This window comes from Anopheles stephensi (assembly GCF_013141755.1).
Source record: "Anopheles stephensi strain Indian chromosome Y unlocalized genomic scaffold, UCI_ANSTEP_V1.0 chrY33, whole genome shotgun sequence".
In the NCBI taxonomy this organism is placed as follows: domain Eukaryota; kingdom Metazoa; phylum Arthropoda; class Insecta; order Diptera; family Culicidae; genus Anopheles; species Anopheles stephensi.
The window spans coordinates 96,313-168,401 of NW_023405006.1; the positions used below are offsets into that span (position 1 = coordinate 96,313).

At 42.0% G+C, this 72,089-nt stretch overlaps 1 protein-coding gene across 1 annotated transcript; it reads left to right on the forward strand.

The window, feature by feature from the left end:
• Positions 1 to 7,534: 7,534 nt before the first annotated feature.
• Positions 7,535 to 36,297, forward strand: LOC118515210. The gene is made up of 3 exons (XM_036061905.1): positions 7,535 to 7,592; positions 23,627 to 25,016; positions 36,211 to 36,297. The coding sequence occupies exons 2-3, from the start codon at positions 23,751 to 23,753 to the stop codon at positions 36,295 to 36,297; spliced, it is 1,353 nt and encodes a 450-aa protein (XP_035917798.1). The 5' UTR covers positions 7,535 to 7,592; positions 23,627 to 23,750.
• Positions 36,298 to 72,089: the final 35,792 nt, after the last annotated feature.

The following is a 72,089-nucleotide window of genomic DNA, read 5'->3' on the forward strand; positions in this document are numbered from 1 at the left end:
CTCTATTCGCGAGTGATCTTTCCGTCACTGCACTACGGATAATACGATCGTACCTTGATCTTCGCGTTGGTCCTTTTTCATGAAACTAAATGCGCAGTGATAATGTATGTGTTAGGCTCTTTTCCGGTCTATGTTCTTTACTCTTGTATTTTATCACATGGCCTGAGTTTATTTATGATTTCCTGATGTCTGGATAATTTCGAGCAGTTTTATGACATGTTTTTACACGTTACCATTGTTTATCATAGTTTCATTATTCCTTTTGGTACGAGGCCTTTTTGTGAGTTTAGGTTTTTCCTAAATTAATATTTGCCGATGAGAATTTACCCTAAATAAAGATATTTAGTTATTTAAAGTTTTTCATCTAACTCTTGCAGGCCTTACAGTTTAGCTCAATTTTATTTTGTCGCGTTCGCAACATTCCGGCCCTCGTAAAACTACAAGTTTTACCAAATAATCGCGACGTATTACTGCGAGATAAAATTCAAATTCTCCCTTTGAGTTAATTTTCCTAATATTTAAATCAATTGAATTGTTTCGACTCTCATTACACCTGATTGTAATTGCACGCATTCTGCCGTTGATGGTTCATCGATGCTTGCAGTCGGTTGAAGAAACCATTTACAGATGTCTAGCTGGTGAGGATGCGTTGGTGCTCGTAGGTTGTCGCGGCGATAACGAAGGAGATGATAGTTGTGAGGCATAATTCACTGTTGGTTGCACATTGGACTACTCGTTGGGCTGCGCGTTGGGCGTTGAAGCTCAGATACGACTTTGATTGACACGATTTCAAGAATCTCTACAGGATAAGAGATGTTGTAGTTCCTCGTTGATTTCACACGTCGTCGTCTTTAACACGATGACTTCAGTTGGGCGATTTCTCAAGTGGCTACGATGTGAAGAATAGTCGTCAACTCGATACTGGACTTTACGATTTAGATATCGATAGTTGAAGATACATTCGAATCAGCTAGTCGACCAAGATTAAAGTTTAGACCGCAGTAAGGCGTTATGCGGAAACTATTGTAGACTTGGGTGTTGTTCGGCTCTGATTTAGTTGCACAGAAGAAGTGATTCTCTCATCACTTTGTATAGCAGGTTTTCATCTTCTATAGATCTCAGCATCTTGACCTTGCTTTCCATCAGACTCGGCCCATATGACCAAACAGTAGTCTCTCGATGGCGTAAGCAAGACATACAGCATATGTTCGACCTTGAACGTTTGATAGTTGAACATTAGCTAGCTTTCTTCGTAGATTATAGTTGTGACTTTGCACACCCTTTGAAGTTCCACGTTTTTGTTGAGATAGCCAATTTCGTATCTAAGCACTAGCCAACCGCATATTACCGTTTCGTAGTTCCCTTCGACGTTGACCGTTGTCATCTAATTGTTGATAGTAGACCAACTGTTTCTACCGGATGAAGAATGACGCTCTGAAGACTTCTCTGATTCTGGTTGAACTCAGACGTTACTGATGAAATGCGTTGCCCTTGCGCGGGTGCGTTGCAATTACAAGACTTTTGATATACAGAGTCATAGTCGATTTTTTCTAACGTTTGAGCTAATCTCTTCACTTCTACTCTTTTAGAAAACTAATGTGTATTTTTTCTCGAAATGTCCATTTGACGATCGTTTTTTACTTTGAATTTTTGAAAGTTAAAATACTTGAACGCTTCATTGGTGTCGATTTGATTTGATAGATTTTCTTGTCTTCTTATATCATTTGTGGCATGCAAGAGGCTTTTTTCTTTTTAGAATAGTTTGTTGGTTGCAATCAAATATGAAATCAATCCCCTTGTTGTATTACCCAAAACTTCAGCTGAAAAGAGAAATAACATGATTAATATAAAGGTCGATAAATTGTGGAACAATACCCTGAGGCCTTTGATTAAACCAATAAACCCTTTTCCTATAGGCTTAATCGTTTGTGTGATTGCAGTAGCTTTCCTTGAGCTGGGTGTCAAAACCTCGTAGTTCCATGTATCAGGAATTATTTTCTTACTTTTCATCTTTATTGTCGGTAATTCTTTATCGATTACCTCTTCGATAATATTTTCTTCATGAATTCCTATAAAACTACTTTCAATTGGTCCTTTATTGGGTAGCCTTTGCTTCTTGTTTAACGGTGATTCAAACTTTTGTTTGCCGTAAACATTCAAATCCGCCAGTTCATTGACTGGACGGCGATATTTCCCGTGTAAAGTTTTTACAGGTGCAGATCCTTTTTGATCTTTTTTCATCTGTACTTCCATTAAAAAGTTGGAGTTTGCGTTGCAGGTAGAAATCCTATTTCTTTTCTTTTTTGTAGTTGATGCATCAAGAACTGAATTTTTATTTATTAATTTGTAGCTCTTTTGACGAATCTCTCCGGATTTGTCTCTCTTTGACTGATGGTTATTGATATCTCTGCGAATTATTTTTTAAGATTTTATTTTCCGTCGTTTTGCTGGTTGTTTTAAGCTTGAGTTTGCAATATCCGTAGGTTAAGAAATTTGAACACCTGGTTTTAATCCACACTTTTCTACTGAAAATTTGGTGGATATTGGTTTACGAAGACCTTCTTTCTCTTGTACTATCATGGAATATTCCTCTTCTTGGCTTTCGGTTGTTTTTCCGTAAATTAGCTAACCTAATCTTGTCCTCATTGCTATCGGTTCCGTGGGTTTACCATATTTATGTTTAAACCCCATTAATAAATGATTGTTATTCAAGCCGAACATTATAGTGGGTTGAATGTTTTGAAATCCTGAAACAGGAAGATTAGCAAACAGGAAGGTGAGGATATTTTTTACTTAGATCATCATAATCTAAAGATTGAACAGGTAATTTCAAATCTTTAACCGTTCTCACATTCTTCAGTTGAAAACCCTTTTTAGTTGGACTCTTGATTCTCAATTCCACGTTTTGGCTTTTAACGTGTCCAGTTTGTTTGCCTTGTGTCCATAGTAATTGGAGCGGTTTTACTTCCCCATTTAGGTTAAGTTGTCGCGCAACTTTTTCTTCTAATAGGGTCGAGGATGAACCAGGGTCTAAAAGCGCATAGGTTTTTATTTTGTGATCGCCGTTTATTAATTCAACTGGCAACACTTGGAAACGCGTTGATGATGTTGCTTCTAGTTCTTGATGATTGTTTACTCCTGCGATTTCAAAATTTTGAGGTACATGAAGCATTTTATGATGCTTATCGGTGCATCCATTTATCCCGCATATTGGCGCGGATCTACAATCATGTATTGTATGATTGTTAGATTTCAAGCAACCTAAACATAAACCTCTATTTTAAGCAATTTTTATTCGCTCAGATGGCACCTCATTGACCAATGCATAACATTTGATCGTTTCATGTAGCTTATTGCATATTAAGCATTTGCTTGCTTCTTTCGAATTCTGTTCGAAATCCTTACCCCTTTTGATTGGTTGTGTAAAACCTTTGTATGGAATTTTTTGTTCGTGGAGATGAATGCCTCCACGTTGTGTATGTGCGGATGTTGTTTTTAACATGTTTGCGCTTTAGCGAAAGGTCTCAGCCAATCGCATAGGTTTTCTAAAGTTTGAACCTTTAACGGTGATTCAGCTTCAGCCATATACTGGGCTCTTCTTTCCTGAATTTGGTGTGGTAGCCTAGCAGTCAACTCCAACACTAGAGTGTGGTCTTTCAAGTAATCAGGTTCCTTCATTAAATTAACTACTTGAATGAGGTTTTCTAAAGCGTTTACCATTTCCACGACAATGCTTTTGGAATCTCCTCTCCAGATTATTACGTAGCTCAAGATACACTAAATCTGTTCTCCCGACGGAGTTCTTTAAGCGTGCCATTATTTCTGGCACGTTTGAAGAATCCAACATTAGTTGTTGAACGCTTTTGAGGGCTGGTCCATATAAAGCCTGTTTAAGGCAATTTAAAATTTCTAAATTAGAGAATCTTCCCTCCTCATTAGTATCATCAAATGTTTGTTTGAAATTTGGCCATTCTACAGGTTTCCAGCCAAATCTCGGCAACTGCATAAGCGATTGCCTTTTCAATAGCGTTTCTATGTGCGGTGATCCTTGTTTGTCGCTCGCAATAGTTGTTACTGCTTTTAGAAATTCTTGTAACTGTTCCTTTGATTGTTCTTGTTGACCAAGCAATAGTCGTGAGAACATAGCCTCTGTATCCTTACTAGCAGATTCTTTGGGCAATCTATTAAGTTCGTACGCTATTTTTTGACATTTTACGCAAAGCCAACATTCTTCCGGGTTTGGTTTACGTGATAGTTTGGCACATGTTAAATGAAACCATCTATGACATTCATAGCATGAAATCATGCTTTCTTCGGAAGTGTCTTCCGCCACGCACAATCGGCAACTGCTGGATGTGTTCGTGGTAAATTTATATGGCATGTCGTCGGATCTTTAAAATTCCTAGTCTGAGCTATAAAATAAGATAGTTTGCCTTACCGTTTTCGGTGTTACCTTTCCTTGAAGTGCCCGGTAGTTTAATGTGGTCTCGATCTCGCTGATACTTCACTCTGGAGTCGTACTAAAATACCATCTGCGCTGATGGTCACTGACTTACTCCGTTAAGATACGCCTTACGAGAACTCTTTCCCATGTGCTTATTGCTGATTAGCTTCCTTTATGCACTGGTAATTTTATGTCCTCAATTGTTTCAACTCGAGCACTTTAATGCGATCGCAACGTCATTCACTCGGTTTACTTATTGTTCTGCGGTTGTCCACGAACTGATTATTAAACACGATTTATGCTATAATACGATTTCTTTCATCAGCATAGACGTCTTCACTAAAGAGTTTTTCTTTCTCAAACATTTAAAGTTTCTTTCGAGTTTGTTTCGGATGTGTACTTTTTTCGTTCACTCCGGAGCCGAATTGTAACACTATTGTTCTCGGATAGTAAAATAACGTACTCTGTTTAGTTCTACCTTTTTGGAAGAACTCTATTACCCTTTGGTCTGGGTTAGTTCGGAGCCGTGTTTATTGCTTATATATAGCTTATATCACGCACTGGCACTCACTGATGCTCTCCGATTTTGTTCTGCACTTGTGCACATTGATATGATCGCAACGACACTCGATCGGTTAACTTATAGCACTGTAGTGCAGATTCCTGGTCTTGTCAGAGTTGCTTGAATCAGGCGGCTAACCTTTTTTCCTGGATAACCAAGAGAAGTTTTTAGTGGCGGACTCGCACTTCACTAACTCGGCGTGGACAACGGGAATGCCGTAGCTCGATCAGACGATTAACCTTTTTTCCTGGATAACCAGGAGAAGTATCTAACCGTGGTTCTTGCTTGGCTTGATTTCGCCTAATTCTTCCGACGGAGTGGGGAGAAACCAAAGTGCGGGACCAACATCCGGAGAGAAGGCAAAGGTGAAACTTTCCCGATTCTGTATGGATACCCAAACAATGAAACACAAGTTTCTTCGTTGAGGTCTGGATTACAAGTCGATTTTATTCTCAAAATATCCTGTCTTATATACTAAAATAATCACGAAAATTAGGTTGTTAGAATGAAAGGAAAAGTTTAAAAGAGAAAGCCCCTTTTTTTACCTGAGGTAACATAAACCTATAGTGTCGGGCGTATCCCGAACCTATACGGATAGCGGATAGCGGATAATACGATCGTACCTTGATCTTAGCGTTGGTCCTTTTTCATGAAACTAAATGCGCAGCGATAATGCATGTGTTAGGCTCTTTTCCGGTCTATGTTTTTTAATCTTGTCTTATCACATGGCCTAAGTTTATTTAGCATTTCCTGATGTCTGGATAATTTCGAGCTGTTTTATGACATGTCCTTACACGTTACCATTGTTTATCATAGTTTCATTATTCCTTTTGGTACGAGGCCTTTTTGTGAGTTTAGGTTTTTCCTAAATTAATATTTGCCGATGAGAATTTACCCTAAATAAAGATATTTAGTTATTTAAAGTTTTTCTTTTAACTCTTGCATGCCTGTCAGTTAGCTCAATTTTATTTTGTCGCGTTCGCAACACCACCCAACGTGATGATTTAGGCCGATACATCGTTCGCCTTCCCAGACGCCCCGACTTCAACGAAAAGCTCGGTGTGTCGAAAGCAGCTGCATTGCGACGTTTTCAGTTTCTGGAGAGAAGATTAGAGCGCGATCCACAGTTAAAATCAGCGTATCACGATTTCATGAAGGAGTATTTAGAGCTTGGTCACATGTCTCCCGTAACTACCAAAGTTGCAGAAAAACAGGAATACTATTTGCCGCATCACCCCGTCTTCAAAGCCTCTAGTTCCACCACGAAAGTGAGAGTAGTGTTTGACGGTTCTGCAAAAACGAGTACAGGTTATTCGTTAAATGATGTTCTATGTGTCGGACCTACAGTGCAAGATGACCTACTTGATGTAATTCTGCGTTTCCGTTCGTACCCGGTTGCTCTTGTTGGTGATATAGCGAAAATGTATCGGCAGGTCTTGCTTCATCCCGACGATCGCCGCTTCGTACGCATCCTGTTTCGTTTTTCGCCTCAAACACCAGTCCACACTTACGAACTCAATACGGTCACGTACGGTCTCACGCCATCCTCGTTCCTAGCTACACGCACTTTGCTTCAACTAGTGGAAGATGAAGGTTCCGACTATTCGCCTGCTTGCTCTGCCCTCAAACGAAACTTTTACGTCGAAGATTTCATGGTGGAGCCGATACCGTGGAAGATGCGCTCCTTCTTCGTAAAGAGCTTGCTGGTGTACTTGCCAAGGGTGGGTTCGAACTGCGCAAATGGACCTCGAATCGCCTCGATGTGCTGTCTGGTTTGTGTGCTGATCAAATCGGTACGCAGTCCTTGTACCAGTTTGTTCCCAACGAGACAGTGAAGGCGCTTGGCATCTCCTGGAAACCTGAATCTGATGAATTGTGCTCCGAACCCAACGTTTGTGACGAACCAACCACACTTACCCGTCGATCCATTTTGTCATGCACTGCCAAAATGTATGACCCACTCGGATTAATCGCCCCGATTATCATCCGCGCAAAGATGCTGATGCAAGAGCTGTGGCTACTGAGATCCGTCTGGGACGATCCCGTCCCCGATGTCATCTGCAACAAGTGGAAGGCGATTCAGCCCGATTGGAACTCTCTTCGAGAATGTAAAATTAATCGTTATGTTCTCTTACCCCATTCTAAAGCAGAGCTCCACACCTTCACCGATGCTTCCGAGACAGCCTACGGCGCGTGCGTTTATGCGCGCTGTGAGAACGCGTCAGGAGAGGTCCGAATCAGGCTCCTAGCATCTAAGTCCCGGGTGGCACCTCTTAAACGCATCACGCTACCGAGGTTGGAGCTTAGCGCTGCTGTTTTGGGAGCTCATCTACACCACCGCGTCAGGAAAGCGATACAGCTCGAAGCATCCGAATCCGTCTTCTGGTCCGACTCTACCGTCACACTGAACTGGATTGCGTCTCCCCCAAACACTTGGAAGACCTTTGTGGCCAATCGCGTCGCCGAAGTGCAGCACCATTCTCATCCCCGGCAATGACTGGCCCGGACTGGTTTGTGCTTCCGTCATCCCACTGGCCACACCCGAATCCTGAATCGATTGACGGAGTTGATCTCGAAATCCGTCAGGTGAGTGCGAATATCGTTAGTACACCAACTCATCCGTGGTTCGATATCTACTCATCCTACACCAGACTGCTGCGCATCATTGCGCATTGCATACGTTTTGCACGCAACGCAAAACAGAAGGCGCGCACCCAGCAGCTGTCGCCGTCTTCATCATCACTGATGATACCGCCACCATACATCGCCGCTGCCAAAACTGCTCTCTGCAGATTAGCACAACAAGACGCCTTCTCCCTCGAAGTCCGACAACTGAAAAGAGGAGAAGCTTTAGCCAAGCAGTCATCATTACGCAAATTAAGCCCATTCATTGACGAGGAGGGTTTAATTCGGGTTGGAGGTCGATTGAAGCTGTCACAACTACCTTACCAATCGAAGCATCCCGTGGTACTTCCCAAGCATCACAAGCTCGCTCGCCTCATCGCAGAACACCATCACGAGGAGCTAATGCACGCCGGCGGAAGACTCCTACTGTCCCAGATAAGGGAAAGCTTCTGGCCCCTAGATGGACGTCGGCTGGTGAAAAGCATCGTGAGGAAATGTTTCCGATGCATTCGTCAGTATCCGGCACCCGCCCAGCAGCCCATTGGCCAGCTTCCCCAATCGCGCGTCACATGAAGCTGTTTAACGAAGCAGCACAAGCGATGAGCACACCTCCACCACGAGAGTGTATGCTGTTATCAGTACTTCGGTCGCAACGGTATACGTTGAATTGCGTGTCAGCTAGTAGTGCGCTGGGTATCGATTCGTCGAGCCAGGTTTCGGTAAGTACCAATACATCGAGATCAGCCTCAGATAATGCGAGTCGGGTGTTATTCAGCTTGGTGCGCAGTCCTCTAACGTTCTGGTAGTATAGGAGAAGCTCTAAGTTAGGAGCCTGTGCATGTGTCGGCGGAGTATCACGAAGAACACGTGTAGTTAAGGCAGTGGTGGCTCGGGCATAGTAGCGTGATGCGGATCGGAGAGCGGCGAATTCAGGTGGTTGGGCGGCAAGTTGACTCGTGTACTGGTGGTCGGAAGTGGTTCCCGGGGCCCTGTGTGCCAAAAATTCTGTGCTGTTTGTGAGGTGCGGTGGTCAGTGAATTCACGGAACACTATACCGTTGTGCCAAGTGGATGGTGAAAGCGCCTTTTCTTTTAAATCAGGCGACATCCCAACTTTAAAGGAGATAAAGCTGAGAGTGCCTGGATCCTTGTCACGTGGCACCAGTCTAATAGTGATGACGTCATCAGTACCTAGCTGAGAAGCCACCATCAGCTTGAAATCGGAGTCAGACACCGATGGAGCAATTCTGGTAAGGTATAACCAGAATTTCGGCCCGTTGGATACATTCAACGGGACGGTCAGCACGGTACGAGACGATGGTGAAATCGGTGCAGTGCCAACGTTGAGAGGTGGCGCAGAAACGGCATCAGGAGGCGTGAAATCGACAAGCCTACGTTTAGGCGCATTGCGGTTAGGAGCGTTTTGGGACGCTCGGTCCAGTTCACCGGGGCGGGAGCTTAATGGCGTTGCTGCGGCGGTTGATGATGTTAGTGGTGCGAGTGGCATCAACGTGTGCGTGTTGGAATTGCTCCTGTCAACAGCCGACAGTACATCAGCACGCACAGCATCCAAGACGGCAGTAAGACGACCGTCAAATTCGCGAAGCAACTCGTCCTTCAGAACATCGAGAGCGGTATTGAGTTCATTGAATATAGCTCTACCGTTAAGCCGTGATGCGTTGCAACTTGCGCAAATCCAGAGGGCTTGAGCATCGGGCCGTGTGAATTCCGGAAGAGCAGCTTCGGGGACTACAATACAACGAAGATGGTAAGATGTATCGCAGGAGCCCGCACACTTGTACAGTTCTTCGTTGCTTACAGGCAGGGAGCACAAAGGACAGGACGTATCCATCGTAAACACTGAGCTGCACTGACACAGGAACGAAACGCACTAACACAAAATAAGAACGAGTACGTTGGAACGTCGAGGACGCTAGCTCGAAAAATAGACGATAACAGCGCGGTGATGCAACAAAACAGGCCGGAATCTGACACGAATTGAGGACGAGACACCATTGCATCTATAGATAGCAAATTTCGCACGGCAAGGCTCGCAGAACACGTTGAAAACACGTAAAAACAACGGAGCTCGAAGAGGTTCCAATCGAACGTGACGAAGTCCAAGATCCGGCCGTAGCTCGATCAGACGATTAACCTTTTTTTCCTGGATAACCAAGAGAAGTATCTAACCGTGGTTCTTGCTTGGCTTGATTTCGCCTAATTCTTCCGACGGAGTGGGGAGACACCAAAGTGCGGGACCAACATCCGGAGGGAAGGCAAAGGTGAAACTTTCCCGATTCTGTATGGTTACCCAAACAATGAAACACAAGCTTCTTCGTTGTTCGTTGAGGTCTGGATTACGAGTCGATTTTATTCTCAAAAAATCCTGTCTTATATACTAAAATTCTCTGGGAAAAGAACATGAAATAGCATTACATCGATCTCCTTTATCCTAACTCGGTATGCCGATGCGTTTGACCCCTGCCTGGCGTCGGCTGGTGTAGGAGGTCTGTTAGTTTTGTTGTAGATGTTATGTTACAATGTCTGGAAATTGTGGTTAACGTTACCCTATCGTTTTATGGCCATGGGTAATGCATCGTGCATCTGTGGTTCAGATGCGTATGCCTATTTTCCTATTGCCTATTGCCTGCGCGTCGTTTACCCTTTTCGTCAAGTGATCTTTCCTTCATTGCCCTACGACCCTGCCTTGATCTTTGCATTGGTCGTTTTTTCGTAAAACTAATCGCGCAATGACAATGTATGCGTTGTGTTCTAGTGTTAACCCTTTTCGGCCCATGTTCTTCACTTTCGTTTTTATTACATGGCTTGAGTTTATTTATGATTTCCTGATGTCTGGATATTGTCCTTTTTCCTTTTTTTCCTATACTTTCGTTTTCTCATGGTAAGAGGTCGCCATCTGTGACTTAAGGTTGTTTTCCTAATATAATATTTTCCGGTGAGAATTTACCCTAAACAAAGATATTTAGTTATTTAAAGTTTTTCATCTAACTCTTGCCTGCCTGTCAGTTTAGCTCAATTTTATTTTGTCGCGTTCGCAACATTCCGGCCCACGTAAAACTACAAGTTTTACCAAATAATCGCGACGTATTACTGCGAGATAAAATTCAAATTCTCCCTTTGAGTTAATTTTCCTAATATTTTAATCAATTGAATTGTTTCGCACTCTCATAATACGACACCTGATTGTAATTGCACGCATTCTGCAGTTGACGGTTCATCGATGCTTGCAGTCGGTTTTAGAAACGGTTTACAGTTGTTTAGCTGGTGAGGATGCGTTGGTGCTCGTAGGTTGTCGCGGCGATAACGAAGGAGATGATAGTTGTGAGGCATAATTCACTGTTGGTTGCACATTGGACTACTCGTTGGGCTGCGCGTTGGGCGTTGAAGCTCAGATACGACATTGATTGACACGATTATCAAAAGTCTCTACAGGATAAGAGATGTAGATATCGATAGTTGAAGATACATTCGAATCAGCTAGTCGACCAAGATTAAAGTTTAGACCGCAGTAAGGCGTTTTGCGGAAACTATTGTAAACTTGGATGTTGTTCATTTCTGATTTAGTTGCACAGAAGAAGTGACTCTCTCATCACTTTGTATAACAGGTTTTTCATCTTCTGGACATCTCAGCATCTTGACCTTGCTTTCCATCAGAATCGACCCATATGACCAAACAGTAGTCTCTCGATGGCGTAAGCAAGACATACAGCATATGTTCGACCTTGAACGTTTGATTGTTGAACATTAGCTGGCTTTCTTCGTAGATTATAGTTGTGACTTTACACACCCTTTGAAGTTCCACTTTTTTGTTGAGATAGCCAATTTCGTATCTAAGCACTAGCCAACCGCATATTACCGTTTCGTAGTTCCCTTCGACGTTGACCGTTGTCATCTAATTGTTGATAGTAGACCAACTGTTTCTACCGGATGAAGAATGACGCTCTGAAGACTTATCTGATTCTGGTTGAACTCAGACGTTACTGATGAAATGCGTTGCCCTTGCGCGGGTGCGTTGCAATTACAAGACTTTTGATATAGAGAGTCATAGTCGATTTTTTCTAACGTTTGAGCTAATCTCTTCACTACTACTCTTTTAGAAAACTAATGTGTATTTTTTCTCGCAATGTCCATTTGACGATCGTTTTTTACTTTGAATTTTTGAAAGTTAAAATACTTGAACGCTTCATTGGTGTCGATGTGATTTGATAGATTTTCTTGTCTTCTTATATCATTTGTGGCATGCAAGAGGCTTTTTTCTTTTTAGAATAGTTTGTTGGTTGCAATCAAATATGAAATCAATCCCCTTGCTGTATTACCCAGAACTTCAGCTGAAAAGAGAAATAACATGATTAATATAAAGGTCGATACATTGTGGAACAATACCCTGAGGCCTTTGATTAAACCAATAAACCCTTTTCCTATAGGCTTAATCGTTTGTGTGATTGCAGTAGCTTTCCTTGAGCTGGGTGTCAAAACCTCGTAGTTCCATGTATCAGGAATTATTTTCTTACTTTTCATCTTTATTGTCGGTAATTCTTTATCGATTACCTCTTCGATAATATTTTCTTCATGAATTCCTATAAAACTACTTTCAATTGGTCCTTTATTGGGTAGCCTTTGCTTCTTGTTTAACGGTGATTCAAACTTTTGTTTGCCGTAAACATTCAAATCCGCCAGTTCATTAACTGGACGGCGATATTTCCCGTGTAAAGTTTTTACAGGTGTAGATCCTTTTCGATCTTTTTTCATCTGTACTTCCATAAAAAAGTTAGAGTTTGCGATGCAGGTAGAAATCCTATTTCTTTTCTTTTTTGTAGTTGATGCCTCAAGAACTGAATTTTTATTTATTAATTTGTAGCTTTTTGGACCTTTCCGCATTTGTCTCTCTTTGACTGATGGCTATTGATATCTCTGCAAATTATTTTTTCAGATTTTATTTTCCGTCGTTTTGCTGATTGTTTTAAGCTTGACTTTGCAATATCCGTAGGTTAAGAAATTTGAACACCTGGTTTTAATCCATACTTTTCTACTGAAAATTTGTTGGATATTGGTTTACGAAGACCTTCTTTCTCTTGTACTATCTTGGAATATTCCTCTTCTTGGCTTTCGGTTGTTTTTCCGTAAATTAGCTAACCTAATCTTGTCCTCATTGCTATCGGTTCCGTGGGTTTACCATATTTATGTTTAAACCCCATTAATAAATGATTGTTATTCAAGCCGAACATTATAGTGGGTTGAATGTTTTGAAATCCTGAAACAGGAAGATTAGCAAACAGGAAGGTGAGGATATTTTTTGCTTAGATCATCATAATCTAAAGATTGAACAGGTAATTTCAAATCTTTAACCGTTCTCACATTCTTCAGTTGAAAACCCTTTTTAGTTGATTCTTAATTCCACGTTTTGGCTTCTAACGTGTTCAGTTTGTTTGCCTTGTGTCCATAGTAATTGGAGCGGTTTTATTTCCCCATTTAGGTTAAGTTGTCGCGCAACCTTTTCTTCTAATAGGGTTGAGGATGAACCTGGGTCTAATAGCGCATAGGTTTTTATTTTGTGATCGCCGTTTATTAATTCAACTGGCAACACTTGGAAACGCGTTGATGATGTTGCTTCTAGTTCTTGATGATTGTTTACTCCTGCGATTTCAAAATTTTGAGGTACATGAAGCATTTTATGATGCTTATCGATGCATCCATTTATCCCGCATATTGGCGCGGATCTACAATCATGTATTGTATGATTGTTAGATTTCAAGCAACCTAAACATAAACCTCTATTTTAAGCAATTTTTATTCGCTCAGATGGCACCTCATTGACCAATCCATAACATTTGATCGTTTCATGTAGCTTATTGCATATTAAGCATTTGCTTGCTTCTTTCGAATTCTGTTCGAAATCCTTACCCCTTTTTGATTGGTTGTGTAAAACCTTTGTATGGGAGTTTTTGTTCGTGGAGATGAATGCCTCCACGTTGTGTATGTGCGGATGTTGTTTTTAACATGTTTGCCGCTTTAGCGAAAGGTCTCAGCCAATCGCATAGGTTTTCTAAAGTTTGAACCTTTAACGGTGATTCCGCTTCAGCCATATACTGGGCTCTTCATTCCTGAATTTGGTGTGGTAGCCTAGCAGTCAACTCCAACACTAGAGTGTGGTCTTTCAAGTAATCTGGTTCCTTCATTAAATTAACTACTTGAATGAGGTTTTCTAAAGCGTTTACCATTTCCACGACAATGCTTTTGGAATCTCCTCTCCAGATTATTACGTAGCTCAAGATACACTAAATCTGTTCTCCCGACGGAGTTCTTTAAGCGTGCCATTATTTCTGGCACGTTTGAAGAATCCAACATTAGTTGTTGAACGCTTTTGAGGGCTGGTCCATATAAGGCCTGTTTAAGGCGGTTTAAATTCTCTAAATTAGAGAATGTTCCCTCCTCATTAGTATCATCAAATGTTTGTTTAAAATTTGGCCATTCTACAGGATTCCAGCCAAATCTCGCCAACTGCATAAGCGACTGTCTTTTTAATAGCGTTTCTGTGTGCGGCGGTCCTTGCTTATCGTTTGTAAGTGTGGTTATCGCCTTTACAAGTTCTTGTATTTGATCTTTTGATTGTTCTTGTTGACCAAGCAATAGTCGTGAGAACATAGCCTCTGTATCCTTACTAGCAGATTCTTTGGGCAATCTATTAAGTTCGTACGCTATTTTTTGACATTTTACGCAAAGCCAACATTCTTCAGGCTTTGGTTTACGTGATAGTTTGGCACATGTTAAATGAAACCATCTATCACATTCATAGCATGAGATCATGTTTTCTGCGGAAGAGTCTTCCGCCACGCACAATCGGCAACTGCCGGATGTGTTTGTTTTAAATGTATAAGGCGGATCTTTGAAATTCCTACTCTGAGCTATAAAATAAGAAAGTTTGACTTACCGTTTTCGGTGTTAGCTTTCCTTGACGTGCCCGGTAGTTTAATGTGGTCTCGATCTCGCTGATACTTCACTCCGGAGTCGTACTAAAATACCATCTGCGCCGATAGTCAACTGACTTACTCCGTTAAGATACGCCTTATGAGAACTCATTCCCACGTGCTTATTGCTGATTAGCTTCCTTTATGCACTGGTAATTTTATGTCCTCAATTTGTTTAAACTCGAGCACTTTAATGTGATCGCAACGCCATTCACTCGGTTTACTTATTATTCCGCGGTTGTCCACGTACTGATTGTTAAACACGATTTCTTTCGTAAGCATAGACGTCTTCGCTAAACATTTAAAGTTACTTTCGAGTTTGTTTCGGATGTGAACTTTTTTCGTTCACTCCGGAGCCGTATTGTAACACTATTGTTCTCGAATAGTAAAATAACGTACTCCTTTTAGTTCTACCTTTTTAAAAGAACTTTATTACCCTTTGGTATTGGTTAGTTCGGAGCCGTGTTTATTGCTTATATATAGCTAATATCACGCACTGGCACTCACTGATGCTCTCCGATTTTGTTCTGCACTTGTGCACATTGATATGATCGCAACGGCACTTGATCGGTTAACTTATAGCACTGTAGTTCTTACGTGTATTAATTGTAAACCGTTCCACTCGCTGCAATTCACTTTATTTTTCACGAGCGCAGAATTTAAAGCTGAACCTTTTTGAAGCACTGCTTGGTGCGGGTTCAGTTAGAGGCTGTTCTTTTGGCGACAGCACACCACGAACGTAAGTTCGCTCGAATGAGTTGTTAACGCGCGCGGATATTAACAACTCCTCTCTGGAGCCACCATTTGTTAGTTCGATAACGAACCGTTGTTGAACCAACCACGCGAAGGAATGATCGATTCGGGAAATCTCCGCGCAGATTCCTGGCCTTGTCAGAGTTGCTTGAATCAGGCGGCTAACCTTTTTTCCTGGATAACCAAAAGAAGTTTTTTGCGGCGGACTCGCACTTCACTAACTCGGCGTGGACAACGGGAATGCAGTAGCTCGATCAGACGATTAACCTTTTTTCCTGGATAACCAGGAGAAGTATCTAACCGTGGTTCTTGCTTGGCTTATTTTAGCCTAATTCTTCCGACGGAGTGGGGAGACACCAAAGTGCGGGACCAACATCCGGAGGGAAGGCAAAGGTGAAACTTTCCCGATTCTGTATGGATACCCAAACAATGAAACACAAGCTTCTTCGTTGAGGTTTGGATTACAAGTCGATTTTATTCTTAAAAAATCCTGTATTATATACTAAAATAATCCCGAAAAATAGGTTGTTAGAATGAAAGGAAAAGTTTAAAAGAGATAGCACCTCTTTTTACCTGAGGTAACATAAATCTATAGCGTCGGGCGTATCCCGAACCTTGAAGCGACGTTTTCTTATCTGTTTATGGTTCTGGACCGTGAGATCGCGTGGGCGATCCTTTTTTTATGGCTCTGGGTAATGTATCGCGCATCGTCCTATGCATATTTTGATATGCTAAATCTATAGTGCAAGTGTGTATGTTTATTTTTTGCCTGTGCGTCGTTTACTCTATTCGCGAGTGATCTTTCCGTCACTGCACTACGGATAATACGATCGTACCTTGATCTTCGCGTTGGTCCTTTTTCATGAAACTAAATGCGCAGTGATAATGTATGTGTTAGGCTCTTTTCCGGTCTATGTTCTTTACTCTTGTATTTTATCACATGGCCTGAGTTTATTTATGATTTCCTGATGTCTGGATAATTTCGAGCAGTTTTATGACATGTTTTTACACGTTACCATTGTTTATCATAGTTTCATTATTCCTTTTGGTACGAGGCCTTTTTGTGAGTTTAGGTTTTTCCTAAATTAATATTTGCCGATGAGAATTTACCCTAAATAAAGATATTAAGTTATTTAAAGTTTTTCATCTAACTTTTGCAGGCCTTACAGTTTAGCTCAATTTTATTTTGTCGCGTTCGCAACATTCCGGCCCTCGTAAAACTACAAGTTTTACCAAATAATCGCGACGTATTACTGCGAGATAAAATTCAAATTCTCCCTTTGAGTTAATTTTCCTAATATTTTAATCAATTGAATTGTTTCGCACTCTCATAATACGACACCTGATTGTAATTTCACGCATTCTGCCGTTGACGGTCCATCGATGCTTGCAGTCGGTTTTAGAAACGATTTACAGTTGTTTAGCTGGTGAGGATGCGTTGGTGCTCGTAGGTTGTCGCGGCGATAACGAAGGAGATGATAGTTGTGAGGCATAATTCACTGTTGGTTGCACATTGGACTACTCGTTGGGCTGCGCGTTGGGCGTTGAAGCTCAGATACGACATTGATTGACACGATTATCAAAAATCTCTACAGGATAAGAGATGTAGATATCGATAGTTGAAGATACATTCGAATCAGCTAGTCGACCAAGATTAAAGTTTAGACCGCAGTAAGGCGTTTTGCGGAAACTATTGTAAACTTGGATGTTGTTCATTTCTGATTTAGTTGCACAGAAGAAGTGACTCTCTCATCACTTTGTATAACAGGTTTTTCATCTTCTGGACATCTCAGCATCTTGACCTTGCTTTCCATCAGAATCGACCCATATGACCAAACAGTAGTCTCTCGATGGCGTAAGCAAGACATACAGCATATGTTCGACCTTGAACGTTTGATTGTTGAACATTAGCTGGCTTTCTTCGTAGATTATAGTTGTGACTTTACACACCCTTTGAAGTTCCACTTTTTTGTTGAGATAGCCAATTTCGTATCTAAGCACTAGCCAACCGCATATTACCGTTTCGTAGTTCCCTTCGACGTTGACCGTTGTCATCTAATTGTTGATAGTAGACCAACTGTTTCTACCGGATGAAGAATGACGCTCTGAAGACTTATCTGATTCTGGTTGAACTCAGACGTTACTGATGAAATGCGTTGCCCTTGCGCGGGTGCGTTGCAATTACAAGACTTTTGATATAGAGAGTCATAGTCGATTTTTTCTAACGTTTGAGCTAATCTCTTCACTACTACTCTTTTAGAAAACTAATGTGTATTTTTTCTCGCAATGTCCATTTGACGATCGTTTTTTACTTTGAATTTTTGAAAGTTAAAATACTTGAACGCTTCATTGGTGTCGATTTGATTTGATAGATTTTCTTGTCTTCTTATATCATTTGTGGCATGCAAGAGGCTTTTTTCTTTTTAGAATAGTTTGTTGGTTGCAATCAAATATGAAATCAATCCCCTTGCTGTATTACCCAGAACTTCAGCTGAAAAGAGAAATAACATGATTAATATAAAGGTCGATACATTGTGGAACAATACCCTGAGGCCTTTGATTAAACCAATAAACCCTTTTCCTATAGGCTTAATCGTTTGTGTTATTGCAGTAGCTTTCCTTGAGCTGGGTGTCAAAACCTCGTAGTTCCATGTATCAGGAATTATTTTCTTACTTTTCATCTTTATTGTCGGTAATTCTTTACCTCTTCGATAATATTTTCTTCATGAATTCCTATAAAACTACTTTCAATTGGTCCTTTATTGGGTAGCCTTTGCTTCTTGTTTAACGGTGATTCAAACTTTTGTTTGCCGTAAACATTCAAATCCGCCAGTTCATTAACTGGACGGCGATATTTCCCGTGTAAAGTTTTTACAGGTGTAGATCCTTTTCGATCTTTTTTCATCTGTACTTCCATAAAAAAGTTCGAGTTTGCGATGCAGGTAGAAATCCTATTTCTTTTCTTTTTTGTAGTTGATGCATCAAGAACTGAATTTTTATTTATTAATTTGTAGCTCTTTTGACGAATCTCTCCGGATTTGTCTCTCTTTGACTGATGGCTATTGATATCTCTGCGAATTATTTTTTAAGATTTTATTTTCCGTCGTTTTGCTGGTTGTTTTAAGCTTGACTTTGCAATATCCGTAGGTTAAGAAATTTGAACACCTGGTTTTAATCCACACTTTTCTACTGAAAATTTGGTGGATATTGGTTTACGAAGACCTTCTTTCTCTTGTACTATCTTGGAATATTCCTCTTCTTGGCTTTCGGTTGTTTTTCCGTAAATTAGCTAACCTAATCATGTCCTCATTGCTATCGGTTCCGTGGGTTTACCATATTTATGTTTAAACCCCATTAATAAATGATTGTTATTCAAGCCGAACATTATAGTGGGTTGAATGTTTTGAAATCCTGAAACAGGAAGATTAGCAAACAGGAAGGTGAGGATATTTTTTGCTTAGATCATCATAATCTAAAGATTGAACAGGTAATTTCAAATCTTTAACCGTTCTCACATTCTTCAGTTGAAAACCCTTTTTAGTTGGACTCTTGATTCTCAATTCCACGTTTTGGCTTTTAACGTGTCCAGTTTGTTTGCCTTGTGTCCATAGTAATTGGAGCGGTTTTACTTCCCCATTTAGGTTAAGTTGTCGCGCAACTTTTTCTTCTAATAGGGTCGAGGATGAACCTGGGTCTAATAGCGCATAGGTTTTTATTTTGTGATCGCCGTTTATTAATTCAACTGGCAACACTTGGAAACGCGTTGATGATGTTGCTTCTAGTTCTTGATGATTGTTTACTCCTGCGATTTCAAAATTTTGAGGTACATGAAGCATTTTATGATGCTTATCGGTGCATCCATTTATCCCGCATATTGGCGCGGATCTACAATCATGTATTGTATGATTGTTAGATTTCAAGCAACCTAAACATAAACCTTTATTTTAAGCAATTTTTATTCGCTCAGATGGCACCTCATTGACAAATGCATAACATTTGATCGTTTCATGTAGCTTATTGCATATTAAGCATTTGCTTGCTTCTTTCGAATTCTGTTCGAAATCCTTACCCCTTTTGATTGGTTGTGTAAAACCTTTGTATGGGAGTTTTTGTTCGTGGAGATGAATGCCTCCACGTTGTGTATGTGCGGATGTTGTTTTTAACATGTTTGCCGCTTTAGCGAAAGGTCTCAGCCAATCGCATAGGTTTTCTAAAGTTTGAACCTTTAACGGTGATTCAGCTTCAGCCATATACTGGGCTCTTCTTTCCTGAATTTGGTGTGGTAGCCTAGCAGTCAACTCCAACACTAGAGTGTGGTCTTTCAAGTAATCAGGTTCCTTCATTAAATTAACTACTTGAATGAGGTTTTCTAAAGCGTTTACCATTTCCACGACAATGCTTTTGGAATCTCCTCTCCAGATTATTACGTAGCTCAAGATACACTAAATCTGTTCTCCCGACGGAGTTCTTTAAGCGTGCCATTATTTCTGGCACGATTGAAGAATCCAACATTAGTTGTTGAACGCTTTTGAGGGCTGGTCCATATAAAGCCTGTTTAAGGCAATTTAAAATTTCTAAATTAGAGAATCTTCCCTCCTCATTAGTATCATCAAATGTTTGTTTAAAATTTGGCCATTCTACAGGATTCCAGCCAAATCTCGGCAACTGCATAAGCGACTGTCTTTTTAATAGCGTTTCTGTGTGCGGCGGTCCTTGCTTATCGTTTGTAAGTGTGGTTATCGCCTTTACAAGTTCTTGTATTTGATCTTTTGATTGTTCTTGTTGACCAAGCAATAGTCGTGAGAACATAGCCTCTGTATCCTTACTAGCAGATTCTTTGGGCAATCTATTAAGTTCGTACGCTATTTTTTGACATTTTACGCAAAGCCAACATTCTTCCGGGTTTGGTTTACGTGATAGTTTGGCACATGTTAAATGAAACCATCTATGACATTCATAGCATGAAATCATGCTTTCTTCGGAAGTGTCTTCCGCCACGCACAATCGGCAACTGCTGGATGTGTTCGTGGTAAATTTATATGGCATGTCGTCGGATCTTTAAAATTCCTAGTCTGAGCTATAAAATAAGAAAGTTTGCCTTACCGTTTTCGGTGTTACCTTTCCTTGAAGTGCCCGGTAGTTTAATGTGGTCTCGATCTCGCTGATACTTCACTCTGGAGTCGTACTAAAATACCATCTGCGCTGATGGTCACTGACTTACTCCGTTAAGATACGCCTTACGAGAACTCTTTCCCACGTGCTTATTGCTGATTAGCTTCCTTTATGCACTGGTAATTTTATGTCCTCAATTGTTTAAACTCGAGCACTTTAATGCGATCGCAACGTCATTCACTCGGTTTACTTATTGTTCTGCGGTTGTCCACGAACTGATTGTTAAACACGATTTATGCTATAATACGATTTCTTTCATAAGCATAGACGTCTTCACTAAAGAGTTTTTCTTTCTCAAACATTTAAAGTTTCTTTCGAGTTTGTTTCGGATGTGTACTTTTTTCGTTCACTCCGGAGCCGAATTGTAACACTATTGTTCTCGGATAGTAAAATAACGTACTCTGTTTAGTTCTACCTTTTTGGAAGAACTTTATTACCCTCTGGTATGGGTTAGTTCGGAGCCGTGTTTATTGCTTCTATATAGCTTATATCACGCACTGGCACTCACTGATGCTCTCCGATTTTGTTCTGCACTTGTGCACATTGATATGATCGCAACGGCACTCGATCGGTTAACTTATAGCACTGTAGTGCAGATTCCTGGTCTTGTCAGAGTTGCTTGAATCAGGCGGCTAACCTTTTTTCCTGGATAACCAAGAGAAGTTTTTAGCGGCGGACTCGCACTTCACTAACTCGGCGTGGACAACGGGAATGCCGTAGCTCGATCAGACGATTAACCTTTTTTCCTGGATAACCAGGAGAAGTATCTAACCGTGGTTCTTGCTTGGCTTGATTTCGCCTAATTCTTCCGACGGAGTGGGGAGAAACCAAAGTGCGGGACCAACATCCGGAGAGAAGGCAAAGGTGAAACTTTCCCGATTCTGTATGGATACCCAAACAATGAAACACAAGCTTCTTCGTTGAGGTCTGGATTACAAGTCGATTTTATTCTCAAAATATCCTGTCTTATATACTAAAATAATCACGAAAATTAGGTTGTTAGAATGAAAGGAAAAGTTTAAAAGAGAAAGCCCCTTTTTTTACCTGAGGTAACATAAACCTATAGTGTCGGGCGTATCCCGAACCTATACGGATAGCGGATAGCGGATAATACGATCGTACCTTGATCTTAGCGTTGGTCCTTTTTCATGAAACTAAATGCGCAGCGATAATGCATGTGTTAGGCTCTTTTCCGGTCTATGTTTTTTAATCTTGTCTTATCACATGGCCTAAGTTTATTTAGCATTTCCTGATGTCTGGATAATTTCGAGCTGTTTTATGACATGTCCTTACACGTTACCATTGTTTATCATAGTTTCATTATTCCTTTTGGTACGAGGCCTTTTTGTGAGTTTAGGTTTTTCCTAAATTAATATTTGCCGATGAGAATTTACCCTAAATAAAGATATTTAGTTATTTAAAGTTTTTCATCTAACTCTTGCATGCCTGTCAGTTAGCTCAATTTTATTTTGTCGAGTTCGCAACACCACCCAACGTGATGATTTAGGCCGATACATCGTTCGCCTTCCCAGACGCCCAGACTTCAACGAAAAGCTCGGTGTGTCGAAAGCAGCTGCATTGCGACGTTTTCAGTTTCTGGAGAGAAGATTAGAGCGCGATCCACAGTTAAAATCAGCGTATCACGATTTCATGAAGGAGTATTTAGAGCTTGGTCACATGTCTCCCGTAACTACCAAAGTTGCAGAAAAACAGGAATACTATTTGCCGCATCACCCCGTCTTCAAAGCCTCTAGTTCCACCACGAAAGTGAGAGTAGTGTTTGACGGTTCTGCAAAAACGAGTACAGGTTATTCGTTAAATGATGTTCTATGTGTCGGACCTACAGTGCAAGATGACCTACTTGATGTAATTCTGCGTTTCCGTTCGTACCCGGTTGCTCTTGTTGGTGATATAGCGAAAATGTATCGGCAGGTCTTGCTTCATCCCGACGATCGCCGCTTCGTACGCATCCTGTTTCGTTTTTCGCCTCAAACACCAGTCCACACTTACGAACTCAATACGGTCACGTACGGTCTCACGCCATCCTCGTTCCTAGCTACACGCACTTTGCTTCAACTAGTGGAAGATGAAGGTTCCGACTATTCGCCTGCTTGCTCTGCCCTCAAACGAAACTTTTACGTCGACGATTTCATGGTGGAGCCGATACCGTGGAAGATGCGCTCCTTCTTCGTAAAGAGCTTGCTGGTGTACTTGCCAAGGGTGGGTTCGAACTGCGCAAATGGACCTCGAATCGCCTCGATGTGCTGTCTGGTTTGTGTGCTGATCAAATCGGTACGCAGTCCTTGTACCAGTTTGTTCCCAACGAGACAGTGAAGGCGCTTGGCATCTCCTGGAAACCTGAATCTGATGAATTGTGCTCCGAACCCAACGTTTGTGACGAACCAACCACACTTACCCGTCGATCCATTTTGTCATGCACTGCCAAAATGTATGACCCACTCGGATTAATCGCCCCGATTATCATCCGCGCAAAGATGCTGATGCAAGAGCTGTGGCTACTGAGATCCGTCTGGGACGATCCCGTCCCCGATGTCATCTTCAACAAGTGGAAGGCGATTCAGCCCGATTGGAACTCTCTTCGAGAATGTAAAATTAATCGTTATGTTCTCTTACCCCATTCTAAAGCAGAGCTCCACACCTTCACCGATGCTTCCGAGACAGCCTACGGCGCGTGCGTTTATGCGCGCTGTGAGAACGCGTCAGGAGAGGTCCGAGTCAGGCTCCTAGCATCTAAGTCCCGGGTGGCACTTCTTAAACGCATCACGCTACCGAGGTTGGAGCTTAGCGCTGCTGTTTTGGGAGCTCATCTACACCACCGCGTCAGGAAAGCGATACAGCTCGAAGCATCCGACTCCGTCTTCTGGTCCGACTCTACCGTCACACTGAACTGGATTGCGTCTCCCCCAAACACTTGGAAGACCTTTGTGGCCAATCGCGTCGCCGAAGTGCAGCACCATTCTCATCCCCGGCAATGACTGGCCCGGACTGGCTTGTGCTTCCGTCATCCCACTGGCCACACCCGAATCCTGAATCGATTGACGGAGTTGATCTCGAAATCCGTCAGGTGATTGCGAATATCGTTAGTACACCAACGACTGCTGCGCATCATTGCGCATTGCATACGTTTTGCACGCAACGCAAAACAGAAAGCGCGCACCCAGCAGCTGTCGCCGTCTTCATCATCACTGATGATACCGCCACCATACATCGCCGCTGCCAAAACTGCTCTCTGCAGATTAGCACAACAAGACGCTTTCTCCCTCGAAGTCCGACAACTGAAAAGAGGAGAAGCTTTAGCCAAGCAGTCATCATTACGCAAATTAAGCCCATTCATTGACGAGGAGGGTTTAATTCGGGTTGGAGGTCGATTGAAGCTGTCACAACTACCTTACCAATCGAAGCATCCCGTGGTACTTCCCAAGCATCACAAGCTCGCTCGCCTCATCGCAGAACTCCATCACGAGGAGCTAATGCACGCCGGCGGAAGACTCCTACTGTCCCAAATAAGGGAAAGCTTCTGGCCCCTAGATGGACGTCGGCTGGTGAAAAGCATCGTGAGGAACTGTTTCCGATGCATTCGTCAGTATCCGGCACCCGCCCAGCAGCCCATTGGCCAGCTTCCCCAATCGCGCGTCACACCTGGTCGTCCTTTCGCGGTTACTGGAGTGGACTACGCTGGACCGCTCTACCTGAAGCCAGCACATCGCCGAGCCGCAGCCGTTAAAAGCTACTTGTGCGTTTTCGTGTGTTTCGCTACGAAGGCCGTGCACTTGGAGCTCATGGGTGACCTCATAACCGCCGGATTTCTCGCTGCTTTACGCCGTTTCACTTACCGACGAGGCCTTCCATCCCACATGCATTCCGACAACGGGAAGAACTTCGAAGGAGCCGCACATGAGCTTGGGGAGCTTTTCAAGCTTTTCGAGGACGAGCAACACCGGAACACCGTCGCTGCTGCTTGTGCTGATAAGGGCAGCGATTGGCACTTCACCCCTCCAAAAGCACCACATTTCGTTGGGTTATGGGAAGCCGCCGTGAAGACAGCAAAAAGGCATCTCTATCGACACCTGGGCAGCACGAGGCTTTCGTACGAGGGTTACTGCATTGTCCTTCACAAAATAGGGGCAGCAATGAACTCCCGACCCTTACTACCGCTGTCTGACGATCCCGACGATTTGGCCGCACTCACTTCCGCACATTTCCTGATTGGGTCATCTCTACACGCCGTTCCTGAACCGGACTACACGCGTCTGAAGTCCAGTACACTCAATGATCTTCAGAAGTGGCAGCTTCTGGTTCAACGCTTCTGGAAACATTGGGCAACCGAGTACCTACAAGAGATGCAAAAAACCTACACTCAGTCGGGCGGCAACAACAGCAACATACTCACCGGCAGATTGGTTGTGCTGATGAACGAATCGCTACCAACTACGCGTTGGCCACTTGCGCGCAAAGTATTAAATATAATTGCATTAGGAGAAATAAACTCTCTTACCTGCGAACTTCCAAGCAACACAAACGACGGTAAATATTCACCACTGCATCAAAAAAACCATATCCGAAAACTCCCGCGAACGAACAGTAGGCATTTAAATATTTTTACAGATCATAGACCTTTAGTCTATTTGTTTACTATGAATAATCCTTCGTGCCGTTTAACTAAATTTAGACTTGCGCTAGAAGAGTACAATTTTACTGTGTGCTGTAAAAAAGGTGCTGTATACTGTGTGCTATAAAACGTAGTAACCGACACATTATCTAGATTACCATTATCTGATATTAAATCCATAAATATACAAGAAGAAGTTCTAATAACCACAAGATCTAAAACTAAAACTGATAGCAACGATACTTGCCAAAATGATAGTAATAATTCAGCAGTATCTAAAGTAAACTATATTGAGCTGCAGTTTTGTCGTAATGCAAATGATCTTGTTATTCTAAAAGATAAATTAATTTTACCCAAATCCAATTCTATCGTTTACTTACGAGCAATGTTAGTGAGGATTAAAGCCTTTATAAAAGCTACAAAGCAATTCATGTAACAACTAAAAACTCTCAATGAGAAGGGAGTGCCAGAGATAATAGTACTCAATGAAAATGTAAAAGTATTAGGGGATCATGAAAGAACAAAGAAACTTATTATTATCAATGATTTTCACACCTTACCGACCACAGGACACGCAGGTTTTCATCGTACTGTTAACACAATTAAACAGAGATATACATGGCCAGGAATAGATAAGGATGTTAAAGAAATGATAGCCAAGTGTAAACAATGGCAAATGAACAAACCAATTAAGCCACCAAAAATACCACTTAAAATAACTGATACAGCAAAAACGAGTATGGAAAAGATATTTATAGATCTTGTAGGCCCGTTAGTGAACTCACATGGCTATGAATTCATTCTAACAACACAATGCGATTTAACTAAGTTTGTGACAGCCACGCCAATAGAAAACAAAAGAGCTGAAACTCTAGCGAAAACATTTGTAGAGAAAGTAATACTAAAATACCGAGTGCCAGAAACTATTTGTACAGACAGAGACACAGACTTTCTTTCATCATTGTTTAACGAGATATGTAAACTATTGAAAATAGAAAAACTACAATCCACTGCTTATCATCACGAAACAGTAGGAGCGCTTGAAAACACGCATAAACAGTTAGGCAATTTCCTTAGAATTTACAGCGATAAGAAAGCATTAGATTGGCATCAATGGGTAAACTTTTACGAGTTTGCTTATAATAATACCTTACACACAGCTGCAGGTTATACCCCGTTCTACCTTATGTATGGAAGGCAAGCAAATATACCTTCTAACGTCAGAAACGAAAAAGTGAATAGAGCGCAATACTATCTAGACAATTACGCAACTGTACTAGGTTTAAAACTGAAGATTGCTCACGATGAAGTAAGGAAACGTCTGATACAAAATAAGGCTAAGAGCAAAGAATATTACGATGAGAAAACAAAACACAAAATATTCCAACCAGGAAATCAGGTATTAATCAGAGAAGAGAATGTAAAGAAATTAGCAACACTCTACAGCGGCCCATATAAAATATTACAGGATAATGGCAAAAATGTAGTAATTGAAGATAACATAAAAACAGATACAGTTCATAAGAATAGGATATAAGAATGGCATGTATATATAAAAAAAGGATTGGGCGTGTTGTGGTACCCGACTGAAAACAGTGTAGTAGGCTAGTATCGATAAGAACGTTAAGTGTCGTTAAGTAAGGGAGTTCCACACGGGGAACTCACCTAGGGATGTATAAGTGTGCACGCGGTGGGTTCCGGCATCTTTTTCTGGTGCGGAGTCATAGTAGCAAGCCCTAAGTTTAATAAAGTTCTGTAAAATATCAATCCCGCCTGCGTTTAATATAACAGTATAAAGCCTGTTACTGTTTGTATTATTACTCTTCATGTACTTTGAGTTATTAGAACGAGCCACATCGCATTGCAAGCGAGCTATTTTCATGGATATGGATATGGAGATGGTATTTAATCCCCCCTATCTATCCGTTAAAAAGATTTTGCCTCCTCTACTGAAATCTCGGAAAGATTTCGCTTCACACTAGCCCTCTCTGTCACATTATATGCGTGGTAGTTTTCGGTTGACGAGAGATATACCATGAAGTGCTCTAAACAAACGCGGGTAGATGAACCGAGATGATTTTGACGGAAAAATTTCGCTGACTCTGAAGTTAACTCTGAAGAAACCTGCTTAAATCACTTAAGCCGTATTATTGCACTTCTGATTCAGCAAAGTCGAATTGTGATATAAGTTCGGACCAAAAGCCAGAATACGCAGAAGGTAGCTACAAAGAACGCCTTAATAGAGTCAGAACAGAGCTTTTAGATCAAATCTCATGAACCATTAATACAAATTTTAATGATGAAAATGAAGGGAAAAGCTGCTTCAATTTTTCATAGAATTCATGCAGAAACATGGGAGGAGGTAAAGGCAAATCTTATCAAGCTATTTGACGAAAAATTAAGTTTGGAGGAAATATTTTTCGAGGTGGAAACACTCCAACAAGGAAAAGATGAAACGTATATAACATTAAAAGATAGGGCCCTGAAACTACGAGACGACATTATCACTCATGACCATAATGCGAATCAGGATTCTTATGCAATAAAGAATTTGCGCATACATTTTCAAGCTGGATTAAAGGATAAAAGTCTTAAAATATATGCAATAATGAATAAGCATCTTGACTTTGAAGAACTGTTGGAATTTTTAGAAGAAGAAATAGTTCAGCTCGAACAAATGCGGAAGATTGAAGAAAGATTGACTCTGTCAAAATACAATGAACCAGAAGAGTCCAAAAATACTAGTTTGGAAAATGGTATTTCTACCCCAAGGTTCAACGCAACCCAACCTCCATACAGATATAACAGATCATGGAACACACATAACACAAGCACTAGCGATTTTGGAAATCCGCAATTAAATAGCACAACAATTAACCCAAACACTTCCAATATCAATGGCAACTTTTCCCGGCCCTCGAAATATTTTGCTCCTTACAGAAACAATTATTATCAGCAACCGCAAGCAAATCAGAACCAACCAATGCAAGCATCTCAACAGTACCAAATTCAAAAAAACTAGGTAAAGGGTCACTGGTAGATCGAAATAATAATGCTAGTGATCCTACTATTTATAATCTGTATCATTTTTGAATAGAAGAACATAAAGAAAACACTGGGGCATACGAAACACTGGATGTGCAGTTTACAAACAAAGGGAAACCAATGGTTAACGTTTTATCGGAGGGTATGGAAAAAAAAATTAATTATTTGATAGATACTGGAGCTTGCTTTGCTGGCTGGGATTCAGCCAAACTGTTTGAGGCTTCATACATCGATCATTCAGATATTTTAAAACTATCCAGCTTCAAAGGTACGATATCGGAAACCGTAGGATCTATGTTTTTAAATTTGGTCGTTGGCAGATCAAAGTATAGAACAAAATTCTATATAGTAAAACAACTTGGGGTCTCGGGTATAATCGGTTCAGAATTTTTACGAAAGTTCACCGTAAACATAGGGAGAAATTTTAAAACTATTACCTTAGAGAAGCCTCATGATGAAGAGGAAATTAGAAAGGCGAAAGAAACTATTAATTCTGAGGCAGAGATCATGCAAAAGCAACAAATCAAGGATTAAAACGTTGAGTGGCTTCCTGAGTTAGAAAAAAGGACATGGATTGCGATTTATTGGAAATTAAAAATCAGAAAGAAGTAGTTGGAGTGGAGAGACACGAACAGTTAATGAATACAATTAATCTTCACCACCTAGAAGAGTGTACAGGAGATGATATTGAAAAAAATTTCCTATAGCTGACTTATACTCAAGCTGCATCACATGAAATTGAAACAATTTCAAACATTCCAATATATAAAAGGCAATATAGATTCCCAGCAGCATTGAACAAAATAATGGAAGTTCAAATAGAAGAAATGCTTAGGCAGAACATTATAAGACCAAGCAAAAGTCCTTGGAACGCACCCATTATATGCATACCAAAAAAGGCAAACGTTGAGGAAGAAAAAAAAATCCGAATTGTTGTAGATTTTCGGGCACTAAACGAAATAACGAAGCCCCTTATCTATCCCATCCCGAGGATAGATGACATAATGGACAGCATAGGCAATAGTAGATATTTTTCAACCGTCGATCTTAAATCGGGTTTTTTCCAAATACCGATTAACCCTAGATATGCGTCCAAAACCGCATTTTTACAACAAAATGCACTACGAATTTACTAGAATGCCCATGGGCCTGAAAAATAGTCCCTCTACCTTCCAGAAGTTAATGAACACGATCCAACCAGTCAAAGCATTGGTATATCTAGATGATATTGTTGTGTTTGGGGAAACAATAGAAGAGCATAACTTGAATTTAATCAAAGTATTGGTAGGACTTAAGAAACACAATCTGAAAATAGAGCCAACAAAATGTAAGCTTTTGCATACAGAACTTACTTATCTAGGCCATACAATTAACCAAGAGGGAATCAAACCAACAAAAGCAAATGTAGAAGCTATTGTAAACATGCAAACACCGCAGACACTCAAAGAGCTGAGATCTTTTCTAGGAGCGATACATTTTTATGGAAAAATTTTCCCCATGGTATCAGACGTTCGCAAACCATTGCACGAACTTCTAAAAAAGGATGCCAAATTTATTTGGAGTGAGAAATGCGAAGAAGCTTTTGAAAAATTTAAGCAATTTTTGATTTCAAAGCCCTTATTAGTACGACCAAATTACAAAGACACTTTCGTAATCACCACAGACGCTAGTGATTATGCGCTTGGGGCTGTCTTATCAAATGAAAACACGTTAGAAAATCCAATCGCTTATGCAAGTAGAACTCTGGTTGGAGCAGAAAATCGGTATCATCCAATCGAAAAAGAGTTACTAGCAATTGTTTGGGCAGTAGAACACTTCAAGCATTACATTTACGGTCCGAAATTTTATCATATATACAGACCACAGACCGTTAGTCTCTATTTGGCACCTTAAAGAAAATTCTGCTGTCCTAAAAAGATTGAGACTCAGACTACAGGGACTAGAGTGCGAAATCAGATATTTTTATGTTCTTTCCGATGAACACAAATAAAACACAGTCACGGTCGTACAAATATAAAACACATATTATATTAAAACTAAAACGCACTGAGCCCTTAGCGCACATGCACGCACCCAACCCGTTCGCACGCCCGTTGTGAAGTCTCATTCGCTTCTTGCTACAGGATCGCGATGGCTGCGCCCTGTAGCAGCACATGCATCTCTTGACAGCTAGCGTCTGAAAGTTATGGCTCGTAGAGACGACTTAGAACAGCGATGATTTTTCTGTTCATAACATCTCCCCCTGTTAAGATAGCTGGTACTGGTTGAACCAACGCGGAGGTCTTTTATTTCTAGAAGATCGACGTGGTTCTTGTACCAGCTGTATTTCCTCGTTGTTGTCTTCCGATGCGTATGTGGGATTACTGGTAGTCAACGGGATAGGAGATTCTTCTTCAGGTGTAGGTGAGCATGATGTACACACTGAAGACGAACCAGACGACGATGATGACGATGACGATGACGGTGAAGATGTAGATTTAGACACAGGTGACGACATAGAAGATGATGAAAACGGTAACGTGCTTGGCTTAACGTTCCAAGTGTCTAGAAGTGTATCTAATACCAAGGGTCGTGCAGGATAGTTACATTCGTGATAACGTGCTGTGCGTCTGCGCATCTGATTAATATGCCTACGAAGAATACGTCGGTCGCTAGTCCTAACCTGGTACATAACACTTCCACATTTCAAGGTTACGATTGCCGGTTCCCAATTCCACTTGTTTCTTCCGTAGGTCTTCACGTATACAAAATCTCCGCAGCGTAATTTTTTCCGTTCTCTCATGTTTTCTACTACATTTGGCCTTTCTTTAGCTATACTTGGTCGCAACAGATCAAAACTTGTACGCATTTTACGACCTAACATGACCTCGGCTGGTGACTTGTTTCCATCAATGGCTGGGTTTGGAGTAAATCGGTAGGTTTGTAAAAATATATCTAGCGCTTCCGTTAACGAAGTATCGTCTGTTCAAATCTTTTTCATGGCTCTCTTGAAACTATCTACGAATCTCTCAGTTTGACCATTTGACTGCGGATGAAAAGGTGCCGTTTTTAAATGCTGAATGCCATTGTGCGTACAAAAGTCTGCAAAATCTTCGCTAGTAAATTGCGTGCCATTGTCACTCACCAATGTGACTGGAATACCGAAACGCGCGAATATTCTTCGTAAAATAGCAACTGTGGCTGAGGTGGTAGTGCTAGACGTTTTTATAATTTTTGGCCATTTTCAATAAGCATCTACGATCACGAGAAAATAATCTCCCTCTACTGGGCCAGCGTAATCTATATGCAAACGCTGCCATGAGGATGACGGTTTTGGCCACGTAACGGGAATTGAATGTGCTGGTGTTTTTGCTGCAGAATTTTAGTACCTCGCATAGCATAGAATCTTCCAGTGTCTGTTTAGCAATTTCCGTGAAACTAATTGGTAAGGATGAAATATTACTGATGATTACTGACTTTACATCCCTCTCTAATTCCAAATTAGCAATGACATAGTCGTCATCCGGCTTATCGTGCTTATTTATCAGTCTTGATAGTATGTCGGCATTTCCAAACATTTCCGTTGACACGTATTCGATATCAAAATCGTACATTAATAGCGTTAGGGCAAAACGTTGTAATCGGTTAGCTGTATAAACTGGGATGCGTTTCTTGTTGCCAAATATTCGTAGTAGATGTCTGTGATCTGCCTGTAGACGAAAATGTCGACCGAATATCATCTTATGAAATTTCGTCACTGCGAAGATTATGGCTAATCCTTCCCTATCGATCTGGCTATATTTTTGTTCCGCTTTAGTGAGGGATCTTGACGCATGCTGAACAACCTTAATTGTACCATCAGGAAATTTGTGACTTAGTGTTGCTCCCAGACCAACACTAGACGCATCAGCTGATACAACTATTTCGAGTCGTGGATCGTAGTGAGTTAACAGAAGGTTTGAAGATAATATCGATTTGAATTTTTCCAAAACTCTTTGGCATTCTGCTGATCATGCAAACTGTTCCCTTCTTTTAATAATGCATCTAGCGGATATCGTAAGTTGCCCAAATTTGGTAATAAGCGTCTATAATAATTGATTGCACCGAGGAATGACCTAACTTCGCTAACATCGGATGGTACTGGCAGATTGACTATTGCCTCGACTTTTGATGCAATTGATGGATCGGGTCTAATGCCGTTACTATCAATGATATGCCCTAGGTACTTGATTTGCTTCTTATTGAAAGAACATTTCTCTACACGTATCGTAAAACCGTATTCTTGTATGCGATTTAGCGTTTGATTTAGAATCGCGTCATGTTCTTTCTGACTTCTACCTCCGACAATAATGTCGTCCATATAGCTTGAGACGCCACGTACACCAACGAGCATTTTATCCATGAGCTGTTGGAATGCAGCGGGGGCTACCTTGATTCCCGGTGGCAGTCTGTTGTAGGAATACAGCCCTTTATGTGTGTTAATCGTCAGGAGGCTTCGACTCTGCTCATCGATTTCGACCTGAAGAAAGGCATCCGATAAGTCAATTTGTGTAAAGTGCGTACAATTACCTAGCGTAGCGAATATGTCTGCCGGTAATGGAAGCGGGTACTCCTGGGGATGCAAGGCTCCATTAAGTCCGGTCGAATAATCTCCACAGATTCGTATTTGACCGTTTGCCTTGCGCACTACGACAATCGGTGCGGCCCAATCAGAATAGTCAACCGATGTTATCACTCCCAGTTTCTGCAATCTTTCAAGCTCCTGATCAACTGCATCCAGCATTGCATACGTAACCGGACGCTTGGGACAGAAAACCGGACGACAATTCTCCTTGAATTGCAGAGTAACGCTTCCCTTTATACAAAGGCCCATGCCAGCTCCAAATAGCTTGGGAAAACGTTGTTGTAGCTCCTTCAAAGACGATGTGTAGACGGCGTTGCATATCTGGTCAATAGGCACTGACCACAATGAAAGTGCCTCTACCAGATCCGTGCCCAGCAGCCTCAAATTTGCCTCAGATACGTAAACAGTTTCTCGCCGTTCCTTTTCTCCGATGATGATGTTTGCTTTAAATTCACCGATGATCGGTAGCATCCCTCCTGAAGCGGTTTTAGCCTCCACTGATGGCGGTGAAAGGGATGGTGCTCCGATTTGCTTCCATACGTTTTTGCCGATGACTGTTATGTCGGAAGCTGTGTCTAGCTGCAGTCGTAGACTCGTACCGTTGATGTTTAGTGGTACGTATTTCCTCCTCTGCTGAACGTTTTGCACATTAACCGTAACTGTTCTGGTGTTGATTTGCCTTCGACGAAAATACGTTTTGTAGTTGTTGCGGGGAAAGGCAGTCTTCTTTTTACAGAAACCTTCCTTGTGGCCTACGTTGCCACATGTTGTGCACTTATAGGAACGATAAGTGCATTCACGAGACCAATGTAACGATCCACACAGCCAACATGGATTGCTCGGGTTTCTAGACGATGAGGGTTTTGCAGATGTATACTGACGGTGATGTTGGAAACGTTTTCCTTTGTACTGCACTGCATTTACTCGTTCAGTCGTCTCACGCTCGATCATAGCACTGTCGTGTCTCAAATTGATGATGCGCTGGCATTCCGTCGTTACTTGTTCCTATGTTGTATCTGGACGATCCTCGATTCGGGCTGGCAATCTTTGACGGATTTCTACTTCTTTGTCATCCTTCAAGCCGCAGACGAGCACGAGACATTTGAGCTGTTCTTCTGTCAATTTTCCGAGCTCAAAGTTGACCACAGCTCGATTCACGCGGCAAGCATAAGCCAAATAGTCCTCAGACATGAAGCGTCTGTGTAGCAGCGGCTCTTTTGTGCCTAACAAATCCGTGAGTTTGTTGACCGTTTCTGATAACGAAAAATCACGTGAGTATTTTGGCAGAATAAAATTGACATACCGATCTTTTTTTTTTTTTTTTTCGTTTATTTATAGAGGCTTTGGGTCTTTGAGACTTCATTCGCCTCTTTCCTGTCTATTGTTACATATGTGTGGTAAAAACTATGGCTTAACTATTGCTTAACTATTATTCTTTATGTAATATGGAAACTGTTGTGCTATAAATTTATAGTTCGCGGTACAGGTTGCTGATGTGTAAAAATCCGATGAGGCGGTTCTGCTGTTGCTTGTCGGGAGATAGTATGATGGCTAGGTCGGTATCTAGTTGGCAGGTTGTTCGGTGTATAGTGTATCCATGGCAATCGGTAAGGATGTGGCGGACGGTAATGTCGACGCCACAGAAGCTGCAAAGTGGAGGACTGGATCTGTCGAGAAGGTAGGGGTGGGTCGGGCGGGTGTGACCAATGCGAAGCCGGGAAAGGACTCGTTGGATGTGGCTGGAATCGGGATCGTCCCAGGGTGCGGTGTTGTGCTTGATGGAGCGGAGTTTTGTGGAGAGGTCTAGGTTGTGCCAGTTGGTGTTCCAGTGTTGAGCGACTATTGCGTTAGTGAAGCGGATGGCGTCACGGCGTGAAAGTGAGCTGTGCGGTTCGGCCGGCTGGAGCCGACCTTCGTTGGCAAGACGGTCGGCTTTCTCGTTTCCGTCGATTCCGGAATGACCCGGAATCCAACAGAGGACTATTTCAGGAGATGGAAAGATGTCATCTAGGAGCTGAATGAGTGGGTCTTTTGAGGAACCGTGTTGAAGGGCTGCCAGGACACTAGCGCTGTCGGTGAAGATGACGTTCGGAATGTCGGTCCGAAGTCCTTCATCGGCGGCAAGACGGATAGCTATTGCTTCGGCTGAAAAGATAGAGGTGTGGTTAGGAAGCTTGATGGCGCAATTTTCGAGGCTGGAATGGATCCCACAGCCGGCAGAATCCCGATTAACGGAGCCGTCTGTGTAGATGTGGTGATGGTGTTGCTATTTGGTCCGGATCAGGTGCGTAAAGGTGGTATTGGCGATGTGGCTGCTTTTTCCGGTTCCCCGGAGAGTTTGTTTCAGTTCCCAGTCTATGGCAGGAGTGCTATGGTACCAGGGACGTGTTCCCCGGCGGCTGGATGGGATGATCGGAGGAATCTGGTGGTTGGTGAGTTGTTGCAGGTCGGAGTTAGCTCTGGTAAGGAGGGCAGTTGCGTCGATTCCTTTCTCAAGGATCCAAGCTGCAGCTGCCACGAGTCTATTGGTGATGATATGCTGAAATGGAAGAAAACCGCTTTCGCAAAGGAGGGAAACAATCGGGCTGGTGATAAAAGCACCAGTGGCGTAGCGGATGGCTGTATGGTAGACGGGTGCTACTCTCTTCTCGAAGGTTGCTCGCTCGCGGGAAACAATCTCGATGCCGGCGGAGGAGCCAGGCGTTGATGATGCGGTTCAGGGTTGATCGGGAGGCCCGAGCTTTGCCAGCTCCGAGCATGCGGAACAGGTTCAGCCGGCTGTTAGCTTCCTTCTTAACCTTGTTGGAATGTGGAAGAAAGGAAAGGTGTCTGTCGAGTGTTATGCCGAGTATGTCGGCTGTTCGTGTGTTAGGTATTGGTATATTGTTGTATGTAATAGATCGTCGTTGTTTGCAGAAAGAGTGTTTGCAGATATGGAGGATTTTGGATTTGGTATGTGATATTTCATAACCTGTCCATCTCGACCACTGTCGAATCCTGTCAACCCCTGCTTGCAGGAGTTTACGAGATTCACAAGCAGTACGTGATGAAGAGGCCAGAATGATATCGTCTGCGTAGAGGAATGCTTGGATTTCTGTAAGAATAAAACTAAAAAGGGATTCCATACTAATAAGGAAAAGGGTGGCGATAGAATGGCTCCTTGCGGAACACCATTCTCTAGTGTGTAGGGGTTGGATAGTTCGGTTCCTATTAATACTCTAAATGTCCGGTCCGTAAGGAAGCTTGCAATGAACTTGGTTAAAAGTCCACCAAAGCCCCAGCGGGACAGTTGTACTAGGATGGCGTGACGCCATGTTCGGTCAAAAGCTTTGGAGAGGTCAATTATTGCTAGATCTATGTGACGTTCTCTACTGGTGGCTTTATCTAACAGATCGTCCAGCTTGGCAAAGTACGTTTCCGTGCCTCTACCCATCCGGAACGCATGCTGGTTATTGCTAAGGAGATTGCGGTCCTCTAATTCCTGAGTTAGTCTACGGTTTACCATCCTTTCCAACACCTTAGCTATGCAGTTAAGGAGTGAGATAGGACGGTAGTTATCTATTTCATTAGTTGATTTGTTAGGTTTAGGAATCGGTACGGTTAGGCTAGTTTTCCAATCCGCCGGGATATTCCCGGTGGACCAGATACTATTGTAAATATTAAGAAGAGTTAGTTTTGCATACGGTGGTAGGTTTTTAAGTAAAGGATAGCCTACGTTGTCAGGGCCGGAAGATTTGCCTTGACATTTCCTAAGGGCCCAGTTAAGTTCTGCTATTGAGAAAAGTCTATTGTATCTATGGTTAGTGGCATCTACTTGGGGAAGTGGAATCTGTTCTACGGAAAATTTGCGTCTGCGGAATCGTGGAGAAAAATTATCTGTAGCTGAAACGTTTGCAAAATGTTTTGCAAAAAATTCAGGTACTTCAGATGGTGGAATAGTTGAAGTAGGATCAGAGGGCTGGTTTAGAATAAAAGGGGCATGCGAATGTTGGTTTGAGCCCGAAAGCACACTCACCCGCCGCCAAAGCTCCTTACAGGTCAAGAGAGGGTTGATATCAGCCACGAACTGATTCCAACTACTCTCTTTCGCTGCACGGATGGCTTCTTTGGCAAGGCGATTGGCTTCCCGATACCGATCGGCAAATATGGGCGTGAAAAAATTGTTGGGGACATGGCTGGCGCGGCGGAAACGGCGTAGAGCAGCGCGACGGGCTTTAATAGCCTGCGCGACTGTCTCATTCCACCAGGGGACATTTCTATTGGAGGATGTATTACCTTTGGTATGGGGGATACTACGGGAAGCTGCTATTTCTATGGTTTCTAAGAAGCGGGAAAGGGGAGGATTTTCGTCAAAAGGTAGATTGAAGCGGATTTCTGTTTGATACTTTTCCCAGTCAGCCTCCTCATACTTCCAACGAGGACGTACGAGAGATGGCTGGGAGCGAAAAGTACTACGGATAAAAAGTGGAAAGCGGTCGCTATTGTGTGTGTCTGTGTCAACGTCTATGTGGAATTGAGGTGCCATAGAAGATGACACCGCACAGTAATCAAGGATAGAGCTACTTCCGTCGGACGGAGAAACACGGGTTGGGGTATGGTTGTGGAGGATCAGGTCAGGAAGATCGTTTTGTATAGGAGATAATTTGAGAGAAGGAGATAGATATATGCAGAGAATGGTTGCTTTTATCGGGAATGCTATTTGTACGGTTACTGAAGGTATTGAGGTGGATAGGTTAATTTGTTAGTGGGAATGTGTTTAAGAACTCCTAAACACACGTTGTAGTGAGGATGTGTAGGATTAATGTTGAAAAACCAGTTATACTTATTGAAAGGAGTGTTAGAAAGAGAGGGAATGGCTTGAGTTTCTTGTAGGGTGATGATGCTGGGGTTATGCTTGGTTATGAGGAGTTTTAATTCATCTAGGTTATTTTTCATGCTTCTTATATTCCAGGATAATGCAAAAAGGGGTTGTTGGCTAGAGGAATTTTGTGAATTTTGGGGATCGCCCGAAATAGGAAGGGCAGGGGATTCAGATGTGTAATTGGAGGGAAAAAGCGATGAAGGAATAAAGGATCTTTCTAACTAGGTTTTTTCTTTTTCGTACTACGGGTGGAAACGTGGGAAGGAGGGATTGTGGTGATGGGGTTGGGGATATGGGGAGAGGAAGAATTGAGGGTGTTGGGGGTGGGGGTGGGGGAGGTTGGGTTTTCCTCCTCCGAGGAGGGAGAGCCCTTATTACCGCGGGCTCGCTTGCGGGTGATGGAAGAAGTGGTGGAGGTGGTGTAGGCCGCGTCTTCTGAGTCGGTCAGAGTTGTGTCGGTTTCCGATTCTAGTGAGTTGTCGTTTTGTTCTTGTTTGTCATTATTTTGGTTCAGTATTTTTTTAATCATTTTACCTTGTTCTTTTATTTGTTTTCTCAAACTGTCGATTGATTCTCTTAGTGTTTTGATAAGTTCTTCTTGTTGCTGATTTTGTGATTTTAGATTAGCAATAAGCATGTCTTTTTCGCCTTGCGTCGTTTGTTGTGCGTACGTAATTCGTTGTTGGACAAGGGAAGGAGTTACAGGCAAACTAACAGATCTACGGGCTTCTCCGTAAGAACAATTGTTATCTATTTTGTACTTGATGACTGCTTATTCTTGTAGGTAGCGGGGACAGGAACGGGAGAAGGCGTTATGTGTTCCTTTGCAGTTGATGCACACGGGGTCGACGGGACAATCTCCGTGGGCAGGTGTACCGCAGTTGGCGCAGGCTTGAGTTACCTTGCAGCTCATCTTGGTGTGTCCAGAAAGAGCGCTGTTGTAGCACATCATGGGTTTTGGGTAGTAAGGTCGGGTAGAAACTTGCAGGGCACCGAGACGGATGAATGACGGGATCGAGGTGGTGTTTATACGGAGCAGGAAGATGTTGGTCGGCACTAATTCACTGTTCACTTTACGTTTGAATCTACGCACAGAAATTACGCGTTGATCCTTCAGTTCTTCTAAAATTGTCTCGTCACTAACGTCTTTCAAGTCTGGGGAAAAGATTACACACTGAACACTGTTCAAGGTCGTATGGGGAGTCACTGTCACACTAGTCCCGTCAATGAGTTTGGAGAGGGTTTGTAGCGATTTAAATTGTTTGGAACTACGGGTCTTAATTAGGAGTTGTTTGCCGTTGTCAATAACTTTGCCGGGTTCGGAAAGTTCACCAGCAAGGGAGGATAAGGATTTACCAATGACGAAAGGGTTTTTTGGGAGGAGAGAGCCGTCGGTTGTTTGTAGGACAAGGAACTTCATGTCTCCGTGGTCATTGTTCTTGTCCATGTAGTCTGGTAGGGTCCTCTCATTTCGGGAGGACCCGCCGAGAGGGGGAAACTCCCTCTCGTAGGAAGGTGGGCCTGGCATTGTAATGCCGGGCCCAGGAAAACAAAAATTATAAGTCCTGTCAGTCGTAAAAGTAAATGTAAACACACTACACTTAAAGAATATCACCACGACACACCACCTACACTAAACGAGTCTTTTTTCTCACTTAAATTGTCTCTTTTTTAATACCAGCACACAAAAATTATGAAATTGCCAGGGCCTATCTTTCTCTAAAGCTCTTAAAACTAGCACCACGGCACAAAAGTGACGCACGCACCACGGAGAGGTATAGAACTTCTGGATTAGTTTTTAGCACAGGTACACTGGGTAAAATAAAAAACACCTGGTAGGACACTGCACTGACAAACACACTGACAAAACACTGCACAGCAACACAGGAAAACCGCACAGGTACACCGGGTAGAAACCACTGCACAGCAGCACAGGGTAACAGCAACAAGTCGCACTACACACTGTACAGGCACAGAGAAATCTCACTACAACAGGTAACACTAGGAACACTGGTGAAGCACTGAACCGGGAGTACAAGCAGAACACGTCTGTTCAGGTTGACTGTCGTAGCAAGAGTGTGTCATACCGATCGTGCTCAACGGTTCTGAGCTTGCACATAAGGCGTCGGACTTTCGCTTCGTCACTCAAGCGGGCTGCGTCTTTCTCGAACAGGTCTTCATAACGGCCATACATAGAGCGTCTTTCTTCATCACCACTAATATTCATTTTATATGCTTTTTTTTAAATAAATCTGTTCTTGTATTCACACCACTGAATTAAATTAATAAAAACAAAAAAAAAACACACGAACTTTTGGCTCAACCCAATGATGAGGAGCGTTACGTTTTTTTACTCAGGTACGAATTACTGTTCTTGAATTCAATGATGAGGTGATACTTTTTAGACGGTTTTTTTAATTTATTTAGCACTTGCGACACTTAAGAAACCCAACGATGAGTTATCTTTATGATAAAAAAATACTTTTGCGAAACGGGTAAAACGGGTTAAAAACGATAATGATGGAGGTGTTTTTTTTATAACGCGGGGATCGACTCAATGATGAGGAATAATTAATAATCTCGTCGCCACTTTTATGTTCTTTCCGATGAACACAAATAAAACACAGTCACGGTCGTACAAATATAAAACACATATTATATTAAAACTAAAACGCACTGAGCCCTTAGCGCACACGCACGCACCCAACCCGTTCGCACGCCCGTTGTGAAGTCTCATTCGCTCCTTGCTACACGATCGCGATGGCTGCGCCCTGTAACAGCACATGCATCTCTTGACAGCTAGCGTCTGAAACCCAACTGACATTTTATAGCAGGCTTATAGCGTTTTTCGAGTTCTTTTAGCTAAATCTCGATGCTAAATCTTACCTTAGAGAGCAGCAGATTTAGCTAATTATAACAGTTCGAACGCGTGGTTTCACGTAGTTTTTTCACCCATTTCCTTCGGATCCAAGCTGTCATAGGCCAGAGGCGCTATGGCAGCGCAAATAAAAACAAAGCAAACAATAACACTCGGATTAGAATGTGATATGAATGAATGATTTTTTATTTATCCAACAAACCCGTTCATGTTTCTTTCTCTCCGTTGCACTCCTCGTGTTCGCCAGTGTTCCTTTAGGGGGAAAAAACAAGACGGTGAGTTGAGAAATGATGCTCTTCGCCGTACATGAGATGCTGAACCATACCTCATCTCTCGCAGAAAACATGTTTCGGGAAGCGGCAAACACGAATCGATCATCCCCGAGTGAAACTCCAGGCTACCGCAGCTCACCTACACGCAAATACACGAACAATCCTTGCACCATCTGCATTCAAACACCCGGTCATGCGCTTCGGCTTATCCGTGCGCGTGCGACGTTCTCCCTCCATCACATTCAGAACACAACTGTCGCTCAGCGTGCTCAGGGCAGAGCGCGTAAAGAAAGAGAGAAGCAGAAATTTGCAGGGGTGTCCAGACGGTTTTAAAATGCGCGCTGCATGCCAGTACCAAAACGGCGCGCGAGAAACAGTTCGAGCGCCCCTGCACACGTGTGTTCGCTCTCTCGCACTCAGGGGCTCTCAAGCGGAAGATCATGGTTCGAGCAGTGCACGGCACATTGCGGAAAGCGACAAAATGTTTGAGCGTCACTGCACGCGAGAGCAAACGGGTGTGTGCTGTGCTGCTCGTTCCAACGGCGAACTGGTATGGTGCTGAGCTGCTCTAAGAGCGTAACGAGCATTCGCGCATGAAGCGAGCAGTTATGGCGAGGATCGGGCAATTTTTTTTTGAAATTTAGCCTTTTTTGTATAACAGATGTCAGTTCCCAACTGACATCAGTTCCCAACTGACATCTGTTATACAAAAAAGGCTAAATTTCAAAAAAAAATTGCCCGATCCTCGCCATAACTGCTCGCTTCATGCGCGAATGCTCGTTACGCTCTTAGAGCAGCTCAGCACCATACCAGTTTGCCGTTGGAACGAGCAGCACAGCACACACCCGTTCGCTCTCGCGTGCAGAGGCGCTCAAACATTTTCTCGCTTTCCACAATGTGCCGTGCACTGCTCGAACCATGATTATCCGCTTGAGAGCCCCTGAGTGCGAGAGAGCGAACACACGTGTGCAGGGGCGCTCGAACTGTTTCTCGCGCGCCATTTTGGTACTGGCATGCAGCGCGCATTTTAAAACCGCCTGGACACCCCTGCAAATTTTTGCTTCTCTCTTTCTTTATTCGCTCTGCCCTGAGCACGCTGAGCGACAGTCGTGTTCTGAATGTGATGGGGGGAGAGGATGTCGCACGCGCACGGATAAGCCGAAGCGCATGACCCGGTGTTTGAATGCAGATGGTGTTGGGATTAATCGTGTATTTGCGTGTAGGTGAGCTGCGGTAGCCTGGAGTTTCACTCGGTGATGATCGATTCGTGTTTGCCGCTTCCCGAAACATGTTTTCTGCGAGAGATGAGGTATGGTTCAGCATCTCATGTACGGCGAAGAGCATCATTTCTCAACTCACAATCTTGTTTTTTCCCCCTAAAGGAACACTGGCGAACACGAGGAGTGCAACGGAGAGAAAGAAACATGAATGGGTTTGTTGAATAAATAAAAAATCATTCATTCATATCACAATCTAATCCGAGTGTTATTGTTTGCTTTGTTTTGATTTGCGCTGCCATAGCGCCTCTGGCCTATGACAGCTTGGATCCGAAGGAAATGGGTGAAAAAACTACGTGAAACCACGCGTTCGAACTGTTATAATTAGCTAAATCTGCTGCTCTCTAAGGCAAGATTAAGCATCGAGATTTATCTAAAAGAACTCGAAAACCGCTATAAGTCTGCTATAAAATGTCAGTTGGGTTGGGAACCAAACTGACATTTTATAGCAGGCTTATAGCGGTTTTCGAGTTCTTTTAGCTAAATCTCGATGCTAAATCTTGCCTTAGAGAGCAGCAGATTTAGCTAATTATAACAGTTCGAACGCGTGGTTTCACGTAGTTTTTTCACCCATTTCCTTCGGATCCAAGCTGTCATAGGCCAGAGGCGCTATGGCAGCGCAAATCAAAACAAAGCAAACAATAACACTCGGATTAGAATGTGATATGAATGAATGATTTTTTATTTATTCAACAAACCCGTTCATGTTTCTTTCTCTCCGTTGCACTCCTCGTGTTCGCCAGGGTTCCTTTAGGGGGAAAAAACAAGACGGTGAGTCTCAACTCATGGTGCTCTTCGTCGTACATGAGATGCTGCACCATACCTACGCTCTCGCAGAAAACATGTTACGGGAAGCGGCAAACACGAATCGATCATCACAAAGTGAAGAAACTCCAGGATACCGCAGCTCACCTACACGCAAATACACGAACAATTCCAACACCATCTGCCTTGAAACACCGGGTCATGCGCCTCGGCTTATCCGTGCGCGTGCGACGTTCTCCCCCCATCACATTCAGAACACGACTGTCGCTCAGCGTGCTCAGGGCAGAGCCAATAAGGAAAGAGAGAAGCAGAAATTTGCAGGGGTGTCCAGACGGTTTTAAAATGCGCGCTGCATGCCAGTACCAAAACGGCGCGCGAGAAACAGTTCGAGCGCCCCTGCACACGTGTGTTCGCTCTCTCGCACTCAGGGGCTCTCAAGCGGAAGATCATGGTTCGAGCAGTGCACGGCACATTGCGGAAAGCGACAAAATGTTTGAGCGTCACTGCACGCGAGAGCAAACGGGTGTGTGCTGTGCTGCTCGTTCCAACGGCGAACTGGTATGGTGCTGAGCTGCTCTAAGAGCGTAACGAGCATTCGCGCATGAAGCGAGCAGTTATGGCGAGGATCGGGCAATTTTTTTTTTGAAATTTAGCCTTTTTTGTATAACAGATGTCAGTTGGGAAGTTATGGCTCGTAGAGACGACTCAGAGCAGCGATGTCGCGCAACATGCTTTTTTCTGTTCATAACAGATATAAAAAAGGAAAAGAAAATGGTCGCAGATTTTTTGTCAAGGCTTCCTGGAGTGAAGTGTAGGGAGATAGAAGAGTTAACTGATGATACTGTTGCAGTCATAACACGGCAACAACAGAAAGTTTCGGAAATAAAACAGAATCAGCAAAACAACACGATAATCAAAAATGTTTCCGAATCAAATGTAATGAAGCAAACAGACAAAACTAAATTCAAAAATTTCACGAACGATTCTGACAGGATACACATAGAGAAAAATGAAATAGAAACGGTTCTAAAAGAATTTCACGATGCTTCCTTGGGAGGTCATGTGGGAGTGCGGCGAATGAAAAAAATAATAAAAGTTTTTTTTCTGGAAAGGTATGGATAGGGATATACAGAGGCACGTAAGAGGATGCAAATCATGCCAATTAAACAAAATAGGAAGATATAACAGAATTCCTATGCAAATTACAACCACCTCAACATATCCATTTGAAAAAGTATTCATGGATATCGTGGTTCTTCCTGAATCTGATAATGGGAACAAGTATGGACTTGTAATACAGGACGATCTTACGAGATACCTCGTGGTTATACCCATGGAAAACCAAGAAACAACAACCGTAGCCAAAGCATTTGTCGAGGGAGTAATTTGTCTAGTAGACACGCCTACAGAAGTGGTTACAGACCAAGGGAATAATTTTATGAGTAAAATAATGAAGGAGACTTGCAAGCTTTTAAAAATCAAAAAGATTAATACGTCCGCATATCATCCACAAGCGAACCTAGTCAAACGTGCCAATAGAGAATTAAAAATATATCTTCGACAATTTGAAGGAAAAAATTATCGTATCTGGGATAGATATATACCATACTTTGCGTTCGAATATAACACTACTGTTAGTTCGATAACGAACCGTTGTTGAACCGACCACGCGAAGGAATGGTCGATTCGGAGATCTCCGCGCAGATTCCTGGCCTTGTCAGAGTTGCTTGAATCAGGCGGCTAACCTTTTTTCCTGGAAAACCAGGAGAAGTTTTTAGCGGCGGACTCGCACTACACTAACTCGGCGTGGACAACGGGAATGCCGTAGCTCGATCAGACGATTAACCTTTTTTCCTGGATAACCAGGAGAAGTATCTAACCGTGGTTCTTGCTTGGCTTATTTCGCCTAATTCTTCAGACGGAGTGGGGAGACACCAAAGTGCGTAACCAATTTCCGGAGGGAAGGCAAAGGTGAAACTTTCCCGATTCTGTATGGATACCCAAACAATGAAACACAAGTTTCTTCGTTGAGGTTTGGATTAAAAGTCGATTTTATTCTCAAAAATCCTATCTTATATACTAAAATTCCGTGGGAAAAAGAACATGAAACAGCATTACATCGATCTCCTTTTTCCTAATTCGGTATGCTGATGCGTTGACCCCTGCCAGGCGTCGGCTAGTGTAGGAGGTCTGTAATGTAACAATATCTGGCAATTGTTACCCTATCGTTTTATGACCACGGGTAATGCATCGTGCATCTGTGGTTCAAGTGCGTATGCCTATTTTCGTATTGCCTATTGCCTGCGCGTCGTTTATTCTATTCGTCAAATTGGTCTTTCCTTCACTGCCCTACGACCGTGCCTTGATCTTCGCGTTGATCGTTTTTAATCGCGCAATGACAATGTATGCATTGTGTTCTAGTGTTAACCCTTTTCGGCCCATGTTCTTCACTTTCGTTTTTATTACACGGCTTGAGTTTATTTATAATTTCCATATGTCTGGATATTGTCCCCTTTCTGATATTTCCAATAACGCACCATACTTTCGTTTTCCTCACGGTATGAGGCCTCTCTGTGACTTAAGGTTGTTTTCCTAAGATAATATTTTCCGGTGAGAATTTATCCTAAACAAAGATATTTAGTTATTTAAAGTTTCTCATCTAACTCTTGCATGCCTGTCAGTTTAGCTCAATTTTATTTTGTCGCGTTCGCAACATTCCGGCCCTCGTAAAACTACAAGTTTTACCAAATAAACGCGACGTATTACTGCCGAGATAAAATTTAACTTCTCCTTTTGGGTTAACTTTCCTAATATTTTAATCAATTGAATTGTTTAGACTCTCATTATACGACACCTGATTGTAATTGCACGCAATCTGCCGTTGATGGTTCATCGATGCTTGCAGTCGGTTGAAGAAACCAATTTACAGATGTCTAGCCGGTGAGGATGCGTTAGTGCTCGTAGGTTGTCGCGGCGATGACGAAGGAGATAATAGTAGTGAGGCATAATTCACTGTTGGTTGCACATTGGACTACTCGTAGGGCTGCGCGTTGGGCGTTGAAGCTCAGATACGATTTTGATTGACACGATTTTCAAAAATCTCTACAGGATAAGAGATGTTGTAGTTGCTCGTTGATTTCACACGTCGTCGTCTTAAACACGATGACTTCAGTTGGGCGATTTCTCAAGTGGCTACGATGTGAAGAATAGTGGTCATTTTGATGCTGGATTTTAAGATTTGGATATCGATAGTTGAAGATGCATTGTAATCAGCTGGTCGACCAAGATTATAGTTTAGACCGCAGTAAGGCGTTATGCGGAAACTTATTGTAGATTTGGGTGTTGTTCAGCTCTGATTTAGTTGCACAGAAGAAGTGATTCTCTCATCACTTTGTATAGCAGGTTTTCATCTTCTGGAGATCTCAGCATCTTGACCTTGCTTTCCATCAGACTCGGCCCATATGACCAATCAGTAGTCTCTCGATGGCGTTAGCAAGACATACAGCAGTTGTTCGACCTTGAACGTTTGATAGTTGAACATTAGCTAGCTTTCTTCGTAGATTATAGTTGTGACTTTGCACACCCTTTGAAGATCCACTTTTTTGTTGAGATAGTCAATTTCGTATCTAAGCGCTAGCCAACCGCATATTACCGCTTCGTAGTTCCCTTCGACGTTGACCGTTGTCATCTAATTGTTGTCATCTAAATCTAATAGTAGACCAACTGTTTCTGCCGAATGAAGAAAGACGCTCTGAAGACTTCTCTGATGCAGGTTGAACTCAGACGTTACTGATGAAAATGCGTTGCTCTTGCGCGGGTGCGTTGCAATTACCTGACTTTTGATATAGAGAGTCATAGTCGATTTTTTTCAACGTTTGAGCTAATCTCTTTACTACTACTCTAATGTGTATTTTTTCTCGCAATGTCCATTTGACGATCGTTTTCTACTTTGAATTTCTGAAAGTTAAAATATTTGAACGCTTCATTTGTGTCGATTGGATTTGATAGATTTTCTTGTCTTCTTATATCATTTGTGGCATGCAAGAGGCTTTTTTCTTTTGAGAATAGTTTGTTGGTTGCAATCAAATATGTAATCAATCCCCTTGTTGTATTACCCAAAACTTCAGCTGAAAAGAGAAATAACATGATTAATTGTGGAACAATACCCTGAGGCCTTTGATTAAACCAATAAACCCTTTTACCATAGGCTTAATCGTTTGTGTGATTTCACTAGCTTTCTTTGAGCTGGCTGTCAAAACCTCGTAGTTCCATGCATCAGAAATTATTTTCCTACTTTTCATCTTTATTGTCGGTAATTCTTTATCAATTACCTCTTCAATCATATTTTCTTCATGAATTCCTATGAAACTACTTTCAATTCGTTCTTTATTGGGTAGCCTTTGTTTCTTGTTTAACGGTGATTCAAACTTTTGTTTGCCGTAACCATTTAAATCCGCCAGTTCTTTGACTGAACGGCGGTATTTCCCGTGCAAAGTTTTAACAGGTGTAGATCCTTTTCGATCTTTTGTCTTTTGTTTTTCCATAAAAACGTTGGAGTTTGCGATACAGGTAGAAATCCTATTTCTTTTCTTTTTTGTAGTTGATACCTGAACAACTGAATTTTCATTTATTAATTTGTAGCCCTTTTGACGAATTTCTCCGGATTTATCTCTTTTTGACCCATGACCATTGATATCTCTGCACATTATTTTTTCAGATTTTATTTTCCGTCTTTTTGCTGATTGTTTTAAGCTTGACTTCGCAATATCCGTAGAAAGAGAAATTTTATCACCTGGTTTTAATCCCCACTTTTCTACTGAAAATTGGTTGGATATTGGTTTACGAAAACTTTCTTTCTCTTGTACTATCATGGAATATTCTTCTTCTTGGCTTTCGGTTGTTTTTCCGTAAATTAGCCAACCTAATCTTGTCCTCATTGCTATCGGTTCTGTGGGTTTACCATATTTATGATTGAACCCCATCAATAAATGATTGTTATTCAAGCCGATCATTATAGTGGGTCGAATGTTTTGAAATCCTGAAACAGGAAGATTAGCAAGGTGAGGATATTTTTTGCTTAGATCATCATAATCTAAAGATTGAACAGGTAGTTTCAAATCTTTAACCGTTCTCACATTCTTCAGTTGAAAACCCTTTTTAGTTGGACCCTTGATTCTTAATTCCACGTTTTGGCTTTTAACGTGTTCAGTTTGTTTGCCTTGTGTCCATAGTAATTGGAGCGGTTTTACTTCCCCATTTAGGTTAAGTTGTCGTGCAACCTTTTCTTCTAATAGGGTTGAGGATGAACCTGGGTCTAAAAGCGCATAGGTTTTTATTTTGTGATTGCCGTTTATCAATTCAACTGGCAACACTTGGAAATGCGTTGATGATGTTGCTTCTAGTTCTTGATGATTGTTTACTCCTGCGATTTCAAAATTTTGAGGTACATGAAGCATTTTATGATGCCTATCGGTGCATCCATTTATCCCGCATATTTGCGCGGATCTACAATCATGTATTGTATGATTGTTAGATTTCAAGCAACCTAAACATAAACCTTTATTTCGAGCAATTTTTATTCGCTCAGATGGCACCTCATTGACCAATGCATAACATTTGATCGTTTTATGTAGCTTATTGCATATTAAGCATTTGCTTGCTTCTATCGAATTCTGTTCGAAATCCTTACCCTTTTGGATTGGTTGTTGAAAACCTTTGTATGGGATTTTTTGTTCGTGAAGATGAACGCCTCCACGTTGAGTGTGTGCGGATATCGTTTTTAACATGTTTGCCGTTTTAGCGAAAGGTCTCAGCCAATCGCATAGGTTATCTAATGTTTGAACCCTTAACGGTGATTCCGCTTCAGCCATGTACTGGGCTCTTTTTTCCTGAATTTGGTGCGGTAGCCTAGCAGTCAACTCCAACACCAAAGTATGATCTTTCAGGTAGTCCGGTTCCCTCATCAAGTTTACTGTTTGAATGAGGTTTTCTAAAGCGTTTACCATTTCCACGACAATGCTTTTGGAATCTCCTCGGATTTTATACAGATTATTACGTAGTTCAAGATACACTAAATCTGTTCTCCCGAAGGAGTTCTTTAAGCGTGTCATTATTTCTGGCACGTTTGAAGAATCCAGCATTAATTGTTGAACGCTTTTGAGGGCTGGTCCATATAAGGCCTGTTTAAGGCGGTTTAAATTCTCTAAATTAGAGAATCTTCCCTCCTCATTTGTATCATCATATGTTTGTTTAAAATTCGGCCATTCTACTGGATCCCCTCCAAATCTCGGCAACTGCATAAGCGATTGTCTTTTTAATAGTGTTTCTATGTGCGGCGATCCTTGTTTGTCGCCCGCAATAGTTGTTACTGCTTTCAAAAATTCTTGTAATTGCTCTTTCGATTGTTCTTGTTGACCAAGCAATAGTCTTGAAAACATAGCCTCCGTATCCTTACTAGTGGATTCCTTGGGCAATCTATTAAGTTCGTACGCTATTTTTTGACATTTTACGCAAAGCCAGCATTCTTCCGGCTTTGGTTTACGTGTTACTTTGGCACATGTTAAATGAAACCACCTATCACATTCATAGCATGAAATCATGCTTTCTTCGGAAGTGTCTTCCGCCACGCACAATCGGCAACTGCCGGAAGTGTTCGTGGTAAATCTATAAGGCATGTCGGCGGATCTTTAAAATTCCTACTCTGAGCTATAGATAAGAAAGTTCGACTTACCGTTTTCGGTGTTACCTTTCCTTGACGTGCCCGGTAGTTCAATGTGGTCTCGATCTCGCTGATAATTCACTCCGGAGTTGTACTTAAAAACCATCTGCACCGATAGTCAACTGACTTACTCCGTTAAGATACGCCTTACGAGAACTTTTTCCCACGTGCGTATTGCTGATAAGCTTCCTTTATGCACTGGTATTTTATGTCCTCAATTTGTTTAAACTCGAGCACTTTAATGCAATCGCAACGTCATTCACTCGGTTAACTTATTATTCCGCGGTTGTCCACGGACTGATTGTTAACCATTTATGCTATAATACGATTTCTTTCACAAGCATAGACGTCTTCACTAAAGAGTTTTTCTTTCTCAAACATTTAAAGTTACTTTCGAGTTTGTTTCGGATGTGAACTTTTTTCGCTCACTCCGGAGCCGTATTGTAACACTATTGTTCTCGGATAGTAAAATAACGTACTCCGTTTAGTTCTACCTTTTTGAAAGAACTTATTACCCTTTGGTATGGGTTAGTTCGGAGCCGTGTTTATTGCTTATATATAGCTTATACCACGCACTGGCACTCACTGATGCTCTCCGATTTTGTTCTGCACTTGTGCACATTGATATGATCGCAACGGCACTCGATCGGTTCACTTATAGCACTGTAGTTCTTACGTGTTTTAATTGTAAACCGTTTCACTCGCTGCAATTCACTTTATTTTTCACGAGCGCAGAATTTGAATCTGAACCTTTTTGAAACACTACTTGGTGCGGGTTCAGTTAGAGGCTGTTCTTTTGGCGACAGCACACCACGAACGTAAGTTCGCTCGAATGAGTTGTTAACGCGCGCGGATATTAACAACTCCTCTCTGGAGCCACCATTTGTTAGTTCGATAACGAACCGTTGTTGAACCGACCACGCGAAGGAATGGTCGATTCGGAGATCTCCGCGCAGATTCCTGGCCTTGTCAGAGTTGCTTGAATCAGGCGGCTAACCTTTTTTCCTGGAAAACCAGGAGAAGTTTTTAGCGGCGGACTCGCACTACACTAACTCGGCGTGGACAACGGGAATGCCGTAGCTCGATCAGACGATTAACCTTTTTTCCTGGATAACCAGGAGAAGTATCTAACCGTGGTTCTTGCTTGGCTTATTTCGCCTAATTCTTCAGACGGAGTGGGGAGACACCAAAGTGCGTAACCAATTTCCGGAGGGAAGGCAAAGGTGAAACTTTCCCGATTCTGTATGGATACCCAAACAATGAAACACAAGTTTCTTCGTTGAGGTTTGGATTACAAGTTGATTTTATTCTCAAAAATCCTATCTTATATACTAAAATTCCGTGGGAAAAAGAACATGAAACAGCATTACATCGATCTCCTTTTTCCTAATTCGGTATGCTGATGCGTTGACCCCTGCCAGGCGTCGGCTAGTGTAGGAGGTCTGTAATGTAACAATATCTGGCAATTGTTACCCTATCGTTTTATGACCACGGGTAATGCATCGTGCATCTGTGGTTCAAGTGCGTATGCCTATTTTCGTATTGCCTATTGCCTGCGCGTCGTTTATTCTATTCGTCAAATTGGTCTTTCCTTCACTGCCCTACGACCGTGCCTTGATCTTCGCGTTGATCGTTTTTAATCGCGCAATGACAATGTATGCATTGTGTTCTAGTGTTAACCCTTTTCGGCCCATGTTCTTCACTTTCGTTTTTATTACACGGCTTGAGTTTATTTATAATTTCCATATGTCTGGATATTGTCCCCTTTCTGATATTTCCAATAACGCACCATACTTTCGTTTTCCTCACGGTATGAGGCCTCTCTGTGACTTAAGGTTGTTTTCCTAAGATAATATTTTCCGGTGAGAATTTATCCTAAACAAAGATATTTAGTTATTTAAAGTTTCTCATCTAACTCTTGCATGCCTGTCAGTTTAGCTCAATTTTATTTTGTCGCGTTCGCAACAACTACGATTAACTCATCCACGGGTTTCACACCTTATGAACTAGTATCTGGGAGAAAGGCACGATTACCGACATCAATTTTCCAGGAAAATAATAGAAGGCGCTGTTACAATGATTTTACCGAAGAACTGAGGGCCACATTAATTGATGTACATTCAATGACTAGAAGAAATTTGCTAAAAACTAAAGAAAAGTGAAAACAACAGTATGATCAGAACACGAACGAATGGCAGCCTATGTGGTGCGAGAGGGTTCTAGTAAGAAATAATCCAACAGGTGTAGGGCAAAAACTACAAAGTATTTGGAAAGGACCATACGAAGTCGTAGATATACCGAGCGAACAAACGTGCGTCATTAAAAATGGTAACAAACTCGAAAAAATCCACAATAACAGATTAAAACGTTCTAACGATCATTAACAGTAGGATTAAGAATTGAAATGATAGATCAATCAAGAATTAAATGATAGGAACGAAAAAAAAGTGAAAGGAGGATAATCTTTAGCTGTAGGTACAGAGTTCATCACAATACATTAGTATTAAGATAAGAAGCGTTAAATTAGGATTAAGATTATACTGTAAATAGACGTACATGAACACTGATAGAAAAATATAGCTTCGGGAAATATTTTATGCATACAAAGAATCGCGATATAATATGCTAAGCTTTTTCTACGGTTGCCATGTATGCCTATTTAGAAACAAAATGTTCAGTAGATATTAAGGATAAAATGAAAAAAAAAGAAAACAAAGGAAGAATAAGGAACTAAGCTAATCTACAGGATTGTTATCACGACATTGCCAGTGATCGAGCTCCCAACGATTTCGCGCATTTAAGGGCTAATCAGCTAAGTCACTTCACAAGCACTAATTTGCATGAATGCAGTTGCACGAAGAAAGGTTGACAGAGGACTAGGTTGAGGATGAGCCACGGTTCAGCATTGGTATCATTGCGTTTTGAGACCAGAAAAACCAATGAGGGTTCGTTCATATACCCAGGAAATGCTGAAAGGGGACATATACATAAGTCGTTAAGGAATAGCACAGACCGATGATGATGATACTTGCGAGTGAGGATCGATGAAAAACGGTATGCGCTATGCGGAATTGTAACACGAAGAAGTTGCTCAAGCAGAGACGGTACCGATTTAGAACGATAAAAAGCGACTGGTCAATAGGAGCACGAGGAATGAAAACGGAAGCAGAACTAATGTCAAAGCAAGCACAGAGAAGCGAGTACGAAAAACGCATACAATTGTTTTCTTGCGTTAAGCAAAACAAAGAAAAGGTGTAATGAGATGTAGCGACCTTGGCTGGGCGGCAACGATTTCGAGCGGCGGCGAGTTGTACGGCGGCTATTTGTCCGGCGGCGAGTTTGTACGGCGGCTAACGACAGCGGAGACGAGAAGAAAGACACGATAAACTACGAAGAGGACGATACGAAGATTTTCGGGGGGATCGAAGGATCGAAGGAAGAATCGCGCTTTCTCTAAGCTGGTGACGGCCTTAATGTGCGGATCGTGTGGATCAATATAATAAACAGACGTAGTTAACATATAAATTAACATTGGTTGTTTCACATGGCAGCAAATACTTTGCTTCCCTTGCTGTGCCATTCAAGTTTTTCTTTTTCGACAATAGAACGGATTAAATAAAACAATTTAAAGCTAAAGGCACATATGGACGTAATTCAAACTGGCAGAGAGAGAGAGATAGGCATAGTGAAAAACTTATACCCGTAGAATGAGAGATTAATAACGCTGGCATTAAAAATAGAAGACTAATTTCGGACGAAGCGAACTACTACTTCAATAACTCAATCCAATGCTCAAATCCTACGTTCAAGAAGCATTCTACAAAAATATGGAAACTCTAGGACATGGATGGCTAGGACCTTAGCCAAGTTACAGGGTTCACCCTTCTTCGGCTCTTTCCGAACAGGGTTCACCATTCTTCGAATCTTCCGTGTTTTGTGCGACGATGTCTATCTTGTCCAGGATATTCGTGACCGTTAAGACAGATGGTCTGATCTCTGAATCCGTCCGCCTAGGTTTCCTGGGCATTTCTTCATTAAGTTACACAGTTGAATTGACCGGATTATAACATCTATAACATTCGGAATGTGCTAAAATACATATAACAGGCAAATCTTCAACTGCAGTTTCTCGCTACCCTTGTAAAATCTTGTCTGTATATGAACGACAAGCTGCAAAAGGCAATGGATGGTTAGGTATGTCGATAGGAAACACGGCCTCTACGGAGCAAAACAAATCCTCAAAATGAATCCCTTTTTCTCTAACGTACACGATAATCATCTCCGGTGGTAGGGTAACTTAATTACTTCCTTTTTCACTATATCGAATGCCAGGATATAGCGCTTCAGCTGAAAGTATTCAGTGACTGGAATTTGCTCTGCCAGAGCCGGTCTCAACGACCACCTGATGGAACTGCGTGATGATAAGTAGCAGCTGCTTCCATCTAGGGACGACTAGGGTCTGGTTCCAACCTTTTTTGGTCAGACAACTATGGCCACTCGAGCACCGCTGTGAAGCAAACTAGCATAAATCTTCATTTTTTTGGTGGTTTAGCATACTGTTTTCCTGATGTTGTTATGATTAGCTTTGCTAAACATTACTAAAATGCAAATAAGTAGTATCTCCCACTTTCTCGTTACGCTTCTTAGTCTATCTCTCATTGCGTCCCTTAATCTAAGGTTTCTAAGCCCTAAGTCCTAACTGAGTAAGCAAATAAGGATATCGTTTTGTTCCCGAACTAAATTACCGGTGGATTTTAAGGACTGGGCGCGGAACTTATAACAATCCGAAAAAACAATCCATGAACAAAACGGAAAAAAAACGATGCCCAGCATATTTGTCCAGGTAACATAGTTAACAGGCATTCCATTGTAGCTCTTACCGCAATACTTTTGTGCTTAACTAGTATGCTTAGTCTTACAGGAAAAAAATACAAACAAAAAACGTTAGCCATGTTTTCCGTCCTAGCCGAGATCCGGAAAGGGAGATCGGAGATCAAGATCTTCACCAAACGCATTGGCCAGGTACAATGGTACACGTCATAAGAATACCACCATATTGCGGTGCCCAGTACGCAGAGCACCTATCTTTGGTCAGTCCTGGGTAGGACATACCGGGTTATGCTTTCTCGCGATGGCTTCCGCTTCCGGCAACCGACGGGATTGGTGGCTGGCGGTGGTACCGGTTGCAGGGTCGATGGCACCACGGAAATCCGGTTTTCCGGCGTAGACCTTGTATAATCGTTTGTACTGATCGGTGTACATTTCGAGGCTTCTGGAGACGATGGCCGCATGCAAATCTTTGGTGTAGCTTTCGAGCCAGATGCTAGATGCAGGGGAAGATTTGTTAGTCACTGTTAAACGTAAGGATCTCTTACTTACTGTTGCGAAAGCGACAAAATAAAATTGAGCTAAACTGACAGGCATGCAAGAGTTAGATGAAAAACTTTAAATAACTAAATATCTTTGTTTAGGGTAAATTCTCATCGGCAAATATTAATTTAGGAAAAACCTAAACCCACAAAACGGCCTCGTACCAAAAGGAATAATGAAACTATGATAAACAATGGTAACGTGTAAAAACATGTCATAAAACAGCTCGAAATTATCAAGACATTAGGAAATCATAAATAAACTCAGGCCATGTGATAAAATACAAGAGTAAAAAACATAGACCGGAAAAGAGCCTAACACATACATTATCACTGCGCATTTAGTTTCATGAAAAAGGACCAACGCGAAGATCAAGGTACGATCGTATTATCCGTAGTGCAGTGGCGGAAAGATCACTCGCGAATAGAGTAAACGACGCACAGGCAAAAAATAAACAAACACACTTGCACTATAGTTTCAGCATATCAAAATATGCATAGGACGATGCGCGATACATTACCCAGAGTCATAAAAAAAGGATCGCCCACGCGATCTCACGGTCCAGAACCATAAACAGATAAGATAACGTCGCTTCAAGGTACGGGATACGCCCGACGCTATAGGTTTATGTTACCTCAGGTAAAAAGAGGTGCTTTCTTTTTATGTCCGTGTGATATTAGAAAACGGGCTGAGAGTTCTACACGAACACAAGAGCGTAAGAGCGACTTACTGCAGAGAGAGTGCGTGAGTGGTTGGTCGCATTCTCACTTCCAACATCTCCCCCTCTTTTTAGAACCGACGGTACAGGTCGAACCGACCGGGCGGTCTTCTTAGCCTAGAAAACCGTCGTGGCGCCTGGGCGGAAGGACGCGATGAAACTGCATAAGTCGGGAGCGTGTGTGTTGCTGAAGAGGTATGTGGAACACACACACCGTTCGACTGGGGCGAATGCGAGGAGGGGGAACTGTTTGGATCGCTGCTTGTTCAGTGTCGTTGCGCTGCAGTGGTAAAGATGATTGCGGTGAAGAGAATGATGGATGTGGTGCTAGGTGCCAGTTTTCCAACAATACATCCAACGGTAGTTTTCGGTGCGTCACTGCCGTCGAATTTTGAAGATCTCTTTCATAACGCTTTCGCAACTGGTCTAGGTGGCTCCTAACTTCTTTCTGGTCACTTGTACAGACTGAATACATGACCTGCCCGATTTGCTTCACAACTGTGCCTGCTATCCATCTCCAACCGTTACGGGAAAAACGCTTGACGTACACTAAATCTTTTGGTCGGAACTGTCTGCCATTCTTCGGTGTAAGATTTTTCAAACTCATGTTTTAAGAAGTCGGTGGGCGTAGCAAATCTAACGTGGTGCGCATTGGTCTTCCTAGCATTACTTCCGCTGGCGACCTAGAAAGGCCAAATGTTGCATTCGGTGTGCTTCGGTAAGCTAGTAAAAATGAATCCAGAGCGCCTTGCAGTGAAGTACCATCCGCCGATATTTTCTCGATTGCTCGTTTAAATGTGTCCACAAATCTTTATGCTTGGCCGTTAGATTGAGGATGTTAAGGCGCTGTCATGATATGATCAATACCGTTCTGGTTGCAAAATAATAGAAACTCTTCACTGGTAAACTGCGTTCCGTTGTCTGACACGACAGTTTTCGGAAATCCAAAACGAGCAAATAGTGACCGCATAATGGCTATAGTTGCTTTTGCTGTTATCATTGTAGTACGGACTATTTCTGGCCACTTGGAGAACGAGTCGACGACGATCAGGAAATAATCTCCATGAAGGGGACCAGCATAATCCACGTGGAGACGTTGCCACGGACCCGCTGCTTTCGGCCAAGGTATCGGTTCTGCAAGAGTGGGTGAGTTAAGACGACAGCGCAGCAAGGAGTTAAGACGACAGCGCAGCACGAGAAACGCCACGCAGCAGAACGCGCCACCGATAAACAAACAAACCACGCACGACCGATAAACAAACAAACCACAAAGCAGCGCCCACAACATAATTTGCAACGCAGCATAGTTCAGAACGCAGCATAATTCAGCACGGACCAGCGCACCAGCATCCATCCAAACAGTTCAGTTGATACTCAGACGCTAATTCGAACGGTAATTAACTCCGCCGGACGATGGAAATAAAGTTAAGTTTTTTTTAAAAACACTTCTCCTGGACACCGTGCGTTAACTGGCGCCCGAATAGCGACCGCGCTATATGAAAAATAAAGTTTAGGTGCAAGTGAAAAGTAACCACGTTAGAGTGAAAGTTACCACCAAATCCTAAACTAAAAAAGACTCCCTGATCGCCGAGTGCAGCCGTGTGAAAAGGATCCCGAGTCACCTGTGCAGTTAGCAGCTCACGCCGGACAAAAAGGAACCATCCATCACACTGAGAGGGAGGACTTTCATAGCCGGTTTCCCAGCAAAAACAACACATCGCCCGTAAGAGGAGCGAAAACAACATTAGGCCCGTTAGAGGAGCGAAAAACAACATAAGGCCCGCTAGAGGAGCTGAATCAAGACAACATAAGACGTATGTTAGTTCGATAACGAACCGTTGTTGAACCGACCACGCGAAGTGTGATCGATTCGGAGATCTCCGCGCAGATTCCTGGCTTTGTCAGAGTTGCTTGAATCAGGCGGCTAACCTTTTTTCCTGGATAACCAAAAGAAGTTTTTAGCGGCGGACTCGCACTACACTAACTTGGCGTGGACAACGGGAATGCCGTAGCTCGATCAGACGATTAGCCTTTTTTCCTGGATATCCAGGAGAAGTTTCTAACCGTGGTTCTTGCTTGGCTTAATTTCGCCTAATTCTTCCGACGGAGTGGGGAGGCACCAAAGTGCGTAACCAATTTCCGGAGGGAAGGCAAAGGTGAAACTTTCTCGATTCTGTATGGATACCCAAACAATGAAACACAAGCTTCTTCGTTGAGGTTTGGATTACAAGTCAATTTTTTTCTCAAAAAATCCTGTCTTATATACTAAAATTCTGTGGGATAAAGAACCTGAAATAGCATTACATCGATCTCCTTTATCCTAACTCGTTATGCTGATGCGTTTGACCCCTGCCTGGCGTCGGCTTGTGTAGGAGGTCTGTAACATTACAATATCTGGCAATTGTTACCCTATCGTTTTATGACCACGGGTAATGCATCGTGCATCTGTGGTTCAGATGCGTATGCCTATTTTCGTATTGCCTATTGCCTGCGCGTCGTTTATTCTATTCGTCAAGTTGGTCTTTTCTTCACTGCCCTACGACCGTGCGTTGGTCGTTCTTTCATGAAACTAATCGCGCAATGACAATGTATGCATTGTGTTCTAGTGTTAACCCTTTTCGGGCCATGTTCTTCACTTTCGTTTTTATTACATGGCTTGAGTTTATTTATAATTTCCATGTGTCTGGATATTGTCCCCTTTCTGATATTTCCAATAACGCACCATACTTTCGTTTTCCTCACGGTATGAGGCCTCTCTGTGACTTAAGGTTGTTTTCCTAAGATAATATTTTCCGGTGAGAATTTATCCTAAACAAAGATATTTAGTTATTTAAAGTTTCTCATCTAACTCTTGCATGCCTGTCAGTTTAGCTCAATTTTATTTTGTCGCGTTCGCAACATTCCGGCCCTCGTAAAACTACAAGTTTTACCAAATAAACGCGACGTATTACTGCCGAGATAAAATTTAACTTCTCCTTTTGAGTTGATTTTCCTAATATTTTAATCAATTGAATTGTCTCGCGCTCTCATTATACGACACCTGATTTTAATTGCACGCATTCTGCCGTTGACGGTTCATCGATGCTTGCAGTTGGTTGTAGAAACGATTTACAGATGTCTAGCCGGTGAGGATGCATTAGTGCTCGTAGGTTGTCGCGGCGATGACGAAGGAGATAATAGTAGTGAGGCATAATTCACTGTTGGTTGCACATTGGACTACTCGTAGGGCTGCGCGTTGGGCGTTGAAGCTCAGATACGATTTTGATTGACACGATTTTCAAAAATCTCTACAGGATAAGAGATGTTGTAGTTGCTCGTTGATTTCACACGTCGTCGTCTTAAACACAATGACTTCAGTTGGGCGATTTCTCAAGTGGCTACGATGTGAAGAATAGTGGTCATTTTGATGCTGGATTTTAAGATTTGGATATCGATAGTTGAAGATGCATTGTAATCAGCTGGTCGACCAAGATTATAGTTTAGACCGCAGTAAGGCATTATGCGGAAACTATTGTAGACTTAGGTGTTGTTCAGCTCTGATTTAGTTGCACAGAAGAAGTGATTCTCTCATCACTTTGTATAGCAGGTTTTTCATCTTCTGGAGATCTCAGCATATTGACCTTGCTTTCCATCAGACTCGGCCCATATGACCAAACAGTAGTCTCTCGATGGCGTTAGCAAGACATACAGCATTTGTTCGACCTTGAACGTTTGATTCTTGAACATTAGCTAGCTTTCTTCGTAGATTATAATTGTGACTTTGCACACCCTTTGAAGTTCCACGTTTTTGTTGAGATAGCCAATTTCGTATCTAAGCACTAGCCAACCGCATATTACCGTTCCGTAGTTCCCTTCGAAGTTGACCGTTGTCATCTAATTGTTGATAGTAGACCAACTGTTTCTACCGGATGAAGAATGACGCTCTGAAGACTTCTCTGATTCTGGTTGAACTCAGACGTTACTGATGAAATGCGTTGCCCTTGCGCGGGTGCGTTGCAATTACAAGACTTTTGATATACAGAGTCATAGTCGATTTTTTCTAACGTTTGAGCTAATCTCTTCACTACTACTCTTTTAGAAAACTAATGTGTATTTTTTCTCACAATGTCCATTAGACTATCGTTTTCTACTTTGAATTTTTGAAAGTTAAAATACTTGAATGCTTCATTGGTGTCGATTTGATTTGATAGATTTTCTTGTCTTCTTATATCATTTGGCATGCAAGAGGATATTTTCTTTTGCGAATACTTTGTTGGTTGCAAAGAAATATGTAATCAATCCCCTTGTTATATTACCCAGAACTTCAGCTGAAAAGAGAAATAACATGATTAATATAAAGGTCGATACATTGTGGAACAATACCCTGAGGCCTTTGATTAAACCAATAAACCCTTTTCCTATAGGCTTAATCGTTTGTGTGATTGCAGTAGCTTTCCTTGAGCTGGGTGTCAAAACCTCGTAGTTCCATGTATCAGGAATTATTTTCTTACTTTTATCTTTATTGTCGGTAATTCTTTATCGATTACCTCTTCGATAATATTTTCTTCATGAATTCCTATAAAACTACTTTCAATTGGTCCTTTATTGGGTAGCCTTTGCTTCTTGTTTAACGGTGATTCAAACTTTTGTTTGCCGTAAACATTCAAATCCGCCGGTTCATTGACTAGACGGCGATATTTCCCGTGTAAAGTTTTTACAGGTGTAGATCCTTTTCGATCTTTTTTCATCTGTACTTCCATAAAAAGTTAGAGTTTGCGATGCAGGTAGAAATCCTATTTCTTTTCTTTTTGTAGTTGATGCATCAAGAACTGAATTTTTATTTATTAATTTGTAGCTCTTTTGACGAATCTCTCCGGATTTGTCTCTCTTTGACTGATGGTCATTGATATCTCTGAGAGCTGTTTTTTCAGATTTTATTTTCCGTCGTTTTGCTGGTTGTTTGAAGCTTGACTTTGCAATATGCGTAGAAAGAGAAATTTGAACACCTGGTTTTAATCCACACTTTTCTACTGAAAATTTGGTGGATATTGGTTTACGAAGACCTTCTTTCTCTTGTACTATCTTGGAATATTCCTCTTCTTGGCTTTCGGTTGTTTTTCCGTAAATTAGCTAACCTAATCTTGTCCTCATTGCTATCGGTTCCGTGGGTTTACCATATTTATGTTTAAACCCCATTAATAAATGATTGTTATTCAAGCCGATCATTACAGTGGGTTGAATGTTTTGAAATCCTGAAACAGGAAGATTAGCAAACAGGAAGGTGAGGATATTTTTTGCTTAGATCATCTTAATCTAAAGATTGAACAGGTAATTTCAAATCTTTAACCGTTCTCACATTCTTCAGTTGAAAACCCTTTTTAGTTGGACCCTTGATTCTCAATTCCACGTTTTGGCTTTTAACGTGTTCATGTTGTTTGCCTTGTGTCCAAAGTAATTGGAGCGGTTTTACTTCCCCATTTAGGTTAAGTTGATGTGCAACCTTTTCTTCTAATAGGGTCGAGGATGAACCTGGGTCTAAAAGCGCATAGGTTTTTATTTTGTGATTGCAGTTTATCAATTCAACTGGCAACACTTGGAAATGCGTTGATGACGTTGCTTCTAGTTCTTGATGATTGTTTACTCCTGCGATTTCAAAATTTTGAGGTACATGAAGCATTTTATGATGTCTATCGGTGCATCCATTTATCCCGCATATTTGCGCGGATCTACAATCATGTATTGTATGATTGTTAGATTTCAAGCAACCTAAACATAACCCTTTATTTTGAGCAATTTTTATTCGCTCAGATGGCACCTCATTGACCAATGCATAACATTTGATCGTTTCATGTAGCTTATTGCATATTAAGCATTTGCTAGCTTCTTTTGAATTCTGTTCGAAATCCTTACCCTTTTGATTGGTTGTTGAAGACCTTTGTATGGGAGTTTTTGTTCGTGGAGATGAATGCCTCCACGTTGTGTATGTGCGGATGTTGTTTTTAACATGTTTGCCGCTTTAGCGAAAGGTCTCAGCCAATCGCATAGGTTTTCTAAAGTTTGAACCTTTAACGGTGATTCCGCTTCAGCCATATACTGGGCTCTTCTTTCCTGAATTTGGTGTGGTAGCCTAGCAGTCAACTCCAACACTAGAGTGTGGTCTTTCAAGTAATCTGGTTCCTTCATTAAATTAACTACTTGAATGAGGTTTTCTAAAGCGTTTACCATTTCCACGACAATGCTTTTGGAATCTCCTCTCCAGATTATTACGTAGCTCAAGATACACTAAATCTGTTCTCCCGACGGAGTTCTTTAAGCGTGCCATTATTTCTGGCACGTTTGAAGAATCCAACATTAGTTGTTGAACGCTTTTGAGGGCTGGTCCATATAAAGCCTGTTTAAGGCGGTTTAAATTTTCTAAATTAGAGAATGTTCCCTCCTCATTTGTATCATCAAATGTTTGTTTAAAATTCGGCCATTCTACTGGATCCCCTCCAAATCTCGGCAACTGCATCAGCGATTGTCTTTTTAATAGTGTTTCTATGTGCGGCGATCCTTGTTTGTCGCCCGCAATAGTTGTTACTGCTTTTAAAAATTCTTGTAATTGCTCTTTCGATTGTTCTTGTTGACCAAGCAATAGTCTTGAAAACATAGCCTCTGTATCCTTACTAGCGGATTCCTTGGGCAATCTATTAAGTTCATACTGCTATCTTTTGACATTTTACACAAAGCCAGCATTCTTCCGGTTTTGGTTTACGTGTTAGTTTGGCACATGTTAAATGAAACCACCTATCACATTCATAGCATGAAATCATGCTTTCTTCGGAAGTGTCTTACGTTACGCACAATCGGCAACTGCCGGAAGTGTTCGTGGTAAATTTGTAAGGCATCGTCGGCGGATCTTTAAAATTCCTACTCTGAGCTATAGATAAGAAAGTTCGACTTACCGTTTTCGGTGTTACCTTTCCTTGACGTGCCCGGTAGTTCAATGTGGTCTCGATCTCGCTGACAATTCTCTCCGAAGTCGTACTAAAAACCATCTGCACCGATAGTCACTGACTTACTCCGTTAAGATACGCCTTACGAGAACTTTTTCCCACGTGCGTATTGCTGATAAGTTTCTTTCGTGCACTGGTGTTTATGTCCTCAATTTATTTAAACGCGAGCACTTTAATGCGATCGCAACGTCATTCACTCGGTTTACTTATTGTTCTGCGGTTGTCCACGTACTGATTGTTAAACACGATTTATGCTATAATACGATTTCTTTCATAAGCATAGACGTCTTCACTAAAGAGTTTTTCTTTCTCAAACATTTAAAGTTTCTTTCGAGTTGCTTCGGATGTGAACTTTTTTCGTTCACTCCGGAGCCGTATTGTAACACTATTGTTCTCGGATAGTAAAATAACGTACTCCGTTTAGTTCTACCTTTTTGGAAGAACTTTATTACCCTTTGGTATGGGTTAGTTCGGAGCCGTGTTTATTGCTTATATATAGCTTATATCACGCACTGGCACTCACTGATGCTCTCCGATTTTGTTCTGCACTTGTGCACATTGATATGATCGCAACGGCACTCGATCGGTTAACTTATAGCACTGTAGTTCTTACGTGTTTTAATTGTAAACCGTTTCACTCGCTGCAATTCACTTTATTTTTCACGAGCGCAGAATTTGAATCTGAACCTTTTTGAAACACTACTTGGTGCGGGTTCAGTTAGAGGCTGTTCTTTTGGCGACAGCACACCACGAACGTAAGTTCGCTCGAATGAGTTGTTAACGCGCGCGGATATTAACAACTCCTCTCTGGAGCCACCATTTGTTAGTTCGATAACGAACCGTTGTTGAACCGACCACGCGAAGGAATGGATCGATTCGGAGATCTCCGCGCAGATTCCTGGCCTTGTCAGAGTTGCTTGAATCAGGCGGCTAACCTTTTTTCCTGGAAAACCAGGAGAAGTTTTTAGCGGCGGACTCGCACTACACTAACTCGGCGTGGACAACGGGAATGCCGTAGCTCGATCAGACGATTAACCTTTTTTCCTGGATAACCAGGAGAAGTATCTAACCGTGGTTCTTGCTTGGCTTATTTCGCCTAATTCTTCAGACGGAGTGGGGAGACACCAAAGTGCGTAACCAATTTCCGGAGGGAAGGCAAAGGTGAAACTTTCCCGATTCTGTATGGATACCCAAACAATGAAACACAAGTTTCTTCGTTGAGGTTTGGATTACAAGTTCGATTTTATTCTCAAAAATCCTATCTTATATACTAAAATTCCGTGGGAAAAAGAACATGAAACAGCATTACATCGATCTCCTTTTTCCTAATTCGGTATGCTGATGCGTTGACCCCTGCCAGGCGTCGGCTAGTGTAGGAGGTCTGTAATGTAACAATATCTGGCAATTGTTACCCTATCGTTTTATGACCACGGGTAATGCATCGTGCATCTGTGGTTCAAGTGCGTATGCCTATTTTCGTATTGCCTATTGCCTGCGCGTCGTTTATTCTATTCGTCAAATTGGTCTTTCCTTCACTGCCCTACGACCGTGCCTTGATCTTCGCGTTGATCGTTTTTAATCGCGCAATGACAATGTATGCATTGTGTTCTAGTGTTAACCCTTTTCGGCCCATGTTCTTCACTTTCGTTTTTATTACACGGCTTGAGTTTATTTATAATTTCCATATGTCTGGATATTGTCCCCTTTCTGATATTTCCAATAACGCACCATACTTTCGTTTTCCTCACGGTATGAGGCCTCTCTGTGACTTAAGGTTGTTTTCCTAAGATAATATTTTCCGGTGAGAATTTATCCTAAACAAAGATATTTAGTTATTTAAAGTTTCTCATCTAACTCTTGCATGCCTGTCAGTTTAGCTCAATTTTATTTTGTCGCGTTCGCAACAACTACGATTAACTCATCCACGGGTTTCACACCTTATGAACTAGTATCTGGGAGAAAGGCACGATTACCGACATCAATTTTCCAGGAAAATAATAGAAGGCGCTGTTACAATGATTTTACCGAAGAACTGAGGGCCACATTAATTGATGTACATTCAATGACTAGAAGAAATTTGCTAAAAACTAAAGAAAAGTGAAAACAACAGTATGATCAGAACACGAACGAATGGCAGCCTATGTGGTGCGAGAGGGTTCTAGTAAGAAATAATCCAACAGGTGTAGGGCAAAAACTACAAAGTATTTGGAAAGGACCATACGAAGTCGTAGATATACCGAGCGAACAAACGTGCGTCATTAAAATGGTAACAAACTCGAAAAAATCCACAATAACAGATTAAAACGTTCTAACGATCATTAACAGTAGGATTAAGAATTGAAATGATAGATCAATCAAGAATTAAATGATAGGAACGAAAAAAAAGTGAAAGGAGGATAATCTTTAGCTGTAGGTACAGAGTTCATCACAATACATTAGTATTAAGATAAGAAGCGTTAAATTAGGATTAAGATTATACTGTAAATAGACGTACATGAACACTGATAGAAAAATATAGCTTCGGGAAATATTTTATGCATACAAAGAATCGCGATATAATATGCTAAGCTTTTTCTACGGTTGCCATGTATGCCTATTTAGAAACAAAATGTTCAGTAGATATTAAGGATAAAATGAAAAAAAAGAAAACAAAGGAAGAATAAGGAACTAAGCTAATCTACAGGATTGCTATCACGACATTGCCAGTGATCGAGCTCCCAACGATTTCGCGCATTTAAGGGCTAATCAGCTAAGTCACTTCACAAGCACTAATTTGCATGAATGCAGTTGCACGAAGAAAGGTTGACAGAGGACTAGGTTGAGGATGAGCCACGGTTCAGCATTGGTATCATTGCGTTTTGAGACCAGAAAAACCAATGAGGGTTCGTTCATATACCCAGGAAATGCTGAAAGGGGACATATACATAAGTCGTTAAGGAATAGCACAGACCGATGATGATGATACTTGCGAGTGAGGATCGATGAAAAACGGTATGCGCTATGCGGAATTGTAACACGAAGAAGTTGCTCAAGCAGAGACGGTACCGATTTAGAACGATAAAAAGCGACTGGTCAATAGGAGCACGAGGAATGAAAACGGAAGCAGAACTAATGTCAAAGCAAGCACAGAGAAGCGAGTACGAAAAACGCATACAATTGTTTTCTTGCGTTAAGCAAAACAAAGAAAAGGTGTAATGAGATGTAGCGACCTTGGCTGGGCGGCAACGATTTCGAGCGGCGGCGAGTTGTACGGCGGCTATTTGTCCGGCGGCGAGTTTGTACGGCGGCTAACGACAGCGGAGACGAGAAGAAAGACACGATAAACTACGAAGAGGACGATACGAAGATTTTCGGGGGGATCGAAGGATCGAAGGAAGAATCGCGCTTTCTCTAAGCTGGTGACGGCCTTAATGTGCGGATCGTGTGGATCAATATAATAAACAGACGTAGTTAACATATAAATTAACATTGGTTGTTTCACATGGCAGCAAATACTTTGCTTCCCTTGCTGTGCCATTCAAGTTTTTCTTTTTCGACAATAGAACGGATTAAATAAAACAATTTAAAGCTAAAGGCACATATGGACGTAATTCAAACTGGCAGAGAGAGAGAGATAGGCATAGTGAAAAACTTATACCCGTAGAATGAGAGATTAATAACGCTGGCATTAAAAATAGAAGACTAATTTCGGACGAAGCGAACTACTACTTCAATAACTCAATCCAATGCTCAAATCCTACGTTCAAGAAGCATTCTACAAAAATATGGAAACTCTAGGACATGGATGGCTAGGACCTTAGCCAAGTTACAGGGTTCACCCTTCTTCGGCTCTTTCCGAACAGGGTTCACCATTCTTCGAATCTTACGTGTTTTGTGCGACGATGTCTATCTTGTCCAGGATATTCGTGACCGTTAAGACAGATGGTCTGATCTCTGAATCCGTCCGCCTAGGTTTCCTGGGCATTTCTTCATTAAGTTACACAGTTGAATTGACCGGATTATAACATCTATAACATTCGGAATGTGCTAAAATACATATAACAGGCAAATCTTCAACTGCAGTTTCTCGCTACCCTTGTAAAATCTTGTCTGTATATGAACGACAAGCTGCAAAAGGCAATGGATGGTTAGGTATGTCGATAGGAAACACGGCCTCTACGGAGCAAAACAAATCCTCAAAATGAATCCCTTTTTCTCTAACGTACACGATAATCATCTCCGGTGGTAGGGTAACTTAATTACTTCCTTTTTCACTATATCGAATGCCAGGATATAGCGCTTCAGCTGAAAGTATTCAGTGACTGGAATTTGCTCTGCCAGAGCCGGTCTCAACGACCACCTGATGGAACTGCGTGATGATAAGTAGCAGCTGCTTCCATCTAGGGACGACTAGGGTCTGGTTCCAACCTTTTTTGGTCAGACAACTATGGCCACTCGAGCACCGCTGTGAAGCAAACTAGCATAAATCTTCATTTTTTTGGTGGTTTAGCATACTGTTTTCCTGATGTTGTTATGATTAGCTTTGCTAAACATTACTAAAATGCAAATAAGTAGTATCTCCCACTTTCTCGTTACGCTTCTTAGTCTATCTCTCATTGCGTCCCTTAATCTAAGGTTTCTAAGCCCTAAGTCCTAACTGAGTAAGCAAATAAGGATATCGTTTTGTTCCCGAACTAAATTACCGGTGGATTTTAAGGACTGGGCGCGGAACTTATAACAATCCGAAAAAACAATCCATGAACAAAACGGAAAAAAAACGATGCCCAGCATATTTGTCCAGGTAACATAGTTAACAGGCATTCCATTGTAGCTCTTACCGCAATACTTTTGTGCTTAACTAGTATGCTTAGTCTTACAGGAAAAAAATACAAACAAAAAACGTTAGCCATGTTTTCCGTCCTAGCCGAGATCCGGAAAGGGAGATCGGAGATCAAGATCTTCACCAAACGCATTGGCCAGGTACAATGGTACACGTCATAAGAATACCACCATATTGCGGTGCCCAGTACGCAGAGCACCTATCTTTGGTCAGTCCTGGGTAGGACATACCGGGTTATGCTTTCTCGCGATGGCTTCCGCTTCCGGCAACCGACGGGATTGGTGGCTGGCGGTGGTACCGGTTGCAGGGTCGATGGCACCACGGAAATCCGGTTTTCCGGCGTAGACCTTGTATAATCGTTTGTACTGATCGGTGTACATTTCGAGGCTTCTGGAGACGATGGCCGCATGCAAATCTTTGGTGTAGCTTTCGAGCCAGATGCTAGATGCAGGGGAAGATTTGTTAGTCACTGTTAAACGTAAGGATCTCTTACTTACTGTTGCGAAAGCGACAAAATAAAATTGAGCTAAACTGACAGGCATGCAAGAGTTAGATGAAAAACTTTAAATAACTAAATATCTTTGTTTAGGGTAAATTCTCATCGGCAAATATTAATTTAGGAAAAACCTAAACCCACAAAACGGCCTCGTACCAAAAGGAATAATGAAACTATGATAAACAATGGTAACGTGTAAAAACATGTCATAAAACAGCTCGAAATTATCAAGACATTAGGAAATCATAAATAAACTCAGGCCATGTGATAAAATACAAGAGTAAAAAACATAGACCGGAAAAGAGCCTAACACATACATTATCACTGCGCATTTAGTTTCATGAAAAAGGACCAACGCGAAGATCAAGGTACGATCGTATTATCCGTAGTGCAGTGGCGGAAAGATCACTCGCGAATAGAGTAAACGACGCACAGGCAAAAAATAAACAAACACACTTGCACTATAGTTTCAGCATATCAAAATATGCATAGGACGATGCGCGATACATTACCCAGAGTCATAAAAAAAGGATCGCCCACGCGATCTCACGGTCCAGAACCATAAACAGATAAGATAACGTCGCTTCAAGGTACGGGATACGCCCGACGCTATAGGTTTATGTTACCTCAGGTAAAAAGAGGTGCTTTCTTTTTATGTCCGTGTGATATTAGAAAACGGGCTGAGAGTTCTACACGAACACAAGAGCGTAAGAGCGACTTACTGCAGAGAGAGTGCGTGAGTGGTTGGTCGCATTCTCACTTCCAACATCTCCCCCTCTTTTTAGAACCGACGGTACAGGTCGAACCGACCGGGCGGTCTTCTTAGCCTAGAAAACCGTCGTGGCGCCTGGGCGGAAGGACGCGATGAAACTGCATAAGTCGGGAGCGTGTGTGTTGCTGAAGAGGTATGTGGAACACACACACCGTTCGACTGGGGCGAATGCGAGGAGGGGGAACTGTTTGGATCGCTGCTTGTTCAGTGTCGTTGCGCTGCAGTGGTAAAGATGATTGCGGTGAAGAGAATGATGGATGTGGTGCTAGGTGCCAGTTTTCCAACAATACATCCAACGGTAGTTTTCGGTGCGTCACTGCCGTCGAATTTTGAAGATCTCTTTCATAACGCTTTCGCAACTGGTCTAGGTGGCTCCTAACTTCTTTCTGGTCACTTGTACAGACTGAATACATGACCTGCCCGATTTGCTTCACAACTGTGCCTGCTATCCATCTCCAACCGTTACGGGAAAAACGCTTGACGTACACTAAATCTTTTGGTCGGAACTGTCTGCCATTCTTCGGTGTAAGATTTTTCAAACTCATGTTTTAAGAAGTCGGTGGGCGTAGCAAATCTAACGTGGTGCGCATTGGTCTTCCTAGCATTACTTCCGCTGGCGACCTAGAAAGGCCAAATGTTGCATTCGGTGTGCTTCGGTAAGCTAGTAAAAATGAATCCAGAGCGCCTTGCAGTGAAGTACCATCCGCCGATATTTTCTCGATTGCTCGTTTAAATGTGTCCACAAATCTTTATGCTTGGCCGTTAGATTGAGGATGTTAAGGCGCTGTCATGATATGATCAATACCGTTCTGGTTGCAAAATAATAGAAACTCTTCACTGGTAAACTGCGTTCCGTTGTCTGACACGACAGTTTTCGGAAATCCAAAACGAGCAAATAGTGACCGCATAATGGCTATAGTTGCTTTTGCTGTTATCATTGTAGTACGGACTATTTCTGGCCACTTGGAGAACGAGTCGACGACGATCAGGAAATAATCTCCATGAAGGGGACCAGCATAATCCACGTGGAGACGTTGCCACGGACCCGCTGCTTTCGGCCAAGGTATCGGTTCTGCAAGAGTGGGTGAGTTAAGACGACAGCGCAGCAAGGAGTTAAGACGACAGCGCAGCACGAGAAACGCCACGCAGCAGAACGCGCCACCGATAAACAAACAAACCACGCACGACCGATAAACAAACAAACCACAAAGCAGCGCCCACAACATAATTTGCAACGCAGCATAGTTCAGAACGCAGCATAATTCAGCACGGACCAGCGCACCAGCATCCATCCAAACAGTTCAGTTGATACTCAGACGCTAATTCGAACGGTAATTAACTCCGCCGGACGATGGAAATAAAGTTAAGTTTTTTTTAAAAACACTTCTCCTGGACACCGTGCGTTAACTGGCGCCCGAATAGCGACCGCGCTATATGAAAAATAAAGTTTAGGTGCAAGTGAAAGTAACCACGTTAGAGTGAAAGTTACCACCAAATCCTAAACTAAAAAAGACTCCCTGATCGCCGAGTGCAGCCGTGTGAAAAGGATCCCGAGTCACCTGTGCAGTTAGCAGCTCACGCCGGACAAAAAGGAACCATCCATCACACTGAGAGGGAGGACTTTCATAGCCGGTTTCCCAGCAAAAACAACACATCGCCCGTAAGAGGAGCGAAAACAACATTAGGCCCGTTAGAGGAGCGAAAAACAACATAAGGCCCGCTAGAGGAGCTGAATCAAGACAACATAAGACGTATGTTAGTTCGATAACGAACCGTTGTTGAACCGACCACGCGAAGTGTGATCGATTCGGAGATCTCCGCGCAGATTCCTGGCTTGTCAGAGTTGCTTGAATCAGGCGGCTAACCTTTTTTCCTGGATAACCAAAAGAAGTTTTTAGCGGCGGACTCGCACTACACTAACTTGGCGTGGACAACGGGAATGCCGTAGCTCGATCAGACGATTAGCCTTTTTTCCTGGATATCCAGGAGAAGTTTCTAACCGTGGTTCTTGCTTGGCTTAATTTCGCCTAATTCTTCCGACGGAGTGGGGAGGCACCAAAGTGCGTAACCAATTTCCGGAGGGAAGGCAAAGGTGAAACTTTCTCGATTCTGTATGGATACCCAAACAATGAAACACAAGCTTCTTCGTTGAGGTTTGGATTACAAGTCAATTTTTTTCTCAAAAAATCCTGTCTTATATACTAAAATTCTGTGGGATAAAGAACCTGAAATAGCATTACATCGATCTCCTTTATCCTAACTCGTTATGCTGATGCGTTTGACCCCTGCCTGGCGTCGGCTTGTGTAGGAGGTCTGTAACATTACAATATCTGGCAATTGTTACCCTATCGTTTTATGACCACGGGTAATGCATCGTGCATCTGTGGTTCAGATGCGTATGCCTATTTTCGTATTGCCTATTGCCTGCGCGTCGTTTATTCTATTCGTCAAGTTGGTCTTTTCTTCACTGCCCTACGACCGTGCGTTGGTCGTTCTTTCATGAAACTAATCGCGCAATGACAATGTATGCATTGTGTTCTAGTGTTAACCCTTTTCGGGCCATGTTCTTCACTTTCGTTTTTATTACATGGCTTGAGTTTATTTATAATTTCCATGTGTCTGGATATTGTCCCCTTTCTGATATTTCCAATAACGCACCATACTTTCGTTTTCCTCACGGTATGAGGCCTCTCTGTGACTTAAGGTTGTTTTCCTAAGATAATATTTTCCGGTGAGAATTTATCCTAAACAAAGATATTTAGTTATTTAAAGTTTCTCATCTAACTCTTGCATGCCTGTCAGTTTAGCTCAATTTTATTTTGTCGCGTTCGCAACATTCCGGCCCTCGTAAAACTACAAGTTTTACCAAATAAACGCGACGTATTACTGCCGAGATAAATTTAACTTCTCCTTTTGAGTTGATTTTCCTAATATTTTAATCAATTGAATTGTCTCGCGCTCTCATTATACGACACCTGATTTTAATTGCACGCATTCTGCCGTTGACGGTTCATCGATGCTTGCAGTTGGTTGTAGAAACGATTTACAGATGTCTAGCCGGTGAGGATGCATTAGTGCTCGTAGGTTGTCGCGGCGATGACGAAGGAGATAATAGTAGTGAGGCATAATTCACTGTTGGTTGCACATTGGACTACTCGTAGGGCTGCGCGTTGGGCGTTGAAGCTCAGATACGATTTTGATTGACACGATTTTCAAAAATCTCTACAGGATAAGAGATGTTGTAGTTGCTCGTTGATTTCACACGTCGTCGTCTTAAACACAATGACTTCAGTTGGGCGATTTCTCAAGTGGCTACGATGTGAAGAATAGTGGTCATTTTGATGCTGGAT

Bases quoted from the DNA above. Each gene is read 5' to 3' on its own strand.
- LOC118515210 (XM_036061905.1), top strand. From the start codon at position 23,751: ATGATACCGCCACCATACATCGCCGCTGCCAAAACTGCTCTCTGCAGA. The intron at 25,017-36,210 runs GTATTAAATATA...TTTATCTAACAG, and splicing joins GTTGGCCACTTGCGCGCAAA to ATCGTCCAGCTTGGCAAAGT.